Below are 72,089 nucleotides of genomic sequence, written 5' to 3'. Positions count from 1 at the left end.
AATAATGCAACGTTGATTAAATAAAAAATAAATGAACAGTCCGTGCATTGGTCAATTCAAGAATAATGAGAAATATTCACCACGGCTTAAAAAATCCCGTTGTCATATAATGTATTTATTTTTTTAATATATTGAGTCGTATGGTTAAACAATGAATGAACGGTCCACATTGAAGTTAGAACATCACGAGTGACAACGGTTGTAGGAGAACTGTTATTAATGAACAAATTTACAACGGTTGTAGGTGAACCGTTAATGAAAAATCCATAACGGTTGTGGGAGAACCGTTGTTAATGAGCATTATGTAGCATCAATCTTGATTATTGACTGATCTATGGAGATAAAAAAATGGAAGCAAATCAAACAAGCAAAGGTACTATCTGGCAGCCCCGTTAATGGATCCCATTGAAGTTTATTAGGCATCCCTCTCTCTATTGCTTCTAGGGAAACCCTATGGAGCCTTCGCCCAGTATCCGATTCCAAATTATTCTCATCACTTGAATCTTCTTCGCCTGACTTTTTCCCATCTTTTCTTTTCTGCTTTCCACCCATATCTAAACCAGAAATAAATAAACTACTAAATTTAAGTATTAAGTCGACAAAGCAGGAGCACCGTCTCAAATAAATGATCACATAGTATACCTAAAATTATAGGTGTTGTTTAACACACAATATACTTAAAATAATAGGTGTTGTTTAACACTCAATAAACCTAAGATAATTAGGGGATAATATCACAACTAAAAAAGAAAATAAAGACATTAAGTTAATGAGACGAAGGAGTAGGGTTTATTATTACTTCTTCAAAGAGGATAATCCGGGCCCGATCTGGCGATGACGGAGGGGATGACGGAGGCAATAGGGATGGCGACGGCGACGGTGACGGAGAAGACTAGTGGTTCTAGGGAAACTCAGTGTTCGAGGGTTTTAAGTGAGTAAGGAGAAGGGTTGCATTTGTGTTGGTTAAGGACTGAGGACTGATTTAATTGAAACTAATAAATACGGGTGAAGCCAAACCGCTTTCTTTATTTTAAAATATGACAACGGTTGAATAAAAACCCGTAATTGTTTTCATTATAATACAACGGTTGGTGTGTAACCATTGTCTTTTATCTTTCATTGTGTCCAGTTTTTCACGCCAAAAAATAAACGCATCTTCCATATTTGGTATTAAGTTAGGAATTCAAAACTAAATTATATACAACCCAATGTAATTAATGCATATATTAAAAACTTCTTTCCTTATTTAGTTTCCTAAATACAACCCAATAAGCAATTAATAAACATACATTAATCAAATGACCCAAAATACACTACGTCATGGACAATATCTCTTCCAATTAATGATGGTGTAGGAGTCCATTTCAACTCTGGTCTTTTTCCTCCAAATCCGACATCACCTTCGATGACCTAAACCACCATTGACGCCAAGCTTTTGTTGCTTCACTCACGGTAGATACATACCAATCGCATCTGGGTAATATTTACCCCCACCATCAAATCCTCAGAAGAACCAACTTCGAAAGCGGATGAATTCTCTTTTGTACCTTCAAGAATTATATGTTTAGGGGGGAACTTAATGAAATGGAAAGGACATTGTTCCTTTAACCTTTCTCGTAACGCATCCATTTTCTTCTCGCTTTCAATATAGCTCGGTTGACGACGCAATTTCCTTAATCTTTTATTTTCTGCTTCTTCTAACAACTTACGATCCCTCTGCACCCATGGACTCGCAATATTTGTACCTTGGTTAACGACCATAATTTTGGAACAAAATTAAAATTATTGTTAAGATGCAGCGTTGATTCGAACCCACCAATAATGCAACGTTGATTAAATAAAAAATAAATGAACAGTCCGTGCATTGGTCAATTCAAGAATAATGAGAAATATTCACCACGGCTTAAAAAATCCCGTTGTCATATAATGTATTTATTTTTTTAATATATTGAGTCGTATGGTTAAACAATGAATGAACGGTCCACATTGAAGTTAGAACATCACGAGTGACAACGGTTGTAGGAGAACTGTTATTAATGAACAAATTTACAACGGTTGTAGGTGAACCGTTAATGAAAAATCCATAACGGTTGTGGGAGAACCGTTGTTAATGAGCATTATGTAGCATCAATCTTGATTATTGACTGATCTATGGAGATAAAAAAATGGAAGCAAATCAAACAAGCAAAGGTACTATCGCGCAGCCCCGTTAATGGATCCCATTGAAGTTTATTAGGCATCCCTCTCTCTATTGCTTCTAGGGAAACCCTATGGAGCCTTCGCCCAGTATCCGATTCCAAATTATTCTCATCACTTGAATCTTCTTCGCCTGACTTTTTCCCATCTTTTCTTTTCTGCTTTCCACCCATATCTAAACCAGAAATAAATAAACTACTAAATTTAAGTATTAAGTCGACAAAAGCAGAGCACCGTCTCAAATAAATGATCACATAGTATACCTAAAATTATAGGTGTTGTTTAACACACAATATACTTAAAATAATAGGTGTTGTTTAACACTCAATAAACCTAAGATAATTAGGGGATAATATCACAACTAAAATAGAAAATAAAGACATTAAGTTAATGAGACGAAGGAGTAGGGTTTATTATTACTTCTTCAAAGAGGATAATCCGGGCCCGATCTGGCGATGACGGAGGGGACGACGGAGGCAATAGGGATGGCGACGGCGACGGTGACGGAGAAGACTAGTGGTTCTAGGGAAACTCAGTGTTCGAGGGTTTTAAGTGAGTAAGGAGAAGGGTTGCATTTGTGTTGGTTAAGGAATGAGGACTGATTTAATTGAAACTAATAAATACGGGTGAAGCCAAACCGCTTTCTTTATTTTAAAATATGACAACGGTTGAATAAAAACCCGTAATTGTTTTCATTATAATACAACGGTTGGTGTGTAACCATTGTCTTTTATCTTTCATTGTGTCCAGTTTTTCACGCCAAAAAATAAACGCATCTTCCATATTTGGTATTAAGTTAGGAATTCAAAACTAAATTATATACAACCCAATGTAATTAATGCATATATTAAAAACTTCTTTCCTTATTTAGTTTCCTAAATACAACCCAATAAGCAATTAATAAACATACATTAATCAAATGACCCAAAATACACTACGTCATGGACAATATCTCTTCCAATTAATGATAGTGTAGGAGTCCATTTCAACTCTGGTCTTTTTCCTCCAAATCCGACATCACCTTCAATGACCTAAACCACCATTGACGCCAAGCTTTTGTTGCTTCACTCACGGTAGATACATACCAATCGCATCTGGGTAATATTTACCCCTACCATCAAATCCTCAGAAGAACCAACTTCGAAAGCCGATGAATTCTCTTTTGTACCTTCAAGAATTATATGTTTAGGGGGGAACTTAATGAAATGGAAAGGACATTGTTCCTTTAACCTTTCTCGTAACGCGTCCATTTTCTTCTCGCTTTCAATATAGCTCGGTTGACGACGCAATTTCCTTAATCTTTATTTTTCGCTTCTTCTAACAACTTACGATCCCTCTGCACCCATGGACTCGCAATATTTGTACCTTGGTTAACGACCATAATTTTGGAACAAAATTAAAATTATTGTTAAGATGCAGCGTTGATTCGAACCCACCAATAATGCAACGTTGATTCAATAAAAAATAAATGAACAGTCCGTGCATTAGTCAATTCAAGAATAATGAGAAATATTCACCACGGCTTAAAAAATCCCGTTGTCATATAATGTATTTATTTTTTTAATATATTGAGTCGTATGGTTAAACAATGAATGAACGGTCCACATTGAAGTTAGAACGTCACGAGTGACAACGGTTGTAGGAGAACCGTTATTAATGAACAAATTTACAACGGTTGTAGGTGAACCGTTAATGAAAAATCCATAACGGTTGTGGGAGAACCGTTGTTAATGAGTATTATGTAGCAGCAATCTTGATTACTGACTGATCTATGGAGATAAAAAAATGGAAGCAAATCAAACAAGCAAAGGTACTATCTGGCAGCCCCGTTAATGGATCCCATTGAAGTTTATTAGGCATCCCTCTCTCTTTTGCTTCTAGATAAACCCTATGGCGCCTTCGCCCAGTATCCGATTCCAAATTATTCTCATCACATGAATCTTCGTCGCCTGACTTTTTCCCATCTTTTCTTTTCTGCTTTGCACCCATATCTAAACAAGAAATTAATAAACTACTAAATTTAAGCATTAAGTCGACATAGCAGGAGCACCGTCTCAAATAAATGATCACATAGTATACCTAAAAATATAGGTGTTGTTTAACACACAATATATTTAAAATAATAGGTGTTGTTTAACACACAATAAACCTAAGATAATTACGGGATAATATCACAACTAAAAAAGAAAATAAAGACATTAAGTTAATGAGACGAAGGAGTAGGGTTTATTATTACTTCTTCAAAGAGGAGAATCCGGGCCCGATCTGTCGATGACGGAGGGGACGACGGAGGCAATAGGGATGGCGACGGTGACGGTGACGGAGAAGACTAGTGGTTCTAGGGAATCTCAGTGTTCGAGGGTTTTAAGTGAGTAAGGAGAAGGGTTGCATGTGTGTTGGTTGAGGAATGAGGACTGATTTAATTGAATCTAATAAATACGGGTAAAGCCAAACCGCCTTCTTTATTTTAAAATATGACAACGGTTGAATAAAAACCCGTAATTGTTTTCATTATAATACAACGGTTGGTGTGTAACCATTGTCTTTTATCTTTCATTGTGTCCAGGTTTTCCCGCCAAAGAAAACGCATCTTCCATATTTGGTATTAAGTTAGGAATTCAAAACTAAATTATACACAACCAAATGTAATTAATGCATATATTAAAAACTTCTTTCCTTATTTAGTTTCCTAAATCCAACCCAATAAGCAATTAATAAACATACATTAATCAAATGACCCAAAATACACTACGTCATGGACAATATCTCTTCCAATTAATGATGGTGTAGGAGTCCATTTCAACTCTGGTCTTATTCCTCCAAATCCGACATCACCTTCGATGACCTAAACCACCATTGACGGCAAGCTTTTGTTGCTTCACTCACGGTAGATACATACCAATCGCATCTGGGTAATATATACCTCCACCATCAAATCCTCAGGAGAACCAACTTCGAAAGCTGATGAATTCTCTTTTGTACCTTCAAGAATTATATGTTTAGGCGGGAAATTAATGAAATGGAAAGGACATTGTTCCTTTAACCTTTCTCGTAACGCATCCATTTTCTTCTCGCTTTCAATATAGCTCGGTTGACGACGCATTTTCCTTAATCTTTTATTTTTTGCTTCTTCTAACAACTTACGATCCCTCTGCTCCCATGGACTCGCAAAATTTGTACCTTGGTTAACGACCATAATTTTGGAACAAAATTAAAATTATTGTTAAGATGCAGCGTTGATTCAAACCCACCAATAATGCAACGTTGATTCAATGAAAAATAAATGAACAGTCCGTGCATTGGTCAATTCAAGAATAATGAGAAATATTCACCACGGCTTAAAAAACCCCGTTGTCATATAATGTATTTATTTTTTTAATATATTGTGTCGTATGGTCAAACAATTAATGAATGGTCCACATTGAAGTTAGAACATCACGATTGACAACGGTTGTAGGAGAAACGTTATTAATGAACAAATTTGCAACTGTTGTAGATGAACCGTTAATGATAATTCCATAACGGTTGTGGGAGAACCGTTGTTAATGAGTATTATGTAGCAGCAATCTTGATTACCGACTGATCTATGGAGATAAAAAAATGGAAGCAAATCAAACAAGGAAAGGTACTATCTGGCAGCCCCGTTAATTGATCCCATTGAAGTTTATTATGTATCCCTCTCTCTTTTGCTTCTAGGGAAACCCTATGGCGCCTTCGCCCAGTATCCGATTCTAAATTATTCTCATCACCTGAATCTTCTTCGCCTGACTTTTTCCCATCTTTTCTTTTCTGCTTTCCACCCATATCTAAACCAGAAATTAATAAACTACTAAATTTAAGCATTAAGTCGACATAGCAGGAGCACCGTCTCAAATAAATGATCACATAGTATACCTAAAAATATAGGTGTTGTTTAACACACAATATACTTAAAATAATAGGTGTTGTTTAACACACAATAAACCTAAGATAATTACGGGATAATATCACAACTAAAAAAGAAAATAAAGACATTAAGTTAATGAGACGAAGGAGTAGGGTTTATTATTACTTCTTCAAAGAGTAGAATCCGGGCCCGATCTGGCGATGACGGAGGGGACGACGGAGGCAATAGGGATGGCGACGGCGACGGTGACGGAGAAGACTAGTGGTTCTAGGGAAACTCAGTGTTCGAGGGTTTTAAGTGAGTAAGGAGAAGGGTTGCATGTGTGTTGGTTGAGGAATGAGGACTGATTTAATTGAAACTAATAAATACGGGTGAAGCCAAACCGCCTCCTTTATTTTAAAATATGACAACGGTTGAATAAAAACCCGTAATTGTTTTCATTATAATACAACGGTTGGTGTGTAACCATTGTCTTTTATCTTTCGTTGTGTCCAGTTTTTCCCACCAAAAAATAAACGCATCTTCCATTTTTTTTATTAAGTTAGGAATTCAAAACTAAATTATACACAACCCAATGTAATTAATGCATATATTAAACACTTCTTTCCTTATTTAGTTTCCTAAATCCAACCCAATAAGCAATTAATAAACATACATTAATCAAATGACCCAAAATACACTACGTCGTGGACAATATCACTTCCAATTAATGATGGTGTAGGAGTCCATTTCAACTCTGGTCTTTTTCCTCCAAATCCGACATCACCTTCGATGACCTAAACCACCATTGACGCCAAGCTTTTGTTGCTTCACTCACGGTAGATACATACCAATCGCATCTGGGTAATATATACCCCCACCATCAAATCCTCAGAAGAACCAACTTCGAAAGCCGATGAATTCTCTTTTGTACCTTCAAGAATTATATGTTTAGGGGGGAACTTAATGAAATGGAAAGGACATTGTTCCTTTAACCTTTCTCGTAACGAATCCATTTTCTTCTCGCTTTCAATATAGCTCGGTTGACGACGCAATTTCCTTAATCTTTTATTTCTGCTTCTTCTAACAACTTACGATCCCTCTGCACCCATGGACTCGAAATATTTGTACCTTGGTTAACGACCATAATTTTGGAACAAAATTAAAATTATTGTTAAGATGCAGCGTTGATTCAAACCCACCAATAATGCAACGTTGATTCAATAAAAAATAAATGAACAGTCCGTGCATTGGTCAAGTCAAGAGTAATGAGAAATATTCACCACGGCTTAAAAAATCCCGTTGTCATATAATGAATTTTTTTTTTAATATATTTGGTCGTATGGACAAACAATTAATGAACGGTCCACATTGAAGTTAGAACATCAATAATGGCAACGGTTGTAGGAGAACCATTATTAATGAACAAATTTACAACGGTTGTAGGTGAACCGTTAATGAAAAATCCATAACGGTTATGGGAGAACCGTTGTTAATGAGTATTATGTAGCAGCAATCTTGATTACTGACTGATCTATGGAGATAAAAAAATGGAAGCAAATCAAACAAGCAAAGGTACTATATGGCAGCCCCGTTAATGGATCCCATTGAAGTTTATTAGGCATCCCTCTCTCTTTTGCTTCTAGAGAAACCCTATGGCGCCTTCGCCCAGTATCCGATTCCAAATTATTCTCATCACCTGAATCTTCTTCGCTTGACTTGTTCCCATCTTTTATTTTCTACTTTCCACGCATATCTAAACCATAAATTAATAAACTACTAAATTTAAGCAGTAACTCGACATAGCAAAAGCACCGTCTCAAATAAATGATCACATAGTATACCTAAAAATATAGGTGTTGTTTAACACACAATATACTTAAAATAATAGGTGTTATTTAACACACAATAAACCTAAGATAGTTAGGGGATAATATCACAACTAAAAAAGAAAATAAAGACATTAAGTTAATGAGACGAAGGAGTAGGGTTTATTATTACTTCTTCAAAGAGGAGAATCCGGGCCCGATCTGGCGATGACGGAGGGGACGACGGAGGCAATAGGGATGGCGACGGTGACGGTGACGGAGAAGACTAGTGGTTCTAGGGAAACTCAGTGTTCGAGGGTTTTAAGTGAGTAAGGAGAAGGGTTGCATGTGTGTTGGTTAAGGAATGAGGACTGATTTAATTGAAACTAATAAATACGGGTGAAGCCAAACCGCCTTCTTTATTTTAATATATGACAACGGTTGAATAATAACCCGTAATTGTTTTCATTATAATACAACGGTTGGTGTGTAACCATTGTCTTTTATCTTTCATTGTGTCCAGTTTTTCCCGCCAAAAAATAAACGCATCTTCCATATTTGGTATTAAGTTAGGAATTCAAGACTAAATTATACACAACCCAATGTAATTAATGCATATATTAAAAACTTCTTTCCTTATTTAGTTTCCTAAATACAACCCATTAAGCAATTAATAAACATACATTAATCAAATGACCCAAAATACACTACGTCATGGACAATATCTTTTCCAATTAATGATGGTGTAGGAGTCCATTTCAACTCTGGTCTTTTTCCTCCAAATCCGACATCACCTTCGATGACCTAAACCACCATTGACGCCAAGCTTTTGTTGCTTCACTCACGGTAGATACATACCAATCGCATCTGGGTAATATATACCCCCACCATAAAATCCTCAGAAGAACCAACTTCTAAAGCCGATAAATTCTCTTTTGTACCTTCAAGAATTATATGTTTAGGGGGGAACTTAATGAAATGGAATGGACATTGTTCCTTTAACCTTTCCTGTAACGCATCCATTTTCTTCTCGCTTTCAATATAGCTCGGTTGACGACGCAATTTCCTTAATCTTTTATTTTCTGCTTCTTCTAACAACTTACGATCCCTCTGCACCTATGGACTCGCAATATTTGTACCTTGGTTAACGAGCATAATTTTGGAACAAAATTAAAATTATTGTTAAGATGCAGCGTTGATTCAAACCCAAAAATAATGCAACGTTGATTCAATAAAAATAAATGAACAGTCCGTGCATTGGTCAATTCAAGAATAATGAGAAATATTCACCACGGCTTAAAAAATCCCGTTGTCATATAATGTATTTAATTTTTTAATATATTGAGTCGTATGGTCAAACAATTAATGAACGGTCCACATTGAAGTTAGAACGTCGCGATTGACAACGGTTGTAGGAGAACCGTTATTAATGAACAAATTTACAACGGTTGTAGGTGAACCGTTAATGAAAAATCCATAACGGTTGTGGGAGAACCGTTGTTAATGAGTATTATGTAGCAGCAATCTTGATTACTGACTGATATATGGAGATAAAAAAATGGAAGCAAATCAAACAAGCAAAGGTACTATATGGCAGCCCCGTTAATGGATCCCATTGAAGTTTATTAGGCATCCCTCTCTCTATTGCTTCTAGGGAAACCCTATGGCGCCTTCGCCCAGTATCCAATTCCAAATTATTCTCATCACCTGAATCTTCTTCGCCTGACTTGTTCTCATCTTTTCTTTTCTACTTTCCACCCAGATCTAAACCATAAATTAATAAACTACTAAATTTAAGCATTAACTCGACATAGCAAAAGCACCGTCTCAAATAAATGATCACATAGTATACCTAAAAATATAGGTGTTGTTTAACACACAATATACTTAAAATAATAGGTGTTGTTTAACACACAATAAACCTAAGATAATTAGGGGATAATATCACAACTAAAAAAGAAAATAAAGACATTAAGTTAATGAGACGAAGGAGTAGGGTTTATTATTACTTCTTCAAAGAGGAGAATCCGGGCCCGATCTGGCGATGACGGAGGGGACGACGGAGGCAATAGGGATGGCGACGGTGACGGTGACGGAGAAGACTAGTGGTTCTAGGGAAACTCAGTGTTCGAGGGTTTTAAGTGAGTAAGGAGAAGGGTTGCATGTGTGTTGGTTGAGGAATGAGGACTGATTTAATTGAAACTAATAAATACGGGTAAAGCCAAACCGCCTTCTTTATTTTAAAATATGGCAACGGTTGAATAAAAACCCGTAATTGTTTTCATTATAATACAACGGTTGGTGTGTAACCATTGTCTTTTATCTTTCATTGTGTCCAGTTTTTCCCGCCAAAAAATAAACGCATCTTCCATATTTGGTATTAAGTTAGGAATTCAAGACTAAATTATACACAACCCAATGTAATTAATGCATATATTAAAAACTTCTTTCCTTATTTAGTTTCCTAAATACAACCCAATAAGCAATTAATAAACATACATTAATCAAATGACCCAAAATACACTACGTCATGGACAATATCTCTTCCAATTAATGATGGTGTAGGAGTCCATTTCAACTCTGGTCTTTTTCCTCCAAATCCGACATCACCTTCGATGACCTAAACCACCATTGACGCCAAGCTTTTGTTGCTTCACTCACGGTAGATACATACCAATCGCATATGGGTAATATATACCCCCACCATAAAATCCTCAGAAGAACCAACTTCTAAAGCCGATAAATTCTCTTTTGTACCTTCAAGAATTATATGTTTAGGGGGGAACTTAATGAAATGGAAAGGACATTGTTCCTTTAACCTTTCCTGTAACGCATCCATTTTCTTCTCGCTTTCAATATAGCTCGATTGACGACGAAATTTCCTTAATCTTTTATTTTCTGCTTCTTCTAACAACTTACGATCCCTCTGCACCTATGGACTCGCAATATTTGTACCTTGGTTAACGACCATAATTTTGGAACAAAATTAAAATTATTGTTAAGATGCAGCGTTGATTCAAACCCACCAATAATGCAACGTTGATTCAATAAAAATAAATGAACAGTCCGTGCATTGGTCAATTCAAGAATAATGAGAAATATTCACCACGGCTTAAAAAATCCCGTTGTCATATAATGTATTTAATTTTTTAATATATTGAGTCGAATGGTCAAACAATTAATGAACGATCCACATTGAAGTTAGAACGTCACGATTGACAACGGTTGTAGGAGAACCGTTATTAATGAACAAATTTACAACGGTTGTAGGTGAACCGTTAATGAAAAATCCATAACGGTTGTGGGAGAACCGGTTTAATGAGTATTATGTAACAGCAATCTTGATTACTGACTGATCTATGGAGATAAAAAAAAAGGAAGCAAATCAAACAAGCAAAGGTACTATCTGGCAGCCCCGTTAATGGATCCCATTGAAGTTTATTAGGCATCGCTCTCTCTATTGGTTCTAGGGAAACCCTATTGCGCCTTCGCCCAGTATCCGATTCCAAATTATTCTCATCACCCGAATCTTCTTCGCGACTTTTTCCCATATTTTCTTTTCGCTTTCCACCCATATCTAAACTAGAAATTAATAAACTACTAAATTTAAGCATTAAGTCGACATAGCAGGAGCACCGTCTCAAATAAATGATCACATAGTATACCTAAAAATATAGGTGTTGAATAACACACAATATACTTAAAATAATAGGTGTTGTTTAACACACAATAAACCTAAGATAATAAGGGGATAATATCACAACTAAAAAAGAAAATAAAGACATTAAGTTAATGAGACGAATGAGTAGGGTTTATTATTACTTCTTCAAAGAGGAGAATCCGGCCCCGATCTGGCGATGACGGAGGTAATAGGGATGGCGACAGCGACGGTGACGGAGAAGACTAGTGGTTCTAGGGAAACTCAGTGTTCGAGGGTTTTAAGTGAGTAAGGAGAAGGGTTGCATGTGTGTTGGTTGAGGAATGAGGACTGATTTAATTGAAACTAATAAATACGGGTGAAGCCAAACCGCCTTCTTTATTTTAAAATATGACAACGGTTGAATAAAAACCCGTAATTGTTTTCATTATAATACAACGGTTGGTATGTAACCATTGTCTTTTATCTTTCATTGTGTCCAGTTTTTCCCGCCACAAAATAAACACATCTTCCATATTTGGTATTAAGTTATGAATTCAAGACTAAATTATACACAACCCAATATATTTAATGCATATATTAAAAACTTCTTTACTTATTTAGTTTCCTAAATACAACCCAATAAGCAATTAATAAACATACATTAATCAAATGACCCAAAATACACTACGTCATGGACAATATCTTTTCCAATTAATGATGGTGTAGGAGTCCATTTCAACTCTGGTCTTTTTCCTCCAAATCCGACATCACCTTCGATGACCTAAACCACCATTGACGCCAAGCTTTTGTTGCTTCACTCACGGTAGATACATACCAATCGCATCTGGGTAATATATACCCCCACCATAAAATCCTCAGAAGAACCAACTTCTAAAGCCGATAAATTCTCTTTTGTACCTTCAAGAATTATATGTTTAGGGGGGAACTTAATGAAATGGAATGGACATTGTTCCTTTAACCTTTCCTGTAACGCATCCATTTTCTTCTCGCTTTCAATATAGCTCGGTTGACGACGCAATTTCCATAATCTTTTATTTTCTGCTTCTTCTAACAACTTACGATCCCTCTGCACCTATGGACTCGCAATATTTGTACCTTGGTTAACGAGCATAATTTTGGAACAAAATTAAAATTATTGTTAAGATGCAGCGTTGATTCAAACCCAAAAATAATGCAACGTTGATTCAATAAAAATAAATGAATAGTCCGTGCATTGGTCAATTCAAGAATAATGAGAAATATTCACCACGGCTTAAAAAATCCCGTTGTCATATAATGTATTTAATTTTTTAATATATTGAGTCGTATGGTCAAACAATTAATGAACGGTCCACATTGAAGTTAGAAAGTCGCGATTGACAACGGTTGTAGGAGAACCGTTATTAATGAACAAATTTACAACGGTTGTAGGTGAACCGTTAATGAAAAATCCATAACGGTTGTGGGAGAACCGTTGTTAATGAGTATTATGTAGCAGCAATCTTGATTACTGACTGATCTATGGAGATAAAAAAATGGAAGCAAATCAAACAAGCAAAGGTACTATATGGCAGCCCCGTTAATGGATTCCATTGAAGTTTATTAGGCATCCCTCTCTCTATTGCTTCTAGGGAAACCCTATGGCGCCTTCGCCCAGTATCCGATTCCAAATTATTCTCATCACCTGAATCTTCTTCGCCTGACTTGTTCTCATCTTTTCTTTTCTACTTTCCACCCATATCTAAACCATAAATTAATAAACTACTAAATTTAAGCATTAACTCGACATAGCAAAAGCACCGTCTCAAATAAATGATCACATAGTATACCTAAAAATATAGGTGTTGTTTAACACACAATATACTTAAAATAATAGGTGTTGTTTAACACACAATAAACCTAAGATAATTAGGGGATAATATCACAACTAAAAAAGAAAATAAAGACATTAAGTTAATGAGACGAAGGAGTAGGGTTTATTATTACTTCTTCAAAGAGGAGAATCCGGGCCCGATCTGGCGATGACGGAGGGGACGACGGAGGAAATAGGGATGGCGACGGTGACGGTGACGGAGAAGACTAGTGGTTCTAGGGAAACTCAGTGTTCGAGGGTTTTAAGTGAGTAAGGAGAAGGGTTGCATGTGTGTTGGTTGAGGAATGAGGACTGATTTAATTGAAACTAATAAATACGGGTAAAGCCAAACCGCCTTCTTTATTTTAAAATATGACAACGGTTGAATAAAAACCCGTAATTGTTTTCATTATAATACAACGGTTGGTGTGTAACCATTGTCTTTTATCTTTCATTGTGTCCAGTTTTTCCCGCCAAAAAATAAACTCATCTTCCATATTTGGTATTAAGTTAGGAATTCAAGACTAAATTATACACAACCCAATGTAATTAATGCATATATTAAAAACTTCTTTCCTTATTTAGTTTCCTAAATACAACCCAATAAGCAATTAATAAACATACATTAATCAAATGACCCAAAATACACTACGTCATGGACAATATCTCTTCCAATTAATGATGGTGTAGGAGTCCATTTCAACTCTGGTCTTTTTCCTGCAAATCCGACATCACCTTCGATGACCTAAACCACCATTGACGCCAAGCTTTTGTTGCTTCACTCACGGTAGATACATACCAATCGCATATGGGTAATATATACCCCCACCATAAAATCCTCAGAAGAACCAACTTCTAAAGCCGATAAATTCTCTTTTGTACCTTCAAGAATTATATGTTTAGGGGGGAACTTAATGAAATGGAAAGGACATTGTTCCTTTAACCTTTCCTGTAACGCATCCATTTTCTTCTCGCTTTCAATATAGCTCGGTTGACGACGAAATTTCCTTAATCTTTTATTTTCTGCTTCTTCTAACAACTTACGATCCCTCTGCACCTATGGACTCGCAATATTTGTACCTTGGTTAACGACCATAATTTTGGAACAAAATTAAAATTATTGTTAAGATGCAGCGTTGATTCAAACCCACCAATAATGCAACGTTGATTCAATAAAAATAAATGAACAGTCCGTGCATTGGTCAATTCAAGAATAATGAGAAATATTCACCACGACTTAAAAAATCCCGTTGTCATATAATGTATTTAATTTTTTAATATATTGAGTCGAATGGTCAAACAATTAATGAACGATCCACATTGAAGTTAGAACGTCACGATTGACAACGGTTGTAGGAGAACCGTTATTAATGAACAAATTTACAACGGTTGTAGGTGAACCGTTAATGAAAAATCCATAACGGTTGTGGGAGAACCGGTTTAATGAGTATTATGTAACAGCAATCTTGATTACTGACTGATCTATGGAGATAAAAAAAAGGAAGCAAATCAAACAAGCAAAGGTACTATCTGGCAGCCCCGTTAATGGATCCCATTGAAGTTTATTAGGCATCGCTCTCTCTATTGGTTCTAGGGAAACCCTATTGCGCCTTCGCCCAGTATCCGATTCCAAATTATTCTCATCACCTGAATCTTCTTCGCCTGACTTTTTCCCATCTTTTCTTTTCTGCTTTCCACCCATATCTAAACTAGAAATTAATAAACTACTAAATTTAAGCATTAAGTCGACATAGCAGGAGCACCGTCTCAAATAAATGATCACATAGTATACCTAAAAATATAGGTGTTGAATAACACACAATATACTTAAAATAATAGGTGTTGTTTAACACACAATAAACCTAAGATAATAAGGGGATAATATCACAACTAAAAAAGAAAATAAAGACATTAAGTTAATGAGACGAATGAGTAGGGTTTATTATTAATTCTTCAAAGAGGAGAATCCGGCCCCGATCTGGCGATGACGGAGGTAATAGGGATGGCGACAGCGACGGTGACGGAGAAGACTAGTGGTTCTAGGGAAACTCAGTGTTCGAGGGTTTTAAGTGAGTAAGGAGAAGGGTTGCATGTGTGTTGGTTGAGGAATGAGGACTGATTTAATTGAAACTAATAAATACGGGTGAAGCCAAACCGCCTTCTTTATTTTAAAATATGACAACGGTTGAATAAAAACCCGTAATTTTTTTCATTATAATACAACGGTTGGTGTGTAACCATTGTCTTTTATCTTTCATTGTGTCCAGTTTTTCCCGCCACAAAATAAACACATCTTCCATATTTGGTATTAAATTATGAATTCAAGACTAAATTATACACAACCCAATGTAATTAATGCATATATTAAAAACTTCTTTACTTATTTAGTTTCCTAAATACAACCCAATAAGCAATTAATAAACATACATTAATCAAATGACCCAAAATACACTACGTCATGGACAATATCTCTTCCAATTAATGATGGTGTAGGAGTCCATTTCAACTCTGGTCTTTTTCCTCCAAATCCGACATCACCTTCGATGACCTAAGCCACCATTGACGCCAAGCTTTTGTTGCTTCACTCACGGTAGATACATACCAATCGCATCTGGGTAATATATACCCCCACCATAAAATCCTCAGAAGAACCAACTTCTAAAGCCAATAAATTCTCTTTTGTACCTTCAAGAATTATATGTTTAGGGGGGAACTTAATGAAATGGAAAGGACATTGTTCCTTTAACCTTTGCCGTAACGCATCCATTTTCTTCTCGCTTTCAATATAGCTCGGTTGAAGACGCAATTTCCTTAATCTTTTATTTTCTGCTTCTTCTAACAACTTACGATCCCTCTGCACCCATGGACTCGCAATATTTGTACCTTGGTTAACGATCAAAATTTCGGAAAAAATTAAAATTATTGTTAAGATGCATCGTTGATTCAAACCTACCAATAATACAACGTTGATTCCATAAAAAAATAAATGAACAGTCCGTGCATTGGTCAAATCAAGAATTATGAGAAATATTCACCACGGCTTAAAAAATCCCGTTGTCATATAATGTATTTATTTTTTTAATATATTGAGTCGTATGGTCAAACAATTAATGAACGGTCCACATTTAAGTTAGAACGTCACGACTGACTAACGGTTGTAGGAGAACCGTTATTAATGAACAAATTCACAACGGTTATAGGTGAACCGTTAATGAAAAATCCATAACGGTTGTGGGAGAACCGTTGTTAATGAGTATTATGTAGTAGCAATCTTGAGTACTGACTGATCTATAGAGATAAAAAAATGGATGCAAATCAAACAAGCAAAGGTACTATCTGGCAGCCCGTTAATGGATCCCATTGAAGTTTAGTAGGCATCCCTCTCTCTAATGCTTCTAGGAAACCCCTATGGCGCCTTCGCCCAGTATCCGATTCCAAATTATTCTCAACACCTGAATCTTCTTCGCCTGACTTTTTCCCATCTTTTCTTTTCTGCTTTTCACCCATATCTAAACCGCAAATTAATAAACTACTAAATTTAAGCATTAAGTCGACATAGCAGGAGCACCGTCTCAAATAAATGATCACATAGTATACCTAAAAATATAGGTGTTGTTTAACACACAATATACTTAAAATAATAGGTGTTGTTTAACACACAATAAATCTAAGATAATTAGGGGATAATATCACAACTAAAAAAGAAAATAAAGACATTAAGTTAATGAGACGAATGAGTAGGGTTTATTATTACTTCTTAAAAGAGGAGAATCCGGGCCCGATCTGGCGATGACGGAGGTAATAGGGATGGCGACGGCGACGGTGACGGAGAAGACTAGTGGTTCTAGGGAAACTCAGTGTTCGAGGGTTTTAAGTGAGTAAGGAGAAGGGTTGCATGTGTGTTGGTTGAGTAATGAGGACTGATTTAATTGAAACTAATAAATACGGGTGAAGCCAAACCGCCTTCTTTTTTTTAAAATATGACAACGGTTGAATAAAAACCCGTAATTGTTTTCATTATAATACAACGGTTGGTGTGTAACCATTGTCTTTTATCTTTCATTGTGTCCAGTTTTTCCCGCCACAAAATAAACGCATCTTCCATATTTGGTATTAAGTTATGAATTCAAGACTAAATTATACACAACCCAATGTAATTAATGCATATATTAAAAACTTCTTTACTTATTTAGTTTCCTAAATACAACCCAATAAGCAATTAATAAACATACATTAATCAAATGACCCAAAATACACTACGTCATGGACAATATCTCTTCCAATTAATGATGGTGTAGGAGTCCATTTCAACTCTGGTCTTTTTCCTCCAAATCCGACATCACCTTCGATGACCTAAACCACCATTGACGCCAAGCTTTTTTTGCTTCACTCACGGTAGATACATACCAATCGCATCTGGGTAATATATACCCCCACCATAAAATCCTCAGAAGAACCAACTTCTAAAGCCGATAAATTCTCTTTTGTACCTTCAAGAATTATATGTTTAGGGGGGAACTTAATGAAATGGAAAGGACATTGTTCCTTTAACCTTTGCCGTAACGCATCCATTTTCTTCTCGCTTTCAATATAGCTCGGTTGAAGACGCAATTTCCTTAATCTTTTATTTTCTGCTTCTTCTAACAACTTACGATCCCTCTGCACCCATGGACTCGCAATATTTATACCTTGGTTAACGATCATAATTTCGAAAAAAATTAAAATTATTGTTAAGATGCATCGTTGATTCAAACCTACCAATAATAAACCGTTGATTCCATAAAAAAATAAATGAACAGTCCGTGCATTGGTCAAATCAAGAATTATGAGAAATATTCACCACGGCTTAAAAAATCCCGTTGTCATATAATGTATTTATTTTTTTAATATATTGAGTCGTATGGTCAAACAATTAATGAACGGTCCACATTTAAGTTAGAACGTCACGACTGACTAACGGTTGTAGGAGAACCGTTATTAATGAACAAATTCACAACTGTTATAGGTGAACCGTTAATGAAAAATCCATAACGGTTGTGGGAGAACCGTTGTTAATGAGTATTATGTAGTAGCAATCTTGAGTACAGACTGATCTATAGAGATAAAAAAATGGATGAAAATCAAACAAGCAAAGGTACTATCTGGCAGCCCGTTAATGGATCCCATTGAAGTTTAGAAGGCATCCCTCTCTCTAATGCTTCTAGGAAACCCCTATGGCGCCTTCGCCCAGTATCCGATTCCAAATTATTCTCAACACCTGAATCTTCTTCGCCTGACTTTTTCCCATCTTTTCTTTTCTGCTTTTCACCCATATCTAAACCACAAATTAATAAACTACTAAATTTAAGCATTAAGTCGACATAGCAGGAGCACCGTCTCAAATAAATGATCACATAGTATACCTAAAAATATAGGTGTTGTTTAACACACAATATACTTAAAATAATAGGTGTTGTTTAACACACAATAAATCTAAGATAATTAGGGGATAATATCACAACTAAAAAAGAAAATAAAGACATTAAGTTAATGAGACGAATGAGTAGGGTTTATTATTACTTCTTAAAAGGGGAGAATCCGGGCCCTATCTGGCGATGACAGAGGTAATAGGGATGGCGACGGCGACAGTGACGGAGAAGACTAGTGGTTCTAGGGAAACTCAGTGTTCGAGGGTTTTAAGTGAGTAAGGAGAAGGGTTGCATGTGTGTTGGTTGAGGAATGAGGACTGATTTAATTGAAACTAATAAATACGGGTGAAGCCAAACCGCCTTCTTTATTTTAAAATATGACAACGGTTGAATAAAAACCCGTAATTGTTTTCATTATAATACAACGGTTGGTGTGTAACCATTGTCTTTTATCTTTCATTGTGTCCAGTTTTTCCCGCCACAAAATAAACGCATCTTCCATATTTGGTATTAAGTTATGAATTCAAGACTAAATTATACACAACCCAATGTAATTAATGCATATATTAAAAACTTCTTTACTTATTTAGTTTCCTAAATACAACCCAATAAGCAGTTAATAAACATACATTAATCAAATGACCCAAAATACACTACGTCATGGACAATATCTCTTCCAATTAATGATGGTGTAGGAGTCCATTTCAACTCTGGTCTTTTTCCTCCAAATCCGACATCACCTTCGATGACCTAAGCCACCATTGACGCCAAGCTTTTGTTGCTTCACTCACGGTAGATACATACCAATTGCATCTGGGTAATATATACCCCCACCATAAAATCCTCAGAAGAACCAACTTCTAAAGCCGATAAATTCTCTTTTGTACCTTCAAGAATTATATGTTTAGGGGGGAACTTAATGAAAAGGAAAGGACATTGTTCCTTTAACCTTTGCCGTAACGCATCCATTTTCTTCTCGCTTTCAATATAGCTCGGTTTAAGACGCAATTTCCTTAATCTTTTATTTTCTGCTTCTTCTAACAACTTACGATCCCTCTGCACCCATGGACTCGCAATATTTGTACCTTGGTTAACGATCATAATTTCGGAAAAAATTAAAATTATTGTTAAGATGCATCGTTGATTCAAACCTACCAATAATACAACGTTGATTCCATAAAAAAATAAATGAACAGTCCGTGCATTGGTCAAATCAAGAATTATGAGAAATATTCACCACGGCTTAAAAAATCCCGTTGTCATATAATGTATTTATTTTTTTAATATATTGAGTCGTATGGTCAAACAATTAATGAACGGTCCACATTTAAGTTAGAACGTCACGACTGACTAACGGTTGTAGGAGAACCGTTATTAATGAACAAATTCACAACGGTTATAGGTGAACCGTTAATGAAAAATCCATAACGGTTGTGGGAGAACCGTTGTTAATGAGTATTATGTAGTAGCAATCTTGAGTACTGACTGATCTATAGAGATAAAAAATGGATGCAAATCAAACAAGCAAAGGTACTATCGGCAGCCCGTTAATGGATCCCATTGAAGTTTAGTAGGCATCCCTCTCTCTAATGCTTCTAGGAAACCCCTATGGCGCCTTCGCCCGATGATCCGATTCCAAATTATTCTCAACACCTGAATCTTCTTCGCCTGACTTTTTCCCATCTTTTCTTTTCTGCTTTTCACCCATATCTAAACCACAAATTAATAAACTACTAAATTTAAGCATTAAGTCGACATAGCAGGAGCACCGTCTCAAATAAATGATCACATAGTATACCTAAAAATATAGGTGTTTAACACACAATATACTTAAAATAATAGGTGTTGTTTAACACACAATAAATCTAAGATAATTAGGGGATAATATCACAACTAAAAAAGAAAATAAAGACATTAAGTTAATGAGACGAATGAGTAGGGTTTATTATTACTTCTTAAAAGAGGAGAATCCGGGCCCGATCTGGCGATGACGGAGGTAATAGGGATGGCGACGGCGACGGTGACGGAGAAGACTAGTGGTTCTAGGGAAACTCAGTGTTCGAGGGTTTTAAGTGAGTAAGGAGAAGGGTTGCATGTGTGTTGGTTGAGGAATGAGGACTGACTTAATTGAAACTAATAAATACGGGTGAAGCCAAACCGCCTTCTTTATTTTAAAATATGACAACGGTTGAATAAAAACCCGTAATTGTTTTCATTATAATACAACGGTTGGTGTGTAACCATTGTCTTTTATCTTTCATTGTGTCCAGTTTTTCCCGCCACAAAATAAACGCATCTTCCATATTTGGTATTAAGTTATGAATTCAAGACTAAATTATACACAACCCAATATAATTAATGCATATATTAAAAACTTCTTTACTTATTTAGTTTCCTAAATACAACCCAATAAGCAATTAATAAACATACATTAATCAAATGACCCAAAATACACTACGTCATGGACAATATCTCTTCCAATTAATGATGGTGTAGGAGTCCATTTCAACTCTGGTCTTTTTCCTCCAAATCCGACATCACCTTCGATGACCTAAGCCACCATTGACGCCAAGCTTTTGTTGCTTCACTCACGGTAGATACATACCAATCGCATCTGGGTAATATATACCCCCACCATAAAATCCTCAGAAGAACCAACTTCTAAAGCCGATAAATTCTCTTTTGTACCTTCAAGAATTATATGTTTAGGGGCGAACTTAATGAAATGGAAAGGACATTGTTCCTTTAACCTTTGCCGTAACGCATCCATTTTCTTCTCGCTTTCAATATAGCTCGGTTGAAGACGCAATTTCCTTAATCTTTTATTTTCTGCTTCTTCTAACAACTTACGATCCCTCTGCACCCATGGACTCGCAATATTTGTACCTTGGTTAACGATCATAATTTCGGAAAAAATTAAAATTATTGTTAAGATGCATCGTTGATTCAAACCTACCAATAATACAACGTTGATTCCATAAAAAAATAAATGAACAGTCCGTGCATTGGTCAAATCAAGAATTATGAGAAATATTCACCACGGCTTCAAAAATCCCGTTGTCATATAATGTATTTATTTTTTTAATATATTGAGTCGTATGGTCAAACAATTAATGAACGGTCCACATTTAAGTTAGAACGTCACGATTGACTAACGGTTGTAGGAGAACCGTTATTAATGAACAAATTTACAACGGTTATAGGTGAACCGTTAATGAAAAATCCATAACGGTTGTGGGAGAACCGTTGTTAATGAGTATTATGTAGTAGCAATCTTGAGTACTGACTGATCTATAGAGATAAAAAAATGGATGAAAATCAAACAAGCAAAGGTACTATCTGGCAGCCCGTTAATGGATCCCATTGAAGTTTAGAAGGCATCCCTCTCTCTAATGCTTCTAGGAAACCCCTATGGCGCCTTCGCCCAGTATCCGATTCCAAATTATTCTCAACACCTGAATCTTCTTCGCCTGACTTTTTCCCATCTTTTCTTTTCTGCTTTTCACCCATATCTAAACCACAAATTAATAAACTACTAAATTTAAGCATTAAGTCGACATAGCAGGAGCACCGTCTCAAATAAATGATCACATAGTATACCTAAAAATATAGGTGTTGTTTAACACACAATATACTTAAAATAATAGGTGTTGTTTAACACACAATAAATCTAAGATAATTAGGGGATAATATCACAACTAAAAAAGAAAATAAAGACATTAAGTTAATGAGACGAATGAGTAGGGTTTATTATTACTTCTTAAAAGAGGAGAATCCGGGCCCGATCTGGCGATGACGGAGGTAATAGGGATGGCGACGGCGACGGTGACGGAGAAGACTAGTGGTTCTAGGGAAACTCAGTGTTCGAGGGTTTTAAGTGAGTAAGGAGAAGGGTTGCATGTGTGTTGGTTGAGGAATGAGGACTGACTTAATTGAAACTAATAAATACGGGTGAAGCCAAACCGCCTTCTTTATTTTAAAATATGACAACGGTTGAATAAAAACCCGTAATTGTTTTCATTATAATACAACGGTTGGTGTGTAACCATTGTCTTTTATCTTTCATTGTGTCCAGTTTTTCCCGCCACAAAATAAACGCATCTTCCATATTTGGTATTAAGTTATGAATTCAAGACTAAATTATACACAACCCAATATAATTAATGCATATATTAAAAACTTCTTTACTTATTTAGTTTCCTAAATACAACCCAATAAGCAATTAATAAACATACATTAATCAAATGACCCAAAATACACTACGTCATGGACAATATCTCTTCCAATTAATGATGGTGTAGGAGTCCATTTCAACTCTGGTCTTTTTCCTCCAAATCCGACATCACCTTCGATGACCTAAGCCACCATTGACGCCAAGCTTTTGTTGCTTCACTCACGGTAGATACATACCAATCGCATCTGGGTAATATATACCCCCACCATAAAATCCTCAGAAGAACCAACTTCTAAAGCCGATAAATTCTCTTTTGTACCTTCAAGAATTATATGTTTAGGGGCGAACTTAATGAAATGGAAAGGACATTGTTCCTTTAACCTTTGCCGTAACGCATCCATTTTCTTCTCGCTTTCAATATAGCTCGGTTGAAGACGCAATTTCCTTAATCTTTTATTTTCTGCTTCTTCTAACAACTTACGATCCCTCTGCACCCATGGACTCGCAATATTTGTACCTTGGTTAACGATCATAATTTCGGAAAAAATTAAAATTATTGTTAAGATGCATCGTTGATTCAAACCTACCAATAATACAACGTTGATTCCATAAAAAAATAAATGAACAGTCCGTGCATTGGTCAAATCAAGAATTATGAGAAATATTCACCACGGCTTCAAAAATCCCGTTGTCATATAATGTATTTATTTTTTTAATATATTGAGTCGTATGGTCAAACAATTAATGAACGGTCCACATTTAAGTTAGAACGTCACGATTGACTAACGGTTGTAGGAGAACCGTTATTAATGAACAAATTTACAACGGTTATAGGTGAACCGTTAATGAAAAATCCATAACGGTTGTGGGAGAACCGTTGTTAATGAGTATTATGTAGTAGCAATCTTGAGTACTGACTGATCTATAGAGATAAAAAATGGAAGCAAATCAAACAAGAAAAGGTACTATCTGGCAGCCCGTTAATGGATCCCATTGAAGTTTAGTAGGCACCCCTCTCTCTAATGCTTCTAGGAAAATCCTATGGCGCCTTCGCCCAGTATCCGATTCCAAATTATTCTCAACACCTGAATCTTCTTCGCCTGACTTTTTCCCATCTTTTCTTTTCTGCTTTTCACCCATATCTAAACCACAAATTAATAAACTACTAAATTTAAGCATTAAGTCGACATAGCAGGAGCACCGTCTCAAATAAATGATCACATAGTATACCTAAAAATATAGGTGTTGTTTAACACACAATATACTTAAAATAATAGGTGTTGTTTAACACACAATAAACCTAAGATAATTAGGGGATAATATCACAACTAAAAAAGAAAATAAAGACATTAAGTTAATGAGACGAAGGAGTAGGGTTAAATATTACTTCTTCAAAGAGGAGAATCCGGGCCCGATCTGGCGATGAGAGAAAGGACGACGGAGGCAATAGGGATGGCGGCGACGACGGTGACGGAGAAGACTAGTGGTTCTAGGGAAACTCAGTGTTCGAGGGTTTTAAGTGAGTAAGGAGAAGGGTTTCATGTGTGTTGGTTGAGGAATGAGGACTGATTTAATTGAAACTAATAAATACGGGTGAAGCCAAACCGCCTTCTTTATTTTAAAATATGACAACGGTTGAATAAAAACCCGTAATTGTATTCATTATAATACAACCGTTGGTGTGTAACCATTGTCTTTTATCTTTCATTATGTCCAGTTTTTCCAGCCAAAAAATAAACGCATCTTCCATATTTGGTATTAAGTTAGGAATTCAGAACTAGATTATATACAACCCAATGTAATTAATGCATATATTAAAAACTTCTTTCCTTATTTAGTTTCCTAAATACAACCCTAAAAGCAATTAATAAACATACATTAATCAAATGACCCAAAATACACTACGTCATGGACAATATCTCTTCCAATTAATGATGGTGTAGGTGTCCATTTCAACTCTGGTCCTTTTCCTCCAAATCCGACATGACCTTCGATGACCTAAACCAGCATTGACGCCAAGCTTTATTGCTTCACTCACGGTAGATACATACCAATCGCATCTAGGTAATATATACCCTCACCATCAAATCCTCAGAAGAACAAACTTCGAAAGCCGATGAATTCTCTTTTGTACCTTCAAGAATTATATGTTTAAGGGGAACTTAATGAAATGGAAAGGACATTGTTCCTTTAACCTTTCTCGTAATGCATCCATTTTCTTCTCGCTTTCAATATAGCTCGGTTGACGACGCAATTTCCTTAATCTTTTATTTTCTGCTTCTTCTAACAACTTACGATCCCTCTGCACCCATGGACTCGCAATATTTGTACCCTGGTTAACGACCATAATTTTCGAACAAAATTAAAATTATTGTTCAGATGCAGCGTTGATTCAAACCCACCAATAATGCAACGTTGATCCAATAAAATATAAATGAACAGTCCGTGCATTGGTCAAATCAAGAATTATGAGAAATATTCACCACGGCTTATAAAATCCCGTTGTTATATAATGTATTTATTTTTCTAATATATTGAGTCGTATGGTCAAACAATTAATGAACGGTCCACATTTAAGTTAGAACGTCACGATTGACTAACGGTTGTAGGAGAACCGTTATTAATGAACAAATTTACAACGATTGCAGGTCAACCGTTAATGAAAAATCCATAACGGTTGTGGGAGAACCGTTGTTAATGAGTATTATGTAGCAGCAATCTTGATTACTGACTGATCTATGGAGATCAAAAAATGGAAGCAAATCAAACAAGCAAAGGTACTATCTGGCAGCCCCGTTAATGTATCCCATTGAAGTTTATTAGGCATCCCTCTCTCTATTGCTCCTAGGGAAACCCTATGGCGCCTTCGCCCAATATCCGATTTCAAGTTATTCTCATCACCTGAATCTTCTTCGCCTGACTTTTTCCCATCTTTTGTTTTCTGCTTTCCACCAATATCTGAACCAGAAATTAATAAACTACTAAATTTAAGCATTAAGTCGACATAGCAGGAGCACCGTCTCAAATAAATGATCACATAGTATACTTAAAAATATAGGTGTTGTTTAACACACAATATACTTAAAATAATAGGTGTTGTTTAACACACAATAAACCTAAGATAATTAGGGGATAATATCACAAATAAAAAACAAAATAAAGACATTAAGTTAATGAGACGAAGGAGTAGGGTTTATTATTACTTCTTCAAAGAGGAGAATCCGGGCCCGATCTGGCGAAGACGGAGGGGGGACGAAGGCAATAGGGATGGCGACGGCAACGGTGACGGAGAAGACTAGTGGTTCTAGGGAAACTCAGTGTTCGAGGGTTTTAAGTGAGTAAGGAGAAGGGTTGCATGTGTGTTGGTTGAGGAATGAGGACTGATTTAATTGAAACTAATAAATACGGGTGAAGCCAAACCGCCTTCTTTATTTTAAAATATGACAACGGTTGAATAAAAACCCGTAATTGTATTCATTATAATACAACGGTTGGTGTGTAACCATTGTCTTTTATCTTTCATTATGTCCAGTTTTTCCCGCCAAAAAATAAACGCATCTTCCATATTTGGTATTAAGTTAGGAATTCAAAACTAAATTATACACAACCCAATGTAATTAATGCATATATTAAAAACTTCTTTCCTTATTTAGTTTCCTAAATACAACCCTAAAAGCAATTAATAAACATACATTAATCAAATGACCCAAAATACACTACGTCATGGACAATATCTCTTCCAATTAATGATGGTGTAGGAGTCCATTTCAACTCTGGTCTTTTTCCTCCAAATCCGACATGACCTTCGATGACCTAAACCAGCATTGACGCCAAGCTTTTATTGCTTCACTCACGGTAGATACATACCAATCGCATCTAGGTAATATATACCCCCACCATCAAATCCTCAGAAGAACCAACTTCGAAAGCCGATGAATTCTCTTTTGTACCTTCAAGAATTATATGTTTAAGGGGAACTTAATGAAATGGAAAGGACATTGTTCCTTTAACCTTTCTCGTAACGCATCCATTTTCTTCTCGCTTTCAATATAGCTCGGTTGACGACGCAATTTCCTTAATCTTTTATTTTCTGCTTCTTCTAACAACTTACGATCCCTCTGCACCCATGGACTCGCAATATTTGTACCCTGGTTAACGACCATAATTTTGGAACAAAATTAAAATTATTGTTAAGATGCAGTGTTGATTCAAACCCACCAATAATGCAACGTTGATCCAATAAAAAATAAATGAACAGTCCGTGCAATGGTCAAATCAAGAATTATGAGAAATATTCACCACGGCTTAAAAAATCCCGTTGTCATATAATGTATTTATTTTTTTAATATATTGAGTGATATGGTCAAACAATTAATGAACGGTCCACGTTAAAGTTAGAACGTCACGATTGACAAACGGTTGTAGGAGAACCGTTATTAATGAACAAATTTACAACGGTTATAGGTGAACCGTTAATGAAAAATCCATAACGGTTGTGGGAGAACCGTTGTTAATGAGTATTATGTAGCAGCAATCTTGAGTACTGACTGATCTATGAAGATAAAAAAATGGAAGTAAATCAAACAAGCAAAGGTACTATATGGCAGCCCGTTAATGGATCCCATTGAAGTTTAGTAGGCATCCCTCTCTCTAATGCTTCTAGGAAAACCCTATGGCGCCTTCGCCCAGTATCCGATTCCAAATATTCTCATCACCTGAATCTTCTTCGCCTGACTTTTTCCCATATTTTCTTTTCTGCTTTTCACCCATATCTAAACCTCGATATAAACCTCGCATCTCTGTCAGACACTATGTCCTTAGGGACTCCATGTAACTTAAGCACGTTCTTTCGATAGGCCATAGCCAATTGTGCCTTAGTCCATGTATCTTTCATTGGAACAAAGTGAGCTGACTTGGTCAAGCGATCCACTATCACCCAAATCATGTTGTTACCTTGTTGACTCTTTGGCAAACCCACAATAAAATCCATGGAAATGGATTCCCACTTCCACTCAGGCACCTCTAAAGACTGAATCTTACCCTGTGGTCTTCTCTGTTCCCCTTTAACTCTCTGGCATGTCAAACAACGGGACACAAACTCAGCTGTCTCTTTCTTCATCCCAGGCCACCAAAACGTTTTCTTCAAATCCTTGTAAAGCTTGTCTCCACCTGGATGAACTGAATATGGTGTGCAATGTGCTTCGGTCATGATTGTCTTTTTCAACTCCTCATCATTAGGAACACACCACCTACCATCGAACCTCAAACTACCATCTGTATGTATCGAAAACCGGGACACTGTCCCTTTCTCTACTCCCGCTCTCCACTCAACTATCTTAGGATCCAAAGCCTGTTTACCTCGAATGTCATCATAAAACTCCATATGTACTGTCATATCACCCATGGCATCTCCTTTCTGCATCATATGAATCCCAAAGCTCGCTACCTCATCCCTCAACCTCATCAAAGATAGAGCTGTACACAAGGAATGTACACTCTTCCTACTCAAAGCATCAGCAACAACATTGGCCTTCCCTTCATGGTAGATGATTTCCATGTCGTAGTCGCCAATTAACTCCATCCACCTCCTCTGTCTCATGTTCAACTCCTTCTGCGTGAAGATGTACTTGAGACTCTTGTGATCCGAAAATACCTTAAAGATTGCTCCATACAGGTAATGTCTCCAAATCTTGAGAGCAAACACCACTGCACCCAACTCCAGATCATGAGTAGGGTAATTCTCCTCATAAGGCTTCAACTGCCTAGAAGCATAGGCAATTACTTTACCATTCTGCATCAACACACATCCTAACCCATTCTTCGAGGCATCGGTATAAACCTCAAAATTCTCGCTTCCTTCAGGCAATGCTAAGACAGGAGCTGTAGTCAAACGCTCCTTTAATGTCTGGAACGCCGTCTCACAACTCTCATCCCAACGAAACCTGTTCTCTTTCCTCATCAACGCCGTCATCGGTCTAGCTATCTTGGAGAAATCTTTTACAAACCGTCTGTAGTATCCAGCTAAACCCAAGAAACTCCTAACCTCAGCAACATTCTTTGGTGCTTCCCACTTTGTCACTGCCTCAATCTTCGCCGGATCTACAGCTACTCCATCTTTAGATATCACATGCCCCAGAAAAGCCACTTTCTCTAACCAGAACTCACACTTGGACAACTTAGCATACAACTCATGCTCCCTCAATGTCTGCAACACGATCCTCAAATGCTTCTCATGCTCCTCCTTAGTCTTAGAATAGACTAAGATATCATCAATAAACACCACTACAAACTGGTCCAAGAACTGTCTAAAGATCCTATTCATCAAATCCATAAACACCGCGGCGCATTAGACAACCCAAACGGCATCACCACATACTCATAATGGCCATACCTCGACGTGAAAGCTGTCTTCGGTATGTCCACATCTCTAATCTTCACCTGATGGTACCCCGACCTCAAATCGATCTTAGAAAAGACCGTAGCACCACTCAACTGATCAAACAGGTCATCTATCCTTGGCAAAGGGTACTTATTCTTTATCGTCACTCGGTTCAACTCTCTGTAATCTATGCATAACCTCAAAGTTCCATCTTTCTTCTTCACAAATAGAACTGGTGCTCCCCACGGCGATACACTTGGTCTAATGTATCCCTTCTCTATCAGATCATCCAACTGCTTCCTAAGCTCCTCCATCTCCTTAGGACCCATACGGTACGGTGCCTTAGAGATTGGCCCCGTCCCTGGCTTCAACTCAACGGTGAAATCTATCTCTCTCTTCGGTGGTAACCCGGAATTTCATCGGGAAAAAACGTCGCAAACTCTCCCACCACTGGTATCTCATCAAGCGTCGGACTCTCTATCCGGTCATCTCTCACATGGCATAAGATCAAAGGACACCCCTTCCTCAGATAAGACTTCAAGGTGACAATTTTGCAATCAACTTAACTTTGGGTCGACTAGAAACCCCGGTAAGACACACTAACACCCTTAGGACCTCTCAAGGACACTTTCTTTTGATGACAGTCTATCTTAGCTTTATACTTTCCTAACCAATCCATCCCAACTATCATCTCAAAGCCGTTAAAAGGAAACTCTAGCAAGTCTACAGGGAAATCAACTTGCCCAACTATCAAGGATACATCTCTAAACAACCTCCCACATGGTACAGACTCACCCGACGGTATGAAAACTTGCTCATTAACAGACTCATATACTCTCAAACCCAACTGTTTTACATGACTCGAAGACACAAACGACTGAGAAGCCCCCGAATCAAACAAAACAAACGTAGGAATACCATTAACAAGGAATGTACCGGTGATAACATGCTCATCTTCCTCAGCTGCCTTCTTGTCCATCATGAATAGCTTGCCCCGGTCTTCGCCCACCTCCCTGGACAAGATACTAGGCGATGCGGTCGGCTTAGCACCCGACCCTTGGTTGTTGTTGTTGTTCATCGGTGTCTTCTGATAAGAATTACCGCCGTTGCGGTTGCCTCCCTCTGGTAGCTCGACTTCCCGGTTTGGCCATGATCCCGCCGGTCTGTTGCTCGCAAAGCTCGTGCGAGGTCTACGAAAAGATCCGGTGCACTCGTGCACTCATGTCTCTTGTGGCCTACGCCACCACACCCAAAGCAGGTCACCCCCCAACTATTACTCGCACTCCCACGGCCTCGCCCAAAGGACGCTCCAGCACTAAACCCGGATCCAGAAGAAAACCCCTTAGACGATTGTGGTTGCCTTTCTTGTAATTAGATTGGCCACCACCCTCGCTCTCCGACTTCCTCTTCTCACCACAGACCTCTCCGAGCCATCTCCACTAGTCTCTCAACTCTCCCGGCCCTCTCATATGCTTCCTTCACATCGGTGAGGACTCCCACGGGTAACTTATCCATAATCTTCGTGGTTAGTCCACTCTCAAACCTCAAAGCCAAATTCTCATCACTCAAACCCATGTCCTCAACATATCTAGATTTCTCATTGAACCGCTGTAGTACTCGGCCACGGACATCTCGGAGTCATCTTAAACTTATCAAACTCCTCCCTCAACTTACTCCTCACATGTTTAAGCACAAACTCCTTCCTCACGGACCCCTACGAAACTCCTCCCAAGGTATAGCAGGTAACCCTTGGTTGGTATACAACTCCTTAGCACTCACCTTCACCGAATCCCACCACTTGCCACTGCCTCCCTCGGATAAAATGCAGCTGATCCACTCTCATCTCATCCAGGACAATGGACTAAGTCTAGTATGTTTTCCATCTCCCTCAGCCAACTATCGAGAAGGTTAGGCTCCTCAACTCCCTTGTACTCTTTTGGGTTGAACCTCGCAATATAAAGGCTGACTTTAGCATGGTCAACTTCCTTCTCCTTTTCCTTATTCTTGTCCTCGTTCACTTTCTTCAGGGTCTCAGTCAGAGCATCCTGGTGCTCTAACATCTTGACGATGTCATCGGTGGTCATAAGCTCAGCTCTCGCATACAAGGCATTTCTCTTTGGCGGCATCTTGAAACTATACGTATATAAGAAAGGGTAAACATGAACATGCGTACTAAACTTCAAAACACGAAAACTCGCTGCCCAGAACCTACTCGATCGAGTATCCAAACCCACTCGATCGAGTAACGGGCTACTCGATCGAGTGCCCCTATGTACTCGATCGAGTACCCAAACTCCAGAACCAAACAGACCTTCTGATCTCTAACCCACTCGATCGAGTATCTAGGCTACTCGATCGAGTGACCCCCTACTCGATCGAGTACCCCTAGCTACTCGATCGAGTGCCCCAAAACGCGATTCTGGTCCAAAATCGTCAAAAACCTATCCGATCGAGTTAGTCTCACTCGATCAAGTATCACTAATACGTAAAAGCTACCCGCATATTACGTCACATACTAACATTGCTAACTTTATAAAAATCGCATGATATCATAATCAATATGCTACGCATCTATTCTACTTATCAGTAAAATCAATCATCATGCTATAAAAGCCACATTGTAAACACCTCAACATGCTATCATCTCATTAACATGTTCCACGTATCATTTCTTTTCACATGCTCAACTTCCTATTTCAACACCAAACAATCAACACACTTCATCACTTTGTTGCACAAGTTAACAAGCACACATATATTCAACAAACACTCTCCCCCGTGACCGGTTCAAAGTTGTAGGGCGACCCCTTGCGACTTTAGGACGTCTCCCAAGCCCTTGCACTAGCTCCCACAACTTTTACCCCGGGTTCATTTTAATTGACTCTCTATGTTCATTAAGTTCATTGGTTACGAGGTTTGGGATCGTCGCTCGATACCATTTGTAACACCCCATACTCCGAGTGCCTTACCAGGACCACTCGGGTATGAAGACATCACCATCTCGGTTGCCCGAGGTATGATAATCAAATAGACAAAATAGAAACAACATTTATTATAATAGTTTAATGAATGAATACAATCCTCGAAACCAAATCGAAAGTATAATACATTATTCCAAACTAATGTTCTCAATGAAATATAAATAAAACTAAACTACAGCGGAAGACTCTATCGTCACGTCGTGGCCATCCCACTATCCCGAATCATCTCTATACTGCTCAATATCTCGCTCACCATCCCCGAATGGATCACCGCAGTTTACAAAACAACGCGCAAGGTCGGTTACTAATCACACAATCAATATACATAACCACAATAAGACAAATAGACAACTGAATCGCCACACACACACACATCCAACCAACCGCCTCAATCATCGATCGTCCTTTGGACCGCCCGCCGATGGGGGACCGGCCGTTCCCACCTAAGCCCCGCTCATCGTACGAGCGATAACCCTGCTCATTAATGTGCACATCCCTTCTGTGGCGGGTTCCACAGAAGGCGAAACTAGGGCGTGAGATCACTCCCGCAAGCGACCCCACTCAGCCGAGAACGCATCTCGAGAGCCATCAACGAACACAACCACAATCACAATCACAATTACAATCATCATATCAATCAGCTAATTACAGCACATCACCAATATCCCATTATGGGACTAATGCGAGTAGGAAATCCTACCCGGAAAGCACAACACGCGAGACGGTATCTCAATTTGTCTCAAAACGGCTCCTCTACGAATTCTCCTCCTATCATACATAACACATAAAGACTACCATTCAATTCCTACTCATAAAATCCCCAATTGCTAAATTAGGGTTTCAACCACCTTATCAAAACATTATAACACTTATGTTAAAAGCTTACCCTCGACGCAAGGAATCCAACAACACGAACTACGATGCAAACCGACCGTCTGAACTCCGGGAATTGTCAAGAACGCGATTAGGAAGAAGGACCGACTGCTTTCTCTCTTAAACAGGTTTTAGGTTTTGGTAAAAGTGTTTTAAAACAAAGACGAATATGTTTATATACCTTAATCGCGTAATTAACAAAACCCGAGAAAACTCCCCCGATAAACCGGACACTCGATCGAGTACCCAAGGTACTCGATCGAGTATTCCCTACTCGATCGAGTGCCCCTGACTACTCGATCGAGTGCCCAACAGTCGAAACTATTTTATTTCGCAACATACCCTTACTCGACAGAGTAAGGGCTCCTCGATAGAGTACCCCCAAGACCATAAATACGGAGTATTACAGTCTTCCCTCCTTAAAAAGAACTTCGTCCCCGAAGTTCAAACCACAACAAAAACAAAGGTACTCTCTCAACATTCCCGACTCAACCATCAAACAAAAACATGATACAAACCCAAGACAAACATCCCGACACAACATATAAAAGGTGTATAAAACTCCTAAAAACTCTCGCGATCATCTCCTACCCCCCTAAAAGAAACAAGGTTACGTCCCCGTAACCATACATACCTGATCAAAAAGGAAAGGGTAGCGCTCTTTCATGATATCCTCGGCTTCCCATGTAGCTTCCTCGGTCTCGTGGTTAGACCATAGGATCTTAAGCAAAACTGTCTCCCCACTCCTAGTCTTTCTAACCTTTCGGTCTAGGATCTGCTTAGGTACCTCAAGATATGACAAGGACTCATCTAGCTCTAAACTCTCTGCCTCTAACACATGTGACGGGTCACTCACATACTTCCGCAGCTGCGATACATGAAACACATTATGCACTCTCTCTAACGCAGCAGTAAAGCCGGACGATAAGCAACCTCTCCAACTCGCTCTAAGATCTCATAAGGCCCTATAAACTTCTGACTTAACTTGCCTTTCTTCCCAAATCTCATAACTCCGCGCATAGGAGACACTTTCAGAAGAACTTTATCCCCAACCTGAAACTCTATATCCCGGCGATGTAGATCTGCATAACTCTTACGTCGATCCCGAGTTTGCTCTCATCCTTTCCCCGATCATCTTAATCTGTTCAACCATCTCATGCACCATCTCTGGTCCTAAAACCACTTGCCAAAGCACTATCGTCCCAACAGATTGGACTCCTACATCTCCTCCCATACAAAGCCTCAAACGGTGCCATACCAATGCTAGTGTGGTAACTGTTGTTGTAAGAGAACTCTATCAAGTCCAACCTCTGCTCCCAGCTACCACCAAAATCCATCACACAAGCTCTCAACATGTCCTCCAAAGTCTTGATTGTTCTCTCGTCCGCCCATCTGTCGCGCAGGATGGAATCTTTGTACTCATCTTCAAAGTTGTTCCCAACGATTCGCAACTCTTTCCAAAACCTCGATATAAACCTCGCATCTCTGTCGGACACTATGTCCTTAGGGACTCCATGTAACTTAAGCACGTTCTTTCGATAGGCCATAGCCAATTGTGCCTTAGTCCATGTATCTTTCATTGGAACAAAGTGAGCGGACTTGGTCAACCGATCCACTATCACCCAAATCATGTTGTTACCTTGTTGACTCTTTGGCAAACCCACAATAAAATCCATGGAAATGGATTCCCACTTCCACTCAGGCACCTCTAAAGACTGAATCTTACCCTGTGGTCTTCTCTGTTCCCCTTTAACTCTGGCATGTCAAACAACGGGACACAAACTCAGCTGTCTCTTTCTTCATCCAGGCCACCAAAACGTTTTCTTCAAATCCTTGTAAAGCTTGTCTCCACCTGGATGAACTGAATATGGTGTGCAATGTGCTTCTGTCATGATTGTCTTTTTCAACTCCTCATCATTAGGAACACACCACCTACCATCGAACCTCAAACTACCATCTCGTATGTATCAAAACAGGGACACTTTGTCCCTTTCTCTACTCCCGCTCTCCACTCAACTATCTTAGGATCCAAAGCCTGTTTACCTCGAATGTCATCATAAAACTCCATATGTCTTTGTCATATCACCCATGGCATCTCCTTTCGCATCATATGAATCCCAAAGCTCGCTACCTCATCCCTCAACCTCATCAAAGATAGAGTTGTACACAAGGAATGTACACTCTTCCTACTCAAAGCATCAACAACAACATTGGCCTTCCCTTCATGGTAGATGATTTCCATGTCGTAGTCGCCAATTAACTCCATCCACCTCCTCTGTCTCATGTTCAACTCCTTCTGCGTGAAGATGTACTTGAGACTCTTGTGATCCGAAAATACCTTAAAGATTGCTCCATACAGGTAATGTCTCCAAATCTTGAGAGCAAACACCACTGCACCCAACTCCAGATCATGAGTAGGGTAATTCTCCTCATAAGGCTTCAATTGCCTAGAAGCATAGGCAATTACTTTACCATTCTGCATCAACACACATCCCAACCCATTCTTCGAGGCATCGGTATAAACCTCAAAATTCTCGCTTCCTTCAGTAATGCTAAGACAGGAGCGTAGTCAAACGCTCCTTTAATGTCCTGGAACGCCGTCTCACAACTCTCATCCCAACGAAACCTGTTCTCTTTCCTCATCAACGCCGTCATCGGTCTAGCTATCTTGGAGAAATCTTTTACAAACCGTCTGTAGTATCCAGCTAAACCCAAGAAACTCCTAACCTCAGCAACATTCTTTGGTGCTTCCCACTTTGTCCTTTGCCTCAATCTTCGCCAGGATCTCTGACTACTCCATCTTTAGATATCACATGCCCCAGAAAAGCCACTTTCTCTAACCAGAACTCACACTTGGACAACTTAGCATACAACTCATGCTCCCTCAATGTCTGCAACACGATCCTCAAATGCTCCTCATGCTCCTCCTTAGTCTTAGAATAGACTAAGATATCATCAATAAACACCACTACAAACTGGTCCAAGAACTGTCTAAAGATCCTATTCATCAAATCCATAAACACTGCCGGCGCATTAGACAACCCAAACGGCATCACCACATACTCATAATGGCCATACCTCGACGTGAAAGCTGTCTTCGGTATGTCCACATCTCTAATCTTCACCTGATGGTACCCCGACCTCAAATCGATCTTAGAAAAGACCGTAGCACCACTCAACTGATCAAACAGGTCATCTATCCTTGGCAAAGGGTACTTATTCTTTATCGTCACTCGGTTCAACTCTCTGTAATCTATGCATAACCTCAAAGTTCCATCTTTCTTCTTCACAAATAGAACTGGTGCTCCCCACGGCGATACACTTGGTCTAATGTATCCCTTCTCTATCAGATCATCCAACTGCTTCCTAAGCTCCTCCATCTCCTTAGGACCCATACGGTACGGTGCCTTAGAGATTGGCCCCGTCCCTGGCTTCAACTCAACGGTGAAATCTATCTCTCTCTTCGGTGGTAACCCCGGAATTTCATCAGGAAAAACGTCAGCAAACTCTCCCACCACTGGTATCTCATCAACTGTCGGACTCTCTATCCGGTCATCTCTCACATGGCATAAGATCAAAGGACACCCCTTCCTCAGATAAGACTTCAAGGTGACAGCTGCAATCAACTTAACTTTGGGTCTGACTAGAAACCCCCGGTAAGACACACTAACACCCTTAGGACCTCTCAAGGACACTTTCTTTTGATGACAGTCTATCTTAGCTTTATACTTTCCTAACCAATCCATCCCAACTATCATCTCAAAGCCGTTAAAAGGAAACTCTAGCAAGTCTACAGGGAAATCAACTTGCCCAACTATCAAGGATACATCTCTAAACAACCTCCCACATGGTACAGACTCACCCGACGGTATGAAAACTTGCTCATTAACAGACTCATATACTCTCAAACCCAACTGTTTTACATGACTCGAAGACACAAACGACTGAGAAGCCCCCGAATCAAACAAAACAAACGTAGGAATACCATTAACAAGGAATGTACCGGTGATAACATGCTCATCTTCCTCAGCTGCCTTCTTGTCCATCATGAATAGCTTGCCACTGGTCTTCTGCCCACCTCCCTGGACAGTACTAGCTGATGCGGTCGGCTTAGCACCCGACCCTTGGTTGTTGTTGTTGTTCATCGGTGTCTTCTGATAAGAATTACCGCCGTTGCGGTTGCCTCCACTCTGGTAGCTCTGACTTCCCCGGTTTGGCCATGATCCCGCCGGTCTGTTGCTCGCAAAGCTCTGTGCAGGTCTCTGAAAAGATCCCGGTGCACTCGTGCACTCATGTCTCTTGTGGCCTACGCCACCACACCCAAAGCAGGTCACCCCCCAACTATTACTCGCACTCCCACGGCCTCGCCCAAAGGACGCTCCAAAGACTAAACCCGGATCCGAAGAAAACCCCTTAGGCGATTGTGGTTGCCTTTCTTGTAATTAGATTGGCCACCACCCTCACTCTCCGACTTCCTCTTCTCACCACCGGACCTCTCCGAGCCATCTCCACTAGTCTCTCGGCTCTCCCGGCCCTCTCATATGCTTCCTTCACATCGGTGAGGACTCCCACGGGTAACTTATCCATAATCTTCGTGGTTAGTCCACTCTCAAACCTCAAAGCCAAATTCTCATCACTCAAACCCATGTCCTCAAAGATATCTAGATTTCTCATTGAACCGCTGTAGTACTCACCCACGAGACATCTCGGCGAGTCATCTTAAACTTATCAAACTCCTCCCTCAACTTACTCCTCACATGTTCCGGCACAAACTCCTTCCTCACAGCCCTACGAAACTCCTCCCAAGGTATAGCAGGTAACCCTTGGTTGGTATACAACTCCTTAGCACTCACCTTCACCGAATCCCACCACTTGCCATTTTGCCTCCCTCGGATAAAATGCAGCTGATCCACTCTCATCTCATCCAGGACAATGGACTAAGTCTAGTATGTTTTCCATCTCCCTCAGCCAACTATCGAGAAGGTTAGGCTCCTCAACTCCCTTGTACTCTTTTGGGTTGAACCTCGCAATATAAAGGCTGACTTTAGCATGGTCAACTTCCTTCTCCTTTTCCTTATTCTTGTCCTCGTTCACTTTCTTCAGGGTCTCAGTCAGAGCATCCTGGTGCTCTAACATCTTGACGATGTCATCGGTGGTCATAAGCTCAGCTCTCGCATACAAGGCATTTCTCTTTGGCGGCATCTTGAAACTATACGTATATAAGAAAGGGTAAACATGAACATGCGTACTAAACTTCAAAACACGAAAACTCGCTGCCCAGAACCTACTCGATCGAGTATCCAAACCCACTCGATCGAGTAACGGGCTACTCGATCGAGTGCCCCTATGTACTCGATCGAGTACCCAAACTCCAGAACCAAACGGACCTTCTGATCTCTAACCCACTCGATCGAGTATCTAGGCTACTCGATCGAGTGATTTTCTACTCGATCGAGTACCCCTAGCTACTCGATCGAGTGCCCCAAAACGCGATTCTGGTCCAAAATCGTCAAAAACCTATCCGATCGAGTTAGTCTCACTCGATCAAGTATCACTAATACGTAAAAGCTACCCGCATATTACGTCACATACTAACATTGCTAACTTTATAAAAATCGCATGATATCATAATCAATATGCTACGCATCTATTCTACTTATCAGTAAAATCAATCATCATGCTATAAAAGCCACATTGTAAACACCTCAACATGCTATCATCTCATTAACATGTTCCACGTATCATTTCTTTTCACATGCTCAACTTCCTATTTCAACACCAAACAATCAACACACTTCATCACTTTGTTGCACAAGTTAACAAGCACACATATATTCAACAAACACTCTCCCCCGTGACCGGTTCAAAGTTGTAGGGCGACCCCTTGCGACTTTAGGACGTCTCCCAAGCCCTTGCACTAGCTCCCACAACTTTTACCCCGGGTTCATTTTAATTGACTCTCTATGTTCATTAAGTTCATTGGTTACAGGTTTCAGGATCGTCGCTCTGATACCATTTGTAACACCCCCATACTCCGAGTGCCTTACCAGGACCACTCAGGTATGAAGACATCACCATCTCGGTTGCCCGAGGTATGATAATCAAATAGACAAAATAGAAACAACATTTATTATAATAGTTTAATGAATGAATACAATCCTCGAAACCAAACTGAAAGTATAATACATTATTCCAAACTAACTGTTCTCAACTGAAATATAAATAAAACTAAACTACAGCGGAAGACTCTATCGTCACGTCGTGGCCATCCCAGCTATCCCCGAATCATCTCTATACCTGCTCAATATCTGCTCACCATCCCCGAATGGATCACCGCAGGTTTACAAAACAACACCGGGGTCAGTACTAATCACACAATCAATATACATAACCACAATAAGACAAATAGACAATTTGAATGCCACACACACACACATCCAACCAACCGCCTCATCATCATCGATCGTCCCTTTGGACCCCGCGATGGGGGACGGCCGTTCCCACCTAAGCCCCGCTCATCGTACGAGCGATAACCCCGCTCATTAATGTGCACATCCCTTCTGTGGCGGGTTCCACGAAGGCGAAACTAGGGCGTGAGATCACTCCCGCAAGTGACCCCACTCGGCCGAGAACGCATCTCGAGAGCCATCAACGAACACAACCACAATCACAATCACAATTACAATCATCATATCAATCAGCCTAATTACAAAGACATCACCAATATCCCATTATGGGACTAATACCGAGTAGGAAATCCTGCCGGAAAGCACAACACGCAGACGGTATCTACAATTTGTCTCAAAACGGCTCCTCTACGAATTCTCCTCCTATCATACATAACACATAAAGACTACCATTCAATTCCTACTCATAAAATCCCCAATTGCTAAATTAGGGTTTCAACCACCTTATCAAAACATTATAAAACTTATGTTAAAAGCTTACCCTCGACGCAAGGAATCCAACGACACGAACTACGATGCAAACCGACCGTCGTCGAACTCGGGAATTGTCAAGAACGCGATTAGGAAGAAGGACCGATCGCTTTCTCTCTTAAACAGGTTTTAGGTTTTGGTAAAAGTGTTTTAAAACAAAGACGAATATGTTTATATACCTTAATCGCGTAATTAACAAAACCCGAGAAAACTCCCCCGATAAACCGGACACTCGATCGAGTACCCAAGGTACTCGATCGAGTACCCCCCTACTCGATCGAGTGCCCCAGCTACTCGATCGAGTGCCCAACAGGTCAGAAACTATTTTATTCTGCAACATACCCTTACTCGACAGAGTAAGGGCTCCTCGATAGAGTACCCCCAAGACCATAAATACGGAGTATTACAGTTTTCATTATAATACAACGGTTGGTGTGTAACCATTGTCTTTTATCTTTCATTGTGTCCAGTTTTTCCCGCCAAAAAATAAACGCATCTTCCATATTTGGTATTAAGTTAGGAATTCAAAACTAAATTATACACAACCCAATGTAATTAATGCATATATTAAAAACTTCTTTCCTTATTTAGTTTCCTAAATACAACCCAAAAAGAAATTAATAAACATACATTAATCAAATGACCCAAAATACACTACGTCATAGACAATATCTCTTCCAATTAATGATGGTGTAGGAGTCCATTTCAACTCTGGTCTTTTTCCTCCACATCACCTTCGATGACCTAAACCAGCATTGACGCCAAGCTTTTGTTGCTTCACTCACGGTAGATACATGCCAATCGCATCTGGGTAATATATACCCCCACCATCAAATCCTCAGAAGAACCAACTTCGAAAGCCGATGAATTCTCTTTTGTACCTTCAAGAATTATATGTTAAGGGGGGAACTTAATGAAATGGAAAGGACATTGTTCCTTTAACCTTTCTCGTAACGCATCCATTTTCTTCTCGCTTTCAATATAGCTCGGTTGACGACGCAATTTCCTTAATCTTTTATTTTCTGCTTCTTCCAACAACTTACGATCCCTCTGCACCCATGGACTCGCAATATTTGTACCCTGGTTAACCACCATAATTTTGGAACAAAATTAAAATTATTGTTAAGATGCAGCGTTGATTCAAACCCACTAATAATGCAACGTTGATTCAATAAAAAATAAATGAAATGTTCGTGCATTGGTCAAATCAAGAATTATGAGAAATATTCACCACGCTTATAAAATCCCGTTGTTATATAATGTATTTATTTTTTTAATATATTGAGTCGTATGGTCAAACAATTAATGAACGGTCCACATTTAAGTTAGAACGTCACGATTGACTAACGGTTGTTGGAGAACCGTTATTAATGAACAAATTTACAACGGTTGTAGGTGAACCGTTAATGAAAAATCCATAACGGTTGTGGGAGAACCGTTGTTAATGAGTATTATGTAGCAGCAATTTTGATTACTGACTGATCTATGGAGATCAAAAAATGGAAGCAAATCAAACAAGCAAAGGTACTATCTGGCAGCCCGCTAATGGATCCCATTGAAGTTTATTAGGCATCCCTCTCTCTATTGCTTCTAGGGAAACACTATGGCGCCTTCGCCCAATATCCGATTCCAAGTTATTCTCATCACCTGAATCTTCTTCGCCTGACTTTTTCCCATCTTTTCTTTTCTGCTTTCCACCTATATATAAACCAGAAATTAATAAACTACTAAATTTAAGCATTAAGTCGACATAGCAGGAGCACCGTCTCAAATAAATGATCACATAGTATATTTAAAAATATAGGTGTTGTTTAACACACAATATACTTAAAATAATAGGTGTTGTTTAACACACAATAAACCTCAGATAATTAGGGGATAATATCACAAATAAAAAACAAAATAAAGACATTAAGTTAATGAGACGAAGGAGTAGTATTTATTATTACTTCTTCAAAGAGGAGAATCCGGGCCCGATCTGGCGAAGACGGAGGGGGGGACGGAGGCAATAGGGATGGCGACGGCAACGGTGACGGAGAAGACTAGTGGTTCTAGGGAAACTCAGTGTTCGAGGGTTTTAAGTGAGTAAGGAGAAGGGTTGCATGTGTGTTGGTTGAGGAATAAGGACTGATTTAATTGAAACTAATAAATACGGGTGAAGCCAAACCGCCTTCTTTATTTTAAAATATGACAACGGTTGAATAAAAACCCGTAATTGTTTTCATTATAATACAACGGTTGGTGTGTAACCATTGTCTTTTATCTTTCATTGTGTCCAGTTTTTCCCTCCAAAAAATAAACGCATCTTCCATATTTGGTATTAAGTTAGGAATTCAAAACTAAATTATACACAACCCAATGTAATTAATGCATATATTAAAAACTTCTTTCCTTATTTAGTTTCCTAAATAAAACCCTAAAAGCAATTAATAAACATATATTAATCAAATGACGCAAAATACACTACGTCAAGGACAATATCTCTTCCAATTAATGATGGTGTAGGAGTCCATTTCAACTCTGGTCTTTTTCCTCCAAATCCGACATCACCTTCGATGACCTAAACCAGCATTAACGCCAAGCTTTTGTTGCTTCACTCACGGTAGATACATACCAATCGCATCTAGGTAATATATACCCCCACCATCAAATCCTCAGAAGAACCAACTTCGAAAGCCGATGAATTCTCTTTTGTACCTTCAAGAATTATATGTTTAGGGGGGAACTTAATGAAATGGAAAGGACATTGTTCCTTTAACCTTTCTCGTAACGCATCCATTTTCTTCTCGCTTTTAATATAGCTCGGTTGACGACGCAATTTCCTTAATCTTTTATTTTCTACTTCTTCTAACAACTTACGATCCCTCTGCACCCATGGACTCACAATATTTGTACCCTGGTTAACGACCATAATTTTGGAACAAAATTAAAATTATTGTTAAGATGCAGCGTTGATTCAAACCCACCAATAATGCAATGTTGATTCAACAAAAAATAAATGAACTGTTCGTGCATTGGTCAAATCAAGAATTATGAGAAATATTCACCACGGCTTATAAAATCCCGTTGTTATATAATGTATTTATTTTTTTTAATATATTGAGTCGTATGGTCAAAAAATTAATGAACGGTCCATATTTAAGTTAGAACGTCACGATTGACTACCGGTTGTAGGAGAACCGTTATTAATGAACAAATTTACAACGGTTGTAGGTGAACCGTTAATAAAAAATCCATAACGGTTGTGGGAGAACCGTTGTTAATGAGTATTATGTAGCAGCAATCTTGATTACTGACTGATCTATGGAGATCAAAAAATGGAAGCAAATCAAACAAGCAAAGGTACTATCTGGCAGCCCCGTTAATGGATCCCATTGAAGTTTAGTAGGCATCCCTCTCTCTAATGCTTCTAGGAAAACCCTATGGCGCCTTCGCCCAGTATCCGATTCCAAATATTCTCATCACCTGAATCTTCTTCGCCTGACTTTTTCCCATCTTTTCTTTTCTGCTTTTCACTCATATCTAAACCAGAAATTAATAAACTACTAAATTTAAGCATTAAGTCGACATAGTAGGTGCACCGTCTCAAATAAATGATCACATAGTATACCTAAAAATATAGGTGTTGTTTAACACACAATATACTTAAAATAATAGGTGTTGTTTAACACACAATAAACCTAAGATAATTAGGGGATAATATAACAACTTAAAAAGAAAATAAAGACATTAAGTTAATGAGACGAAGGAGTAGGGTTAATTATTACTTCTTCAAAGAGGAGAATCCGGGCCCGATCTGGCGATGACGGAAAGGATGACGGAGGCAATAGGGATGGCGACGGCGACAGTGACGGAGAAGACTAATGGTTCTAGGGAAACTCAGTGTTCGAGGGTTTTAAGTGAGTAAGGAGAAGGGTTGCATGTGTGTTGGTTGAGGAATGAGGACTGATTTAATTGAAACTAATAAATACGGGTGAAGCCAAACCGCCTTCTTTATTTTAAAATATGACAACGGTTGAATAAAAACCTGTAATTGTTTTCATTATAATACAACGGTTGGTGTGTAACCATTGTCTTTTATCTTTCATTGTGTCCAGTTTTTCCCGCCAAAAAATAAACGCATCTTCCATATTTGGTATTAAGTTAGGAATTCAAAACTAAATTATACACAACCCAATGTAATTAATGCATATATTAAAAACTTCTTTCCTTATTTAGTTTCCTAAATACAACCCAAAAAGCAATTAATAAACATACATTAATCAAATGACCCAAAATACACTACGTCATAGACAATATCTCTTCCAATTAATGATGGTGTAGGAGTCCATTTCAACTCTGGTCTTTTTCCTCCAAATCCGACATCACCTTCGATGACCAAAACCAGCATTGACGCCAAGCTTTTGTTGCTTCACTCACGGTAGATACATGCCAATCGCATCTGGGTAATATATACCCCCACTATCAAATCCTCAGAAGAACCAACTTCGAAAGCCGATGAATTCTCTTTTGTACCTTCAAGAATTATATGTTAAGGGGGGAACTTAATGAAATGGAAAGGACATTGTTCCTTTAACCTTTCTTGTAACGCATCCATTTTCTTCTCGCTTTCAATATAGCTCGGTTGATGACGCAATTTCCTTAATCTTTTATTTTCTGCTTCTTCTAAGAACTTACGATCCCTCTGCACCCATGGACTCGCAATATTTGTACCCTGGTTAACGACCATAACTTTGGAACAAAATTAAAATTATTATTAAGATGCAGCGTTGATTAAAACCCACCAATAATGCAACGTTGATTCAATAAAAAATAAATGAAATTTCCGTGCATTGGTCAAATCAAGAATTATGAGAAATATTCACCACGGCTTATAAAATCCCGTTGTTATATAATGTATTTATTTTTTTAATATATTGAGTCGTATGGTCAAACAATTAATGAACGGTCCACATTTAAGTTAGAACGTCACGATTGACTAACAGTTGTAGGAGAACCGTTATTAATGAACAAATTTACAACGGTTGTAGGTGAACCGTTAATGAAAAATCCATAACGGTTGTGGGAGAACCGTTGTTAATGAGTATTATGTAGCAGCAATTTTGATTACTGACTGATCTATGGAGATCAAAAAATGGAAGCAAATCAAACAAGGAAAGGTACTATCTGGCAGCCCCGTTAATGGATCCCATTGAAGTTTATTAGGCATCCCTCTCTCTATTGCTTCTAGGGAAACCCTATGGCGCCTTCGCCCAATATCCGATTCCAAGTTATTCTCATCACCTGAATCTTCTTCGCCTGACTTTTTCCCATCTTTTCTTTTCTGCTTTCCACCTATATATAAACCAGAAATTAATAAACTACTAAATTTAAGCATTAAGTCGACATAGCAGGAGCACCGTCTCAAATAAATGATCACATAATATACTTAAAAATATAGGTGTTGTTTAACACACAATATACTTAAAATAATAGGTGTTGTTTAACACACAATAAACCTAAGATAATTAGGGGATAATATCACAAATAAAAAACAAAATAAAGACATTAAGTTAATGAGACGAAGGAGTGGGGTTTATTATTACTTCTTCAAAGAGGAGAATCCGGGCCCGATCTGGCGAAGACGGAGGGGGGGACGGAGGCAATAGGGATGGCGACGGCAACGGTGACGGAGAAGACTAGTGGTTCTAGGGAAACTCAGTGTTCGAGGGTTTTAAGTGAGTAAGGAGAAGGGTTGCATGTGTGTTGGTTGAGGAATAAGGACTGATTTAATTGAAACTAATAAATACGGGTGAAGCCAAACCGCCTTCTTTATTTTAAAATATGACAACGGTTGAATAAAAACCCGTAATTGTTTTCATTATAATACAACGGTTGGTGTGTAACCATTGTCTTTTATCTTTCATTGTGTCCAGTTTTTCCCGCCAAAAAATAAACGCATCTTCCATATTTGGTATTAAGTTAGGAATTCAAAACTAAATTATACACAACCCAATGTAATTAATGCATATATTAAAAACTTCTTTCCTTATTTAGTTTCCTAAATAAAACCCTAAAAGCAATTAATAAACATACATTAATCAAATGACGCAAAATACACTACGTCATGGACAATATCTCTTCCAATTAATGATGGTGTAGGAGTCCATTTCAACTCTGGTCTTTTTCCTCTAAATCCGACATCACCTTCAATGACCTTGATCCGGTTGATGTCGTCACTCATCCAATCAAACACATTTATAATACTCAACATACAACTAGCTAGCGGTAAGTCGAGGTTGATCCATGGGACGGTGTGCTTTGGGTTCTAAGTCCATCTATCTCAATTTATGCTAGTGTCACAATTGATGGGGTTTGTAGTTGTGTCTAGACTAATGCAAGCAATAAAGTAGAACGAGCAATAAAAGGAAAGATGTAAACAATTGATTAAAAGTGCTAGGATATCATGGGGTTATGGGGGATTCATGGTGTTGATCATACAAACATGTTTACAAGGTTGCAAGCAATTAATGTTGTGGAGGAACCGAGTTGGGTTATATCTTACGGTTCTTAGGAAGAGTTGGGTCCCGGAGCCGAATCGATTAGATTGTACAACACCTACAAGTCGACTTACTTTCCTCCTAATCAACTTCTATGCATGGTCTAACAAGACTCGAGTTGGTTTATATCTTACGAGTCAAGTTGAGTAGATAAGAGATGGTAAAAATGCAAGGATTCATAGGCTTAGCATTTCATCAAACATAACATGTGCATAAAGTTGACATCACAACAAGCAAGCAATTTAATCATGTGAACATATTAGATTAAGCATGAATCAATCCCATGTTGGTTTCCCCTAATTACCCACTAATCCTAGCTAAAAGACTACTCACTCATTATCATGGGAAACATGTCATTAATGATGTCAAACATCACAACAAGTATAAACATGATAATAGAATGAAGAAATGAACAATAAAGATTAAAGAGTAAAGGAATTATACCAAACTTGAGATGATCCAAATAATAAAGCAAAGAATAATAGAAGAAACTTGATGATTGATGGAAGGTTATCAATCTCCCAATAATAACCCAATAATCTTCAATTACCCAATAATAAACTTGAATGATAAACTTGAACAATAATTAAGGAGAGATTAATGTGTAATTTGTGGAAAGATTAAAGAGTAATCTATTCTAATCTACTCCTAATCTAATCTAAAGAAGGATTTTCTACTCTAAAAACTTGTGTCAAAGGATTATTACAAATGGGGTATTTATAGTGGAAAATAGGTGGATGCATTAGGGTTAACTAAGGGCTAAACTAGTAATTACACTTTTGAGTTTAGAGCAAGGAGGAGCCGGTATTTTTCGGAGGAAGGGAGTCTTTCACGGAGCTTGAAGAACACGAAAACGCATTTGGGCTGGAATCCGGGCGGATTAAGGTCGGGACGGGCGGATTCTAACGATGGAATCCGGGCGGATTATGGAGAATCCGGGCGGATTTAGGTAGGGGAATCCGGGCGGATTGTAGGGAATCCGGGCGGATTCTCTTCCAGCGAAATTTCTTGTTTTTCCCAGCCAGAAGACGGGCGGATTGGGGACAATCCGGGCGGATTGTAGCAAGGGAATCCGAGCGGATTTGGAGCAAGACGCTCGGATTGTAGCAAGGGAGGAATCCGAGCGGATTTGGAGCTATCTGAGCGGATTTGGGACAATCCGAGCGTCTTCAGCGCGGGACGCGCGGATTCCTGTACAGCTTCTTTGTTTGAGCTCGGATTGTAAAACGGACGTCATTTTCTCATCCGGACTCCTATTGGAGTGATTCAAAAGCCTAGATCGCTTGTTTTTTCGACGCCGTTCCATCTAGCATATTTTCAGAGCCAAAGGAGCAACTCTTGGTTTGCGTTCCGAGCAATTTTCTTCATGAATGGCTTCCTTGCTTTTCCTCCTTGCTTTAAACCTTATGACCCTTCTATATAATCTTTATTCTTACGTCATTGGTCATCATTCTTGCCTCCTCTTCATACTAGTCCATCTAATATCATCAATAAGCTTCCAAATATGCACGAAAGACGGGAATTTCCGCCTTATTATCTCCTTTTCTACAAAACATATGAAATGCGATAGAAAAGCAAATAGGAAGGTTTTGACGGATAAAATGGCCATAGAATGTTATAATAGTATGCAAAATAGGCTCAATTAGGGGACTAAATGTGTGCAGATAATGGTCACATCAAATATCCCCAAACCGAACCTTTACTCGTCCCGAGTAAAGAGGTGACAAAAACTAGTCCTTTATTTAAACTATCCTACTAATATAACCGATGTGAGACAATTAGCGGGTCTCACTCCGCCCCTTCAACTCACAACAAGACAACCATGAGGTAGGATGCCTTCTTGCAAGGCAAGGTGGGGCTTGCCAAAATGGCGATACATCCAAACATTAAGCACACAAAATCACATAATGGATGCATCTACAAAAGAATAGCCACTTTCCTCATCTAAGTGGCGGAAATTATCTACAAGGGAAGCAATTCAAGGGAACACACTCCTTCATAGATGCAATTTCTTCAAACTACTAAGCCTAGAAGGATACCAATAAATCACCTCCAAAATGTGTCAAGTTAGGGTACCTTTGTCCTCAATCGTTAAATGCTTTTGTCAAGAGTAGACTCCCTATGGCGTTAGAAACACTGGAGGATCGCGGAATTCCCCCTCATGCCTAGACAAGAAGAAGGGTCATCCCCTCTCTACCATGCACAAAAATGGATAAGATGGAAAAGGGATCGATAGTATTTGAGTTTCATTTTGGGAGTTTGCTTTCATTGTTGTTTTTCCCCCCAATTTCTTGTGGCATATAACATTTGAGAACACTTTCTTTTTGCCATTTCTTTTTGATTTTTGGCTTTTCAACACTTGACAACTTCCAACTTTTTGCATTTTCTTTTGAACATTTTCAAAGTCACCCCAATTAGTAACGAGGGTGCCTTATATTTAAAGCTTTAGGAGTTCTATTTTTGCTCCTCTTTTCATTTGATGCATTTTTTTGCAAACTTTCTTTCACTTTTCATTTCATTGAACTCAAATTGATTTCTTTTTGTGCCCATTCCCTTTGATGACAAAAATATATGGTAGAACATGGATGAATGATGGTTGCATGGTTTCAAGGGTCACCTTGGAATAAACGGTAGCCAAGGAGTTATCACACCACAAGGTACTCTTGACTAGGCCTTAATCCATGGGTCAAAGGATACTATCATGACACATCCTAGGGTGTTTTACAAGTATTCTAACAAGCAAAGTCTTAAGAATAAAAAGCATCTACTAGGGCCTATATACACTTGTCAAGCTTCCCAAGTAGACGGTTTCACAAAATTTTTCTAACATGCAAACTACATGCCATGCTGCAACTAACATATACACATCCTAATGCAAATGATTCTACCAACTAATATGCCATATAAACTAAATGCAAGTCCTAAGTTCACATTATTTATACCGCACCAATCAAAATAAAGCCACATAGTCATTAACATAAAGAGGAAAAAGGAGATTGGAATGATCATACCATGCGGTCTTCAATATCCTCATGTCTCGGATGTGGCGTAGTCAATCAATGTGAAAAAGGGTGAACAAACACAATATATACAAAACAATATATACAAGTCTACACTACAAAAGGAAATAAACATGTTTTTGGATTTTTCGATTTTTCGAATTTTTATGGTTTTTGTTTTTATGAAATTAAAAGACATATTTTTGTGATTTTTCGAAATTTTTCAATTTTTATGCATTTTTGGAATATAAATTCCCATCCCCCACTTTATTTTGGACATTGTCCTCAATGTACATGTAGGAGTAGGAATAAAAAGAAAAACATGTTTTCGGATTTTTGAATTTTTTTTTTTTTTTTTTTTTTGAAATAAAGTACAAATGCAATGATATGGTATGAATGAGTGCATGCTCTAACTAAATGCAATTCTATATGACATATATAACAAATGAATGCAATCTAAACTATACTATATGATGCATGATTTAAACTATGGTCACTTATGATCAAACCTCCCTAAACCGATTTAAACACCATTTCTAGTGTAGAAAAGAATAGGATTGGTCATTAGTGACTATGCATGAATTTTAGTCTATATGCAACTAACTACATGAATTATATTACAATGCAACTATACTATGAACTAACTAATGTAAATGCAATATGAAATATAATACAAATGCAAGCTAAACGTATATGTATATAACTAAATGCAAGTGTAAATGTAATGCAAAGTGAAAGGAAAGGGTATCTTACAAATGGTGGTTTGAGGTAGGACTCCACCAAACTAGTTCAAATTGTAGAAATTCTTGTCCATAGAGCTCAAGGCTCTCAATAGAAGATCAAAAGCTTGTGAACAAGCTCCAAATAAGCATAAGTATGGGTTGCTCCATTTGAACATGAAATTAGGCCAAGGAAGCTTGCCATAAGTTCTTTCTTTCACCTTGTTCTTGGCACTAGAGCTTTCCCAATGCTTTAAACCAATAAGCCCATGATTCTTGTCAACACTAGGTATGAAGTATGGTTCATGTCCATCCGAAGACTTCCACTTACCACCTTCTTCTTCAATTTTGGTGACGATGATAGCATTTTGATTATTCAATCCTTCCAAGGTAGAAGGAGAATTTTCATAACATTGATGATCGAGCTCCTTTGAAGTTGGCATTGTGGATGCCAAATTTCCACAAGTAGCTTCACGTGCAAGTTTCTCTTTTAGCTTTGCTACCAAGTAGCTCTTGTATGATGCCTTGACCTTTTGAAGAAGGTCCACCATATCCTCTTCAATAATCATTGGATCCATGGTAGGTGTCAAGTAGTCTTCATGGGAGATAGGGAAAGGGCATTCACCTTCATGATAGGATATCTCAAATGTCTCAAGGATAGGCTCCTCAAGCAAGGTGATATTACAAGTCCATCCCTTAGGCTCGTCATCATCGCTATCTCCATAAGAATCATAAATGGGGGCTTCATTTAGCTCCTTTTTCAACACCTCAATGTTCACTTCAAAGGACACACCCTCATACTCACAAAGGTTAAGAGTATTTGGTTTGCTCAACCTCATGTCTTCATCGTCAAATACCACACTTTCATACTCACAAGAGCTCAATGAGGTTGGCTCTTCCCACTTCTCATCAAAGGTAACTCCTTCAAACTCACATTCATGGTCAATGTCCAAGGAGTGGTGGGGGGTGGTTTCTTGGGATTCTCTCATTTGGGCAATTTGAATCTCCAACTCCTCTCTTTGGATAACAATGTTTTTAAGAACATTATCTTCTTTTTGGCTCTCTTCTAGCATTTGTTTGAAGAAGTTTTGTTGATCTCCCATCATTTGGAGAATCATGTTTTGAATGGGTTCATCTTTTTGTTGTGGGTAGGTGTGAAAGTGGTTGTATTGTGGCAATTGAAGTTCATTGTGAAATGGGTATTGGGTGGGTGGTTGTTGTTGATATTGGGTGTGGTGATTTTGGTGGGAAAAATTGGGGTAGTGGTTAGGATTTTCGTTGTACAAATAATTAGGTAGGTTTGTGTTGACTTGCTCCTCAAACTCCCCATACCCATAGTCATACTCAAAAGATCCACCACATACTTCATGTACCAAGCCTTCGGTCATCATCATATAGCTAAGACAAGGAAACAACTACAAGCATGGAAACTACAATAAAATGGTAAGAACAATCCTTGAGGAACAAGTTCCTCAAGGTTAAAGCAAAATCAAAATAGACAAACAAGTAAGAACTTAATCACATAGCACCATCCCCGGCAACGGCGCCATTTTGATCCGGTTGATGTCGTCACTCATCCAATCAAACACATTTATAATACTCAACATACAACTAGCTAGCGGTAAGTCGAGGTCGATCCATGGGACGGTGTGCTTTGGGTTCTAAGTCCATCTATCTCAATTTATGCTAGTGTCACAATTGATGGGGTTTGTAGTTGTGTCTAGACTAATGCAAGCAATAAAGTAGAACGAGCAATAAAAGGAAAGATGTAAACAATTGATTAAAAGTGCTAGGATATCATGGGGTTATGGGGGATTCATGGTGTTGATCATACAAACATGTTTACAAGGTTGCAAGCAATTAATGTTGTGGAGGAACCGAGTTGGGTTATATCTTACGGTTCTTAGGAAGAGTTGGGTCCCGGAGCCGAATCGATTAGATTGTACAACACCTACAAGTCGACTTACTTTCCTCCTAATCAACTTCTATGCATGGTCTAACAAGACTCGAGTTGGTTTATATCTTACGAGTCAAGTTGAGTAGATAAGAGATGGTAAAAATGCAAGGATTCATAGGCTTAGCATTTCATCAAACATAACATGTGCATAAAGTTGACATCACAACAAGCAAGCAATTTAATCATGTGAACATATTAGATTAAGCATGAATCAATCCCATGTTGGTTTCCCCTAATTACCCACTAATCCTAGCTAAAAGACTACTCACTCATTATCATGGGAAACATGTCATTAATGGTGTCAAACATCACAACAAGTATAAACATGATAATAGAATGAAGAAATGAACAATAAAGATTAAAGAGTAAAGGAATTATACCAAACTTGAGATGATCCAAATAATAAAGCAAAGAATAATAGAAGAAACTTGATGATTGATGGAAGGTTATCAATCTCCCAATAATAACCCAATAATCTTCAATTACCCAATAATAAACTTGAATGATAAACTTGAACAATAATTAAGGAGAGATTAATGTGTAATTTGTGGAAAGATTAAAGAGTAATCTATTCTAATCTACTCCTAATCTAATCTAAAGAAGGATTTTCTACTCTAAAAACTTGTGTCAAAGGATTATTACAAATGGGGTATTTATAGTGGAAATTAGGTGGATGCATTAGGGTTAACTAAGGGCTAAACTAGTAATTACACTTTTGAGTTTAGAGCAAGGAGGAGCCGGTATTTTTCGGAGGAAGGGAGTCTTTCACGGAGCTTGAAGAACACGAAAACCGCTGGGCTGGAATCCGGGCGGATTAAGGTCGGGACGGGCGGATTCTAACGATGGAATCCGGGCGGATTATGGAGAATCCGGGCGGATTTAGGTAGGGGAATCCGGGCGGATTGTAGGGAATCCGGGCGGATTCTCTTCCAGCGAAATTTCTTGTTTTTCCCAGCCAGAAGACGGGCGGATTGGGGACAATCCGGGCGGATTGTAGCAAGGGAATCCGAGCGGATTTGGAGCAAGACGATCGGATTGTAGCAAGGGAGGAATCCGAGCGGATTTGGAGCTATCCGAGCGGATTTGGGACAATCCGAGCGTCTTCAGCGCGGGACGCGCGGATTCTGTCTGACTTCTTTGTTTGAGCTCGGATTGTAAAACGGACGTCATTTTCTCATCCGGACTCCTATTGGAGTGATTCAAAAGCCTAGATCGCTTGTTTTTTCGACGCCGTTCCATCTAGCATATTTTCATAGCCAAAGGAGCAACTCTTGGTTTGCGTTCCGAGCAATTTTCTTCATGAATGGCTTCCTTGCTTTTCCTCCTTGCTTTAAACCTTATGACCCTTCTATATAATCTTTATTCTTACGTCATTGGTCATCATTCTTGCCTCCTCTTCATACTAGTCCATCTAATATCATCAATAAGCTTCCAAATATGCACGAAAGACGGGAATTTCCGCCTTATTATCTCCTTTTCTACAAAACATATGAAATGCGATAGAAAAGCAAATAGGAAGGTTTTGACGGATAAAATGGCCATAGAATGTTATAATAGTATGCAAAATAGGCTCAATTAGGGGACTAAATGTGCGCAAATAATGGTCACATCAGACCTAAACCAGCATTAACGCCAAGCTTTTGTTGCTTCACTCACGGTAGATACATACCAATCGCATCTAGGTAATATATACCCCCACCATCAAATCCTTAGAAGAACCAACTTCGAAAGCCGATGAATTCTCTTTTGTACCTTCAAGAATTATATGTTTAGGGGGGAACTTAATAAAATGGAAAGGACATTGTTCCTTTAACCTTTCTCGTAACGCATCCATTTTCTTCTCGCGTTTAATATAGCTCGGTTGACGACGCAATTTCCTTAATCTTTTATTTTCTGCTTCTTCTAACAACTTACGATCCCTCTGCACCCATGGACTCGCAATATTTGTACCCTGGTTAACGACCATAATTTTGGAACAAAATTAAAATTATTGTTAAGATGCAGCGTTGATTCAAACCCACCAATAATGCAATGTTGATTCAATAAAAAATAAATGAACAGTTCGTGCATTGGTCAAATCAAGAATTATGAGAAATATTCACCACGGCTTATAAAATCCCGTTGTTATATAATGTATTTATTTTTTTAATATATTGAGTCGTATGGTCAAAAAATTAATGAACGGTCCATATTTAAGTTAGAACGTCACGATTGACTACCGGTTGTAGGAGAACCGTTATTAATAAACAAATTTACAACGGTTGTAGGTGAACCGTTAATAAAAAATCCATAACGGTTGTGGGATAACCGTTGTTAATGAGTATTATGTAGCAGCAATCTTGATTACTGACTGATCTATGGAGATCAAAAAATGGAAGCAAATCAAACAAGCAAAGGTACTATCGCGGCCCGTTAATGGATCCCATTGAAGTTTATTAGGCATCCCTCTCTCTATTGCTTCTAGGGAAACCCTATGGCGCCTTCGCCCAATATCCGATTCCAAGTTATTCTCATCACCTGAATCTTCTTCGCCTGACTTTTTCCCATCTTTTCTTTTCTACTTTCCACCTATATATAAACGAGAAATTAATAAACTACTAAATTTAAGCATTAAGTCGACATAGCAGGAGCACCGTCTCAAATAAATGATCACATAGTATACTTAAAAATATAGGTGTTGTTTAACACACAATATACTTAAAATAATAGGTGTTGTTTAACACACAATAAACCTAAGATAATTAGGGGATAATATCACAAATAAAAAACAAAATAAAGACATTAAGTTAATGAGACGAAGGAGTAGGGTTTATTATTACTTCTTCAAAGAGGAGAATCCGGGCCCGATCTGGCGAAGACGGAAGGGGGGACGGAGGCAATAGGGATGGCGACGGCAACGGTGACGGAGAAGACTAGTGGTTCTAGGGAAACTCAGTGTTCGAGGGTTTTAAGTGAGTAAGGAGAAGGGTTGCATGTGTGTTGGTTGAGGAATGAGGACTGATTTAATTGAAACTAATAAATACGGGTGAAGCCAAACCGCCTTCTTTATTTTAAAATATGAAAACGGTTGAATAAAAACCCGTAATTGTTTTCATTATAATACAACGGTTGGTGTGTAACCATTGTCTTTTATCTTTCATTGTGTCCAGTTTTTCCCGCCAAAAAATAAATGCATCTTCCATATTTGGTATTAAGTTAGGAATTCAAGACTAAATTATACACAACCCAATGTAATTAACGCATATATTAAAAACTTCTTTCCTTATTTAGTTTCCTAAATACAACCCTAAAAGCAATTAATAAACATACATTAATCAAATGACCCAAAATACACTACGTCATGGACAATATCTCTTCCAATTAATGATGGTGTAGGAGTCCATTTCAACTCTGGTCTTTTTCCTCCAAATCCGACATCACCTTCGATGACCTAAACCAGCATTGACGCCAAGCTTTTGTTGCTTCACTCACGGTAGATACATACCAATCGCATCTAGGTAATATATACCCCCACCATCAAATCCTCAGAAGAACCAACTTTGAAAGCCGATGAATTCTCTTTTGTACCTTCAAGAATTATATGTTTAGGGGGGAACTTAATGAAATGGAAAGGACATTGTTCCTTTAACCTTTCTCGTAATGCATCCATTTTCTTCTCGCTTTCAATATAGCTCGGTTGACGACGCAATTTCCTTAATCTTTTATTTTCTGCTTCTTCTAACAACTTACGATCCCTCTGCACCCATGGACTCGCAATATTTGTACCCTGGCTAACGACCATAATTTTGGAACAAAATTAAAATTATTGTTAAGATGCAGCGTTGATTCAAACCTACCAATAATGCAACGTTGATTCAATAAAAAAATAAATGAACAGTCCGTGCATTGGTCAAATCAAGAATTATGAGAAATATTCACCACGGCTTATAGAATCCCATTGTTATATAATGTATTTATTTTTTTAATATATTGAGTCGTATGGTCAAACAATTAATGAATGGTCCACATTTAAGTTAGAACGTCACGATTGACTAACGGTTGTAGGACAACCGTTATTAATGAACAAATTTACAACGGTTGTAGGTGAACCGTTAATGAAAAATCCATAACGGTTGTGGGAGAACCGTTGTTAATGAGTATTATGTAGCAGCAATCTTGATTACTGACTGACTAGGTTGCACGAACACGGACACGGAAACGGACACTGACACGACACGGACACGTGACACGGCATCCCATGAAATTTAGGACACGGGACACGTCATTTAAATTTAATAAAAGATATATTTTATAGTTATATATGTGTGATTTTATTTTTGAAAAAGTATTGAATATTAAATTTAAATAAGTGAAAGTAAAACTTACGTTAATTATAACTCATTCTGATTTCCAAAACCAAAAACCAACTAATAATCAATCTATTTTGACATTTCATTACTAGTCTAAAGAACATCATTTGTCTCCAATTCAGCTTATTTCCCCACCAAATTCAACCATATAACAATTCTCGCCATTTACCTTAAATTCAACTTGATTCCGTTTGGAGGTGTGTCCAAATACCATGGCCACGGCTTAAAATACCATGGACACGTGCCCAAATAAAAGATGAAAGTTAGACACGACTTTACAAGTGTCCGACACGTTTTGACGTGTGTCCGACGAGTGTCGTGTCTGACACGGGTGTCCGACACGGGAACGCTGATTAGGAGGTGTGTCCGTGCAACCTAGCTGACTGATCTATGGAGATCAAAAAATGGAAGCAAATCAAACAAGCAAAGGTACTATCTGGCAGCCCCGTTAATGGATCCCATTGAAGTTTATTAGGCATCCCTCTCTCTCTTGCTTCTAGGGAAACCCTATGGCGCCTTCGCCCAATATCCGATTCCAAGTTATTCTCATCACCTGAATCTTCTTCGCCTGACTTTTTCCCATCTTTTCTTTTCTGCTTTCCACCTATATCTAAACCAGAAATTAATAAACTACTAAATTTAAGCATTAAGTCGACATAGCAAGAGCACCATCTCAAATAAATGATCACATAATATACTTAAAAATATAGGTGTTTAACACACAATATACTTAAAATAATAGGTGTTGTTTAACACACAATAAACCTAAGATAATTAGGGGATAATATCACAAATAAAAAACAAAATAAAGACATTAAGTTAATGAGACGAAGGAGTAGGGTTTATTATTACTTCTTCAAAGAGGAGAATCCGGGCCTGATCTGGCGAAGACGGAGGGGGGGACGGAGGCAATAGGGATGGCGACGGCAACGGTGACGGAGAAGACTAGTGGTTCTAGGGAAACTCAGTGTTCGAGGGTTTTAAGTGAGTAAGGAGAAGGGTTGCATGTGTGTTGGTTGAGGAATGAGGACTGATTTAATTGAAACTAATAAATACGGGTGAAGCCAAACCGCCTTCTTTATTTTAAAATATGACAACGGTTGAATAAAAACCCGTAATTGTTTTCATTATAATACAACGGTTGGTGTGTAACCATTGTCTTTTATCTTTCATTGTGTCCAGTTTTTCCCGCCAAAAAATAAACGCATCTTTCATATTTGGTATTAAGTTAGGAATTCAAAACTAAATTATACACAACCCAATGTAATTAATGCATATATTAAAAACTTCTTTCCTTATTTAGTTTCCTAAATAAAACCCTAAAAGCAATTAATAAACATACATTAATCAAATGACGCAAAATACACTACGTCATGGACAATATCTCTTCCAATTAATGATGGTGTAGGAGTCCATTTCAACTCTGGTCTTTTTCCTCCAAATCCGACATCACCTTCGATGACCTAAACCAGCATTAACGCCAAGCTTTTGTTGCTTCACTCACGGTAGATACATACCAATCGCATCTAGGTAATATATACCCCCACCATCAAATCCTCAGAAGAACCAACTTCGAAAGCCGATGAATTCTCTTTTGTACCTTCAAGAATTATATGTTTAGGGGGGGACTTAATGAAATGGAAAGGACATTGTTCCTTTAACCTTTCTCGTAACGCATCCATTTTCTTCTCGCTTTTAATATAGCTCGGTTGACGACGCAATTTCCTTAATCTTTTATTTTCTGCTTCTTCTAACAACTTACGATCCCTCTGCACCCATGGACTCGCAATATTTGTACCCTGGTTAACGACCATAAATTTGGAAAAAAATTAAAATTATTGTTAAGATGCAGCGTTGATTCAAACCCACCAATAATGCAATGTTGATTCAATAAAAAATAAATGAACAGTTCGTGCATTGGTCAAATCAAGAATTATGAGAAATATTCACCACGGCTTATAAAATCCCGTTGTTATATAATGTATTTATTTTTTTAATATATTGAGTCGTATGGTCAAAAAATTAATGAACGGTCCATATTTAAGTTAGAACGTCACGATTGACTACCGGTTGTAGGAGAACCGTTATTAATGAACAAATTTACAACGGTTGTAGGTGAACCGTTAATAAAAAATCCATAACGGTTGTGGGAGAACCGTTGTTAATGAGTATTATGTAGCAGCAATCTTGATTACTGACTGATCTATGGAGATCAAAAAATGGAAGCAAATCAAACAAGCAAAGGTACTATCTGGCAGCCCCGTTAATGGATCCCATTGAAGTTTATTAGGCATCCCTCTCTCTATTGCTTCTAGGGAAACCCTATGGCGCCTTCGCCCAATATCCGATTCCAAGTTATTCTCATCACCTGAATCTTCTTCGCCTGACTTTTTCCCATCTTTTCTTTTCTGCTTTCCACCTATATATAAACGAGAAATTAATAAACTACTAAATTTAAGCATTAAGTCGACATAGCAGGAGCACCGTCTCAAATAAATGATCACATAGTATACTTAAAAATATAGGTGTTGTTTAACACACAATATACTTAAAATAATAGGTGTTGTTTAACACACAATAAACCTAAGATAATTAGGGGATAATATCACAAATAAAAAACAAAATAAAGACATTAAGTTAATGAGACGAAGGAGTAGGGTTTATTATTACTTCTTCAAAGAGGAGAATCCGGGCCCGATCTGGCGAAGACGGAAGGGGGGACGGAGGCAATAGGGATGGCGACGGCAACGGTGACGGAGAAGACTAGTGGTTCTAGGGAAACTCAGTGTTCGAGGATTTTAAGTGAGTAAGGAGAAGGGTTGCATGTGTGTTGGTTGAGGAATGAGGACTGATTTAATTGAAACTAATAAATACGGGTGAAGCCAAACCGCCTTCTTTATTTTAAAATATGAAAACGGTTGAATAAAAACCCGTAATTGTTTTCATTATAATACAACGGTTGGTGTGTAACCATTGTCTTTTATCTTTCATTGTGTCCAGTTTTTCCCGCCAAAAAATAAACGCATCTTCCATATTTGGTATTAAGTTAGGAATTCAAAACTAAATTATACACAACCCAATGTAATTAACGCATATATTAAAAACGTCTTTCCTTATTTAGTTTCCTAAATACAACCCTAAAAGCAATTAATAAACATACATTAATCAAATGACCCAAAATACACTACGTCATGGACAATATCTCTTCCAATTAATGATGGTGTAGGAGTCCATTTCAACTCTGGTCTTTTTCCTCCAAATCCGACATCACCTTCGATGACCTAAACCAGCATTGACGCCAAGATTTTGTTGCTTCACTCACGGTAGATACATACCAATCGCATCTAGGTAATATATACCCCCACCATCAAATCCTCAGAAGAACCAACTTTGAAAGCCGATGAATTCTCTTTTGTACCTTCAAGAATTATATGTTTAGGGGGGAACTTAATGAAATGGAAAGGACATTGTTCCTTTAACCTTTCTCGTAATGCATCCATTTTCTTCTCGCTTTCAATATAGCTCGGTTGACGACGCAATTTCCTTAATCTTTTATTTTCTGCTTCTTCTAACAACTTACGATCCCTCTGCACCCATGGACTCGCAATATTTGTACCCTGGTTAACGACCATAATTTTGGAACAAAATTAAAATTATTGTTAAGATGCAGCGTTGATTCAAACCCACCAATAATGCAACGTTGATTCAATAAAAAAATAAATGAACTGTCCGTGCATTGGTCAAATCAAGAATTATGAGAAATATTCACCACGGCTTATAAAATCCCATTGTTATATAATGTATTTATTTTTTTAATATATTGAGTCGTATGGTCAAACAATTAATGAATGGTCCACATTTAAGTTAGAACGTCACGATTGACTAACAGTTGTAGGACAACCGTTATTAATGAACAAATTTACAACGGTTGTAGGTGAACCGTTAATGAAAAATCCATAACGGTTGTGGGAGAACCGTTGTTAATGAGTATTATGTAGCAGCAATCTTGATTACTGACTGACTAGGTTCCACGAACATGGACACGGACACGGACACTGACACGACACGGACACGTGACACGGCATCCCATGAAATTTAGGACACGGGACACGTCATTTAAATTTAATAAAAGATATATTTTATAGTTATATATGTGTGATTTTATTTTTGAAAAAGTATTGAATATTAAATTTAAATAAGTGAAAGTAAAACTTACGTTAATTATAACTCATTCTGATTTCCAAAACCAAAAACCAACTAATAATCAATCTATTTCGACATTTCATTACTAGTCTAAAGAACATCATTTGTCTCCAATTCAGCTTATTTCCCCACCAAATTCAACCATATAACAATTCTCGCCATTTACCTTAAATTCAACTTGATTCCGTTTGGAGGTGTGTCCAAATACCATGGACACGGCTTAAAATACCATGGACACGTGCCCAAATTAAAGATGAAAGTTAGACACGACTTTACAAGTGTCCGACACGTTTTGACGTGTGTCCGACGAGTGTCGTGTCTGACACGAGTGTCCGACATGGGAACGCTGATTAGGAGGTGTGTCCGTGCAACCTAGCTGACTGATCTATGGAGATCAAAAAATGGAAGCAAATCAAACAAGCAAAGGTACTATCTGGCAGCCCCGTTAATGGATCCCATTGAAGTTTATTAGGCATCCCTCTCTCTATTGCTTCTAGGGAAACCCTATGGCGCCTTCGCCCAATATCCGATTCCAAGTTATTCTCATCACCTGAATCTTCTTCCCGACTTTTTCCCATCTTTTTTTTTTTCGCTTTCCACCTATATCTAAACCAGAAATTAATAAACTACTAAATTTAAGCATTAAGTCGACATAGCAAGAGCACCGTCTCAAATAAATGATCACATAGTATACTTAAAAATATAGGTGTTTAACACACAATATACTTAAAATAATAGGTGTTGTTTAACACACAATAAACCTAAGATAATTAGGGGATAATATCACAAATAAAAAACAAAATAAAGACATTAAGTTAATGAGACGAAGGAGTAGGGTTTATTATTACTTCTTCAAAGAGGAGAATCCGGGCCCGATCCGCGAAGACGGAGGGGGGACGGAGGCAATAGGGATGGCGACGGCAACGGTGACGGAGAAGACTAGTGGTTCTAGGGAAACTCAGTGTTCGAGGGTTTTAAGTGAGTAAGGAGAAGGGTTGCATGTGTGTTGGTTGAGGAATGAGGACTGATTTAATTGAAACTAATAAATACGGGTGAAGCCAAACCGCCTTCTTTATTTTAAAATATGACAACGGTTGAATAAAAACCCGTAATTGTTTTCATTATAATACAACGGTTGGTGTGTAACTATTGTCTTTTAGCTTTCATTGTGTCCAGTTTTTCCCGCCAAAAAATAAACGCATCTTCCATATTTGGTATTAAGTTAGGAATTCAAAACTAAATTATACACAACCCAATGTAATTAATGCATATATTAAAAACTTCTTTCCTTATTTAGTTTCCTAAATACAACCCTAAAAGCAATTAATAAACATACATTAATCAAATGACCCAAAATACACTACGTCATGGACAATATCTCTTCCAATTAATGATGGTGTACGAGTCCATTTCAACACTGGTCTTTTTCCTCCAAATCCGACATCACCTTCGATGACCTAAACCAGCATTGACGCCAAGCTTTTGTTGCTTCACTCATGGTAGATACATACCAATCGCATCTAGGTAATATATACCCCCACCATCAAATCCTCAGAAGAACCAACTTTGAAAGCCGATGAATTCTCTTTTGTACCTTCAAGAATTATATGTTTAGGGGGGAACTTAATGAAATGGAAAGGACATTGTTCCTTTAACCTTTCTCGTAACGCATCCATTTTCTTCTCGCTTTCAATATAGCTCGGTTGACGACGCAATTTCCTTAATCTTTTATTTTCTGCTTCTTCTAACAACTTACGATCCCTCTGCACCCATGGACTTGCAATATTTGTACCCTGGTTAACGACCATAATTTTGGAACAAAATTAAAATTATTGTTAAGATGCAGCATTGATTCAAACCCACCAATAATGCAACGTTGATTCAATAAAAAATAAATGAACAGTCCGTGCATTGGTCAAATCAAGAATTATGAGAAATATTCACCACGGCTTATAAAATCCCGTTGTTATATAATGTATTTATTTTTTTAATATATTGAGTCGTATGGTCAAACAATTAATGAACGGTCCACATTTAAGTTAGAACGTCACGATTGACTAACGGTTGTAGGAGAACCGTTATTAATGAACAAATTTACAACGGTTGTAGGTGAACCGTTAATGAAAAATCCATAACGGTTGTGGGAGAACCGTTGTTAATGAGTATTATGTAGCAGCAATCTTGATTACTGACTGATCTATGGTGATAAAAAATGGAAGCAAATCAAACAAGCAAAGGTACTATCTGGCAGCCCCGTTAATGGATCCCATTGATGTTTATTAGGCATCCCTCTCTCTATTGCTTCTAGGGAAACCCTATGGCGCTTTCGCCCAATATCCGATTCCAAGTTATTCTCATCACCTGAATCTTCTTCGCCTGACTTTTTCCCATCTTTTCTTTTCTGCTTTCCACCTATATCTAAACCAGAAATTAATAAACTACTAAATTTAAGCATTAAGTCGACATAGCAGGAGAACCGTCTCAAATAAATGATCACATAGTATACTTAAAAATATAGGTGTTGTTTAACACACAATATACTTAAAATAATAGGTGTTGTTTAACACACAATAAACCTAAGATAATTAGGGGATAATACCACAAATAAAAAACAAAATAAAGACATTAAGTTAATGAGACGAAGGAGTAGGGTTTATTATTACTTCTTCAAAGAGGAGAATCCGGGCCCGATCTGGCGAAGACGGAGGGGGGGACGGAGGCAATAGGGATGGCGACGGCAACGGTGACGGAGAAGACTAGTGGTTCTAGGGAAACTCAGTGTTCGAGGATTTTAAGTGAGTAAGGAGAAGGGTTGCATGTGTGTTGGTTAAGGAATGAGGACTGATTTAATTGAAACTAATAAATACGGGTGAAGCCAAACCGCCTTCTTTATTTTAAAATATGACAACGGTTGAATAAAAACCCGTAATTGTTTTCATTATAATACAACGGTTGGTGTGTAACCATTGTCTTTTATCTTTCATTGTGTCCAGTTTTTCCCGCCAAAAAATAAACACATCTTCCATATTTGGTATTAAGTTAGGAATTCAAGACTAAATTATACACAACCCAATGTAATTAATGCATATATTAAAAACTTCTTTCCTTATTTAGTTTCCTAAATAAAATCCTAAAAGCAATTAATAAACATACATTAATCAAATGACCCAAAATACACTACGTCATGGACAATATCTCTTCCAATTAATGATGGTGTAGGAGTCCATTTCAACTCTGGTCTTTTTCCTCCAAATCCGACATCACCTTCGATGTCCTAAACCAGCATTGACGCCAAGCTTTTGTTGCTTCACTCACGGTAGATACATACCAATCGCATCTAGGTAATATATACCCCCACCATCAAATCCTCAGAAGAACCAACTTCGAAAGCCGATGAATTCTCTTTTGTACCTTCAAGAATTATATGTTTAGGGTGGAACTTAATGAAATGGAAAGGACATTGTTCCTTTAACCTTTCTCGTAACGCATCCATTTTCTTCTCGCTTTCAATATAGCTCGGTTGACGACGCAATTTCCTTAATCTTTTATTTTCTGCTTCTTCTAACAACTTACGATCCCTCTGCAACCATGGACTTGCAATATTTGTACCCTGGTTAACGACCATAATTTTGGAACAAAATTAAAATTATTATTAAGATGCAGCATTGATTCAAACCCACCAATAATGCAACGTTGATTCAATAAAAAATAAATGAACAGTCCGTGCATTGGTCAAATCAAGAATTACGAGAAATATTCACCACGGCTTACAAAATCCCGTTGTTATATAATGTATTTATTTTTTTAATATATTGAGTCGTATGGTCAAACAATTAATGAACGGTCCACATTTAAGTTAGAACGTCACGATTGACTAACGGTTGTAGGAGAACCGTTATTAATGAACAAATTTACAACGGTTGTAGGTGAACCGTTAATGAAAAATCCATAACGGTTGTGGGAGAACCGTTGTTAATGAGTATTATGTAGCAGCAATCTTGATTACTGATTGATCTATGGAGATCAAAAAATGGAAGCAAATCAAACAAGCAAAGGTACTATCTGGCAGCCCCGTTAATGGATCCCATTGAAGTTTATTAGGCATCCCTCTCTCTATTGCTTCTAGGGAAACCCTATGGCGCCTTCGCCCAATATCCGATTCCAAGTTATTCTCATCACCTGAATCTTCTTCGCCTGACTTTTTCCCATCTTTTCTTTTCTGCTTTCCATCTATATCTAAACCAGAAATTAATAAACTACTAAATTTAAGCATTAAGTCAACATAGCAGGAGCACCGTCTCAAATAAATGATCACATAGTATACTTAAAAATATAGGTGTTGTTTAACACATAATATACTTAAAATAATAGGTGTTGTTTAACAAACAATAAACCTAAGATAATTAGGGGATAATATCACAAATAAAAAACAAAATAAAGACATTAAGTTAATGAAACGAAGGAGTAGGGTTTAATATTACTTCTTCAAAGAGGAGAATCCGGGCCCGATCTGGCGAAAACGGAGGGGGGGACGAAGGCAATAGGGATGGCGACGGCAACGGTGACGGAGAAGACTAGTGGTTCTAGGGAAACTCAGTGTACGAGGGTTTTAAGTGAGTAAGGAGAAGTGTTGCATGTGTGTTGGTTGAGGAATGAGGTCTGATTTAATTGAAACTAATAAATACGGGTGAAGCCAAACCGCCTTCTTTATTTTAAAATATGACAACGGTTGTTTAAAAACCCGTAATTGTTTTCATTATAATACAACGGTTGGTGTGTAACCATTGTCTTTTATCTTTCATTGTGTCCAGTTTTTCCCGCCAAAAAATAAACGCATCTTCCATATTTGGTATTAAGTTAGGAATTCAAAAATAAATTATACACAACCCAATGTAATTAATGCATATATTAAAAACTTCTTTCCTTATTTAGTTTCCTAAATACAACCCTAAAAGCAATTAATAAACATACATTAATCAAATGACCCAAAATTCACTACGTCATGGACAATATCTCTTCCAATTAATGATGGTGTAGGAGTCCATTTCAACTCTGGTCTTTTTCCTCCAAATCCGACATCACCTTCGATGACCTAAACCAGCATTGACGCCAAGCTTTTGTTGCTTCACTCACGGTAGATACATACCAATCGCATCTAGGTAATATATACCCCCACCATCAAATCCTCAGAAGAACCAACTTCGAATGCCGATGAATTCTCTTTTGTACCTTCAAGAATTATATGTTTAGGGGGGAACTTAATGAAATGGAAAGGACATTGTTCCTTTAACCTTTCTCGTAACGCATCCATTTTCTTCTCGCTTTCAATATAGCTCGGTTGACGACGCAATTTCCTTAATCTTTTATTTTCTGCTTCTTCTAACAACTTACGATCCCTCTGCACCCATGGACTCGCAATATTTGTACCCTGGTTAACGACCATAATTTTGGAACAAAATTAAAATTATTGTTAAGATGCAGCGTTGATTCAAACCCACCAATGATGCAACGTTGATTCAATAAAAAATAAATGAACAGTCCGTGCATTGGTCAAATCAAGAATTATGAGAAATATTCACCACGGCTTATAAAATCTCGTTGTTATATAATGTATTTATTTTTTTTAATATATTGAGTCGTATGGTGAAACAATTAATGAACGGTCCACATTTAAGTTAGAACGTCACGATTGACTAACGGTTGTAGGAGAACCGTTATTAATGAACAAATTTACAACGGTTGTAGGTGAACCGTGAATGAAAAATCCATAACGGTTGTGGGAGAACCGTTGTTAATGAGTATTATGTAGCAGCAATCTTGATTACTGACTGATCTATGGAGATCAAAAAATGGAAGCAAATCAAACAAGCAAAGTTACTATCTGGCAGCCCTGTTAATGGATCCCATTGAAGTTTATTAGGCATCCCTCTCTCTATTGCTTCTAGGGAAACCCTATGGCGCCTTCGCCCAATATCCGATTCCAAGTTATTTTCATCACCTGAATCTTCTTCGCCTGACTTTTTCCCATCTTTTCTTTTCTGCTTTCCACCTATATCTAAACCAGAAATTAATAAACTACTAAATTTAAGCATTAAGTCGAAACAGGAGGAGCACCGTCTCAAATAAATGATCACATAGTATACCTAAAAATATAGGTGTTGTTTAACACACAATATACTTAAAATAATAGGTGTTGTTTAACACATAATAAACCAAAGATAATTAGGGGATAATATCACAAATAAAAAACAAAATAAAGACATTAAGTTAATGAGACGAAGGAGTAGGGTTTATTACTACTTCTTCAAAGAGGAGAATCCGGGCCCGATCTGGCGATGACGGAGGTGACGACGGAGGCAATAGGGATGGCGACGGCAACGGTGACGGAGAAGACTAGTGGTTCTAGGGAAACTCAGTCTTCGAGGGTTTTAAGTGAGTAAGGAGAAGGGTTGCATTTGTGTTGGTTGAGGAATGAGGACTGATTTAATTTAAACTAATAAATACGGGTGAAGCCAAACCGCCTTCTTTATTTTAAAATATGACAACGGTTGAATAAAAACCCGTAATTGTTTTCATTATAATACAACGGTTGGTGTGTAACAATTGTCTTTTTTCTTTCATTGTGTCCAGTTTTTCCCGCCAAAAAATAAACGCATCTTCCATATTTGGTATTAAGTTAGGAATTCAAGACTAAATTATACACAACCCAATGTAATTAATGCATATATTAAAAATTTCTTTCCTTATTTAGTTTCCTAAATACAATCCAATAAGCAATTAATATACATACATTAATCAAATGACCAAAAATACACTACGTCATGGACAATATCTCTTTCAATTAATGATGGTGTAGGAGTCCATTTCAACTCTGGTCATTTTCCCCCAAATCCGACATCACCTTCGATGAGCTAAACCACCATTGACTCCAAGCTTTTGTTACTTAACTCACGGTAGATACATACCAATCGCATCTGGGTAATATATACCCCCACCATCAAATCCTCAGAAGAACCAACTTCGAAAGCCGATGAATTCACCTTTTTACCTTCAAGAATTATATGTTTAGAGGGGAACTTAATGAAATTGAAAGTACATTGTTCCTTTAACCTTTCTCGTAACGCATCCATTTTATTCTCGCTTTCAATATAGCTCGGTTGACGACGCAATTTCCTTAATCTTTTATTTTCTACTTCTTCTAACAATTTACGATCCCTCTGCACCCATGGACTCGCAATATTTGTACCTTGGTTAACGACCATAATTTTGGAACAAAATTATAATTATTCACTACTACATATACAGGCTATAACAACGGTTAAAAACCGTTGTTATATAAAAAAGCGGACGTTGTTAAAGCGTCCGTTGTAAAAGGTTTGGTTTTCTTAAGCAACCCGTTGTTAAAACTATTAACAACGGTTTTAAGTATAAAAACCCGTTGTGGAAAGTGTGACTCAATTTTGGTGGGAAAGTTATAACAACGGTTACTTTACAAAGAACCGTTGTTATAACTAAAGACAACGGGTTGTTTCTACATAACCGTTGTTGTTTGTTTTTACAAAATAAAAAAATTAAATTAAATATTACTAGATGCATGCATAATTACGGGGCCCGTTATAATTCCGATGCATGCATTATTACTGCCATCCCTGCATATGAATGGACAATATATGGAATGAGAAGGGTTTACATAAGATTTGAAGCAGGGAGATATGATGATTATGGCACAACTTCCTAAACATGAATATATTATATTAATTAAAAAATAACTCAAAGGACACATTACTTAGTATAAATACATACATTATCTCAACCACCATTCCATTATCTCACTATCTTCAAACCCTAACTACTAAAACAATCTCCAACCCCTAATTAATCTTTCAAACAACTCCAAAGTTCATCAACAAAATGAACGATTACATCCTTAAAACTCTTACTATGACCGAGAACAACAACAGCTTCATCCGCCGGTTGCTCCACATCGAGGACAGTTTTAGGAGCTATCTTGTGGATGCTCAAGCCGTACTCAAGGACGCCAAAATAAATGGCTTGACAGAGCAGCAGTTGTTGCAGCTATATGACGATATAGCAACTGCTGAACGAAACCTCCAAATAGCTAAGGAAGAGAGGAGGGATATCATAGAAGAGAATAAGACTCTCTATGAAAATATAAGAATTGCATTTTTAGAAATGTAATTCTTTTTTTAATTTATGTATTTATATATATATATATATATATATATATATATATATATATATTAATGAATTATAAATTAAGTTTATCATGCATTCCTCTCTATCATCTTGCTTCTTCTTTGTTTTATTTTATTTAATTTGTTTTACGAGCTAATTAAGCGAATAATAACATAATAATGATCGATAAAAACCCATCATACATACATGCAAATGAAATAATTAAAAAAAGAAAATAATGACGATGAAAGACGATGAAACCAACAGTGACGGCGAGATTTACCTGATAATTAGAGAAAGTAAGAGACGATGAAACCAACGGTGACGGCGAGATGATAAAGCGACAATGAGAAATTAAAGAGAGAAAGAGATGATGAGAAAGTGTGTTTGCTGGGTTTGTGTTTATGTTATTTGTCTGTGTTTGTGTTTGTGTTAGGTTATGTATGTGTTTTGTGGCTATAGCTGATCTGATCTGTGTTTGTGTGGTTTATAGTATGGAAAGTATTGACAACGGTTGTTAAACAACAACCGTTGTTAAATAAGTTTTAACAACGGTTGTAAAACAACAACCGTTGTTAAATAAGTTTTAACAACGGGTTTAAAAATACCCGTTGTGATTACTTTTCACTAACTTTGCGCCAATTTTGTGCCAAATTATTAACAACGGTTGTGCAAATTTGACCCGTTGTTAAAACTTATAACAACGGTTATATAACCATACCCGTTGTAATTAAGTTTAGTAAAAATCGCGCCATACATTCTACAACGTCTATTGTGATTTTCGTGCATAAACGTTGTTAAAGGGGCGTTGTAGTTGCCTGGATTTGTAGTAGTGATTGTTAAGATGCAACGTTGATTCAAACCCGCCAATAATGCAACGTTGATTCAGTAAAAAATAAATGAACAGTCCGTGCATTGGTCAAATCAAGAATTATGAGAAATAATCACCACGGCTTAAAAAATCCCGTTGTTATATAATGTATTTATTTTTTTAATATATTGAGTCGTATGGTCAAACAATTAATGAACGGTCCACATTTAAGTTAGAACGTCACGATTGACTAACGGTTGTAGGAGAACCGTTATTAATGAACAAATTTACAATGGTTGTAGGTGAACCGTTAATGAAAAATCCATAACGGTTGTGGGAGAACCGTTGTTAATGAGTATTATGTAGCAGCAATCTTGATTACTGACTGATCTATGGAGATAAAAAAATGGAATCAAATCAAACAAGCAAAGGTACTATCTGGCAGCCCCGTTAATGGATCCCATTGAAGTTTATTAGGCATCCCTCCCTCTATTGCTTCTAGGGAAACCCAATGGCGCCATCGCCCAATATCCGATTCCAAGTTATTCTCATCACCTGAATCTTCTTCGCCTGACTTTTTCCCATCTTTTCTTTTCTGCTTTCCACCTATATTTAAACCAGAAATTAATAAACTACTAAATTTAAGCATTAAGTCGACATAGAAGGAGCACCGTCTCAAATAAATGATCACATAGTATACCTAAAAATATAGGTGTTGTTTAACACACAATATACTTAAAATAATAGGTGTTGTTTAACACACAATAAACCTAAGATAATTAGGGGATAATATCACAAATAAAAAACAAAATAAAGACATTAAGTTAATGAGACGAAGGAGTAGGGTTTATTATTACCTCTTCAAAGAGGAGAATCCAGGCCCGATCTGGCGATGACGGAGAGGACGACGGAGGCAATAAGGATGGCGACGTCAACGGTGACGGAGAAGACTAGTGGTTCTAGGGAATCTTAGTGTTCGAGGGTTTTAAGTGAGTAAGGAGAAGGGTTGCATGTGTGTTGGTTGAGGAATGAGGACTGATTTAATTGAAACTAATAAATACGGGTGAAGCCAAACCGCCTTCTTTATTTTAAAATATGACAACGGTTGAATAAAAACCCGTAATTGTTTTCATTATAATACAACAGTTGGTGTGTAACCATTGTCTTTTATCTTTCATTGTGTCCAGTTTTTCCCGCCAAAAAATAAACGCATCTTCCATATTTGGTATTAAGTTAGGAATTCAAAACTAAATTATACACAACCCAATAAAATTAATGCATATATTAAAAACTTCTTTCCTTATTTAGTTTCCTAAATACAACCCTAAAAGCAATTAATAAACATACATTAATCAAATGACCCAAAATACACTAACTCATGGACAATATCTCTTCTAATTAATGATGGTATAGGAGTCCATTTCAACTCTGGTCTTTTTCCTCCAAATCCGACATCACCTTCGATGACCTAAACCAGCAATGACGCCAAGCTTTTGTTGCTTCACTCACGGTAGATACATACCAATCGCATCTAGGTAATATATACCCCCACCATCAAATCCTCAGAAGAACCAACTTCGAAAGCCGATGAATTCTCTTTTGTACCTTCAAGAATTATATGTTTAGGGGGGAACTTAATGAAATGGAAAGGACATTGTTCCTTTAACCTTTCTCGTAACGCATCCATTTTCTTCTCGCTTTCAATATAGCTCGGTTGACGACGCAATTTCCTTACTCTTTTATTTTCTGCTTCTTCTAACAACTTACGATACCTCTGCACCCATGGACTCGCAATATTTGTACCTTGGTTAACGACCATAATTTTGGAACAAAACTAAAATTATTGTTAAGATGCAGCGTTGATTCAAACCCACCAATAATTCAACGTTGATTCAATAAAAAATAAATGAACAGTCCGTGCAATGGTCAAATCAAGAATTATGAGAAATATTCACCACGGCTTATAAAATCCCGTTGTTATATAATGTATTTATTTTTTTAATATATTGAGTAGTATGGTCAAACAATTAATGAACGGTCCACATTTATGTTAGAACGTCACGATTGACTAACGATTGTAGGAGAACCGTTATTAATGAACAAATTTACAACGGTTGTAGGTGAACCGTTAATGAAAAATCCATAACAGTTGTGGGAGAACCGTTGTTAATGAGTATTATGTAGCAGCAATCTTGATTACTG

This window comes from Silene latifolia, chromosome 10, assembly GCF_048544455.1.
Source record: "Silene latifolia isolate original U9 population chromosome 10, ASM4854445v1, whole genome shotgun sequence".
Taxonomy (NCBI): Eukaryota; Viridiplantae; Streptophyta; class Magnoliopsida; order Caryophyllales; family Caryophyllaceae; genus Silene; species Silene latifolia.
The sequence above is the reverse complement of the archived record's forward strand: the minus strand, read 5'-3'. Positions refer to the sequence as shown.